The following is a 58,854-nucleotide window of genomic DNA, read 5'->3' as shown; positions in this document are numbered from 1 at the left end:
TAAACATTTTAATTGTTTATTACAATCGTTATTTTTGTGCCCATATATAACATGAATATGACAGCATAGTTTGTTTGAAATAATTTTTCAAAAGTGTGAAATACTATAAATATATTGAACAGAAAAATATTTCAAATTGTCTTTCATTATTTAACTCTTTAATTATTTGATTCTATTTTTTTTAATTAATAGATTGTTAATCATTGGATTTTTTTATGTTTATTTAACTGTTTCGGAACGAATGTAGTGTATTCCGTCAGAGCCGATTTGTTTGTGGGACCGGGATACCGGAAGTGGGTTGTCATTCTAGCCTGTGTCCTTTAGCTAACGAGATAGGCGGGTGTGTATCTTGTGGAAAGATGCATTGGGCTAATCTTAATGTGTGACTTGTAGATGCATCTGTGTCATCTTGCTGGTAACATCAGCACCATGTTGCGCGTTGGGAGTAAAGTTTCATGGTAAGTTTACACTTAATAAAGAAACGGTTAATACTTATCATAACATTAGCCAGTCGTCTACGATGAGGTAAAAGGTAAGCAGCATTAGCCTAGCTGACAGTCTGAGAAAAGCCATGTTAATCGCTTCTTATTAGATTTCTCAGTAAATATTTATGCACGTGTAGTTACTGAAATATATGCCAATTCTTTTAAAGCAATATGTAGAATACGTTATCATTTTGTAGCGTGAGCTGGCCTTATTTGGGTGTATTTTGTCATTAGCTTGGCTAGACTAACAGCTAGCTTGATAAAGATAACGAATGATTTGACTCTTCTAGGTTAAGTCAATGGATATTGTCCTTGATTAAATGACGTGTTGATACGTTACCTCCATCACAATACGTCATTGTCATCGTCGTTGTACACAGACAATTTTGTCAATGATAAGCGAATGGAGGGGTGGTGGAAATCAAGTGTAGTCTGTGGATATTTTTGCCGTGACCGGCAACTCTCTACTGGCGTTATTTCCGTAAACGGCTCTGATTGTTCAAATGCTGGACTGGGTCATGCACTGGGCATGGTTCCTACCTCCATCCACTCCTTTTCTGTCGTTTCACGAAGTTTTTGTTTTGCCACGGAAAATTGGCTATTTTCAGCATTACCAGCCTAACCCAGGTTATCAGGCAGTAGGACACACTTTGCGTCTTTACAAATGCAGCAATTGCGTCTTCTACTTCTTCTAAATGTGGAAAGTTCAATCACAGTACAATGTTCAGTGTACAATTGTTCAATAAATAGGTGAAACAAAATGAGAAAATCATGTCTAATTGTTCTTTTAGCATGGCATGCAGGAATCTGGTCCCTACCAGGACGGGAGTAAGATTTCGCATCCCACTTCAGAAGCTGCACCCTCTGTACCGTGCCATCCACCATCGTTACTACGGAAACGCAAACTCTCAGCGTCCACCTCATCGCACAGCGGCCCGGTATTTCACCTCCATGTCACGGTTACCCATGCGGCCACCGAAGCCACCTCCGGGATCGGGGGGCCGGGGCTACCAGCAGAAGCGCAACTTCTGGCTGGGCCGACTCGCTGCAAGGCTGCTGAAGCTGCGATACATTCTGCTTGGCAGCGCGGTGGGAGGAGGATACACGGCTAAAAAGGTATGCATACAAGTCTATATTTGTGGGTCTGTATTCTGTATGGTAACCATCAATTGTCTCCACTTCTCATCCATACCGAATTTGTCAGATAAAGCAAACTTATTTTCACAATTCTACATTTCAAGCCTTTATTTTTTAGTTTTTTGTCAAAATTCTTCGAAAATCCAGAATTATACCACAATTTAGGACACTCTTCTTCACTGTTTATGACCCACTCAGAATGGTTATACATCTCACATTTACGAATTAGTGCATTTGCTTCCGTAAAGAAATCTATACTGCAAAGACAAGACTCCTCAAAAGCGAAAATTTTATTGTTCTGTATTTTAATGTGAAACTTGCTCACCTGTGTCAATTCACTTATAGACTTACGAAGAGTGGAAGGATATGCTGCCTGATTTTAGTGAATACAACTGGGTCATTCCTGACTTTGTGTGGGAGCTGAGCGAACAAATAGATCTTGGTAAGTGTTTCTACGTTGTACCCTTAAGTGAAAGACAAAAACATACTCGGTGATACAGTGTGTTAATATAATATATTGATGGCAAAATTATGCGTGAATTTCATTGAATTGCTTTCTTAATCATTCCTCAGATAAATTGGCCAAAGCTCTACCAGAGATGGAGGAAATAGCCAAACTACTGCCTGACTTTGACAAGATAGGAGAGAACTTCACTTTCATCAAAAGTCTCCTGTCCTCTGGTGAGTCAACAGAGCCTCAGAAATACTGCATCCATCTTCCCGAAAAGTCAAACAAACCTTGGAGGTTGAATACAGTGAGAGTTTGCGCATCTCTGTTTTTTTCCTATGGAGAAAAGTAGTTTGAAATGAGAACAGCTTGGAAGTCGACCAGTGCCACAGAGCAGATTGTGTATGACTGGAGTTTGGGCACTGTGACTGGGCTTGCAGTCATTAAAATGAAATATGAAGTCCTATTAGCTAACACAGTGAGGTTGTAATTGTAACCTGCTTATTTGCTTTGTGTGGGCTTTATCCGTTAGGTGTGGTGGAAAACGGTGTTCAATGACCCAACACAGTCAGCAGCATAATGTAGTGACACTGCTCGGCCTCCATTTTGTTCCAATTTCAAAAATAGTTTTCCCCATTGGAAGGAATGACAATGAAATTCATCTGTTCGCAGGCTAAATTGTCACCATCATGAAATATTTTGAAGTTGAAGAGGCTATGTTTTAAGGAACATTTTAACATTTCTTTTGCACATAGATGTCTGGAATGTGGGAGCAAGCCATAGTACCAAAAATGCGCATGATGACAAAAAGTTGTCATCATTCCCAGCAATATGTAGAAATACCTAAGTGTTAGTGAATTTGCTGTGACTCGTGGAAAAGGAATGTGATTGCTTAATAAGTGTTTCATCTCATGTCTAGTGCATGTCTGTTTGCATGGCAACCTCTAATATCTTTAAAAAAAAAAAAAAAAAAAAAAAAAAAAAAGTTCACCATTCCATCTCTTAGAACCAGTACTCAAGCAGCTGGTTAGTTGCTACAATCTTGGTACTTAGGTGGGGTACACATACCGTTTTTTAACATCTTTAAAATGTGAGAGACCCCCATACATGTCAGGGGTGGAGGGCTTTGGGGATTTATATATATGTGTATGTATGTATGTATATATATATATATATATATACATACACATACACATACACATAAAATAATATGAAGTAAAGGCAAGCCAATAAAATACATTTAATCTGTCTAATCATATTTTAATTAAACGACACAATTTAACAATTAACAATTGCACAAGCATGTGTTGTTTTGCACATCATTTCAATGTGTCCCTGCATTCACCATCATCCCTCTGCTTCAGTCTTTCATGATTTTTATTTTTTTCTTGTGTTGTTCCTCCTTTCTCCTCCTCCCCTGCCCCTCTATCCTCATCCACATTATTCGCAGGTGTGAGTTTGGGTAGTGAAGTCAAAGGAGCTTCTGGTCTGCTTCTGTTGTTAGGTGTGTACATCAAAACTCATTAGTGCTGCCCACCTACCGCTTTTCTTTCTGCTGCTTTTTATTTTTTTTTATTTTTAACAAGCATCTCCATGTACTTCGGTGGCCCATTTGCCCATTTGTGGTGTCCTTGCCATGCTTAGATGTTGGCTTCTATTTTGCTGCTATCAAACAGTCAATGCAGGTTCTGAATTTAGTGTGCAGTGGTTTTTCCACTTCATGTAGTATAACTGTTGAATGTTCAAAGTCTCAAACATTCCTTTGAATTTGATTGGAAGCAGTTATTACTAGATGACAAATTCAATTTCAATTCCCACAGAACATGTATGGCTGCTTTTTATTCGGTTATAAACCTCACCAACACAATCCCATGATGTTTTCCTCATGTTTTTTTTTTCTCTTTTTTTATTTTTTTATTTTATTTTTTTTAACCTTTGCTAACTAGTGTGTTTATGCCTCCTTTGACTTCCACCCTCTCTATCCACTGCTCCGTATGTTCTGTTTTAAATGGCGCAATCTACCTCTACCTTTAGTTAATGCTCAGATGTTTGGAAAATACACACCTTTTTCTGAGGTGAATTTGTCACCGTGTTTCCAGTGACACATAGAAAAACCAAAATGTCAGTGGACAACACATTTGCTGTGAGTCATAAAAACACAAAAGGAATCTAGTATAACTGTCTCCTGGCCAGTTGCATGTAATTTCTTTTTATTCGTGGTAGTAATGACACTAAATTATCCTAAGGCATTTACCCCCAAACATACCCATTGAATGTTAAACCACTGTTGTCACCTCCATGAGTTGTTTATACATTTTGATGCCGATTTAAATTTTGTGTAAATAACTTTTGCTGAACATAATGGCAATAATCATTTGATTTCTGTTGCATTTGTAGTTTAACATCTAGATCGCATCAAAGTGAGATGTTTTTTGTTAATATTTTGCCCCTCTCAAGGTAGCAAAACAATTATTAATCGTTAATGGTACGCCACTGCGAACTACAATACAAAAATACAGTATTGTTGAATGTTGAACCTCTCACACATTGTGCAGAATAGAAAGATATTAAAATTTAAGAAAAAAAATATTGGCTATATTTTCCGCACATCTGACATTTAGCAATGAACATTGTCACCTGAGGAATGTATGCATTATGTAGAAAATAGTCAGATTTAATGCTGTTGTTTCTCCGTTAGAAACTTCAGGAGAGCCTCCATTGAAAGCTACAGATGCATCTACGGCTGCGTCACAAGATGACAAGCAGTACAAAAAGGTAAATTCACCACCCTTCAGCCTCACATCCAAAACTCCCAGATGTGTGGTGAAAAAAAAACAAATCTTTTATATTATTTTGTTTAGAGTTTAGAATTTTTAAAAACTTGAGACCTCCCACATGATGTGGACAACATCACCATATCTGTGCTTAGTGCTCTTATAGGGGCATATTCTCCTCTCCTGTGTGATTCAGTAAGAAAAGGTGCACAGCTGCACACTTTCTGACTTTAAAAGGTGGGCACACCTTGTCCGTATACACTCGCCGACAGCCCAACGGGTGTAATGTGTCCTTACTACATTGGCCGAACATTGACATAGCATATATTAAGTGGCGAAAGAAAAAAAAAAGGGTGCCAGTGAATTTTTTCACCTGTGAGTAGCGCTTCTGCATGCTAATGGCGTTTGAATGGGCTGCTCACAGACAATTTTTGTCATCTTGAGTTAGATTCTCCCCAACACCAGATATCTGTTGTGAGACATACAAAGATGAAAAAAATCGTACTACCAAAGAAATGATGGATAATGAAATTGACATGTTTAAAGGATGTCAGCGGATGGAGAAGGGAAGACCGGTGCTGAGTATGTAAAATAATGTCAGTTCTATATTATCAGATAATTGGGTCCTCGGTTTAAGACGGTCCAAAGATAAAAGATTTCAAACAGCATGCAATGAACTAATTTGGGCAGCAGTGGAAGAATACGTTGTCACGTTACGCAAAAAAAAAAAAAAAAAAAGGCATATTCAGTTACCACAAATATAATAGTTTACTTTATGATTTTATTACTGTGGTAGTTTCAGTTAGTGGTAAACTGTTTCAACTTGCGTACATATTTATGAAACATAGCTCCGTTGTAAATCGAGGACCCAAATTGTACTCACTGTGCGGCAGTATTTGTTTATGCACACTGCTGAGGTGTTCCCTCATGTGTCACGTCATCTTTGCTTCATCCCATTTATACTATTTTATCGTTCTTTGTCCTTTTCTCCCCAATGTTTATTTTATGTTTTATGTATAAAATTATTTGTAGGTGAATGCTTGTAAAATGTTGCTCTTTCCCCCTGATGTGCTCCCCCCCACGCCCCCCTTTCTGCAATCATCTCCAACATGACGCTTAAAATACACAACACAACTCAACATCAATACATGAATAAAGTTGGGGTGCTTCAAGTAAAGATGCTGAAACAGTGTCCTCTCTGTTGGGAAGACTTAAACAAGATTTTGAGGTCAATAAGAGGGCTCGATCGTTCATAACAACATACATGGTTGTGTTCTTCCATGTCAACCTCAGCCAAGCATACCTGAATAGTCTTTACTTGGTGCACTGGGGCACAGACCCATAAAGTTGGAAGAACAGAATGATGCCACTTTCTGAGAGCAAAGATGCTGATTGTGGTATTAGTCACCTCTCCTGCCGTCAGTTTTGCAAAGTTTGGTCTCAGACTTGGAGTTGCACTGACGATGGTGGCAAGACTCTCATAATTGAATCGTTGACCCAGTGGTGATTGACAGCAACAGTACCAGTGAATGGTGCAATGTGTGGGCCCTGTGTTGGGATCCAGCAATGGCCTTGTGGGCTGTTTGCTGTTTGTGTTGCTGCTCCTGCCTGTCTCTCACTATGACGTACCCCAGCAGGGTCTGCTCGGCGAGCTCATTCTTATTCAGCAGCAGATCCAACGGCATGAGGAGGAGGTCCGGCGGGCAGCTGCTGCCAATTATGCGCGTCCCCCACCGCCAGAGCCTGCTCCCACTCCGCCTCCGAACCCCAGCCCCCCTCATCACACACGCAAGGTGAAAGCCGGTCCCACTGCGCCTAGAGCCACCCTATCAAAAAAAAAAAAAAGAAAAAAAAAAAAGAAGAAGAATATTCCACTTAGAAGGTTCACAGCTTATCTAATTTTGTATGGCCGAGTGCATTGTTCGATGGAAAGCATTTTAACGTATGCCACTAACAAGGGCTAGATTTACACTGCATGGTTCAAGTGAATCTAATAGTCTAAATCGAATTTGGGCACTTGTAGCTGAACTTTAAATCCCTCCAATATGTTGAGTAAACCATTACTGTAACTACAGGCAACAGTGCATTTTACTGCCACACCCCCAAAAAACTATTACTGTACATATACCCTGTCCGACCTCAATCCTAATACTTTTTAGATCTTAACTCCCATGCTAAATGAGGTAACCAGAATTTTAGAAGCATCTCTCAGTTGATGCAGTGCCTTAATGTTTTTCTAATATTTGTTACCTAATTTTACAAGTGTAAGCTTCAGTCGATATTAAATTGGTAGAACTGTTGCCTTTTGCAGCAAATACATTGCAACAAGTCTCATTTATGGATTTTTGTTGAGCAATTGCATAAATAAAATCTACACTATTAGTTAATCGTCCTACAGTGAATGTCCGTTCTCCAATCACCTTCATCTATATATTGTCAAGCTACAATATGCTGCGTGAATCTCTTGTTGACGGGCCAAACATGGACTTTCATTGTCTGGTGACTGGTCCCAGATGTCACTCATGGTGCACTGCACAACCATACTTCTTTTTGTGAATGAGCATGTGGTAAAGAATGGAAAACCTCTGCATGTTGTGAACTGTACTTTTTGAAACGTTTCTGGTACAGTCAAGGAGTGCAGGATTGTCACTTCTAAATACAATGATTTCTTATTTATTAACATTCCAAACAATCTAACGCTGTTTGTGCAGTTAGTCAAGTTTAAACAGTCTTTTGCTCTGCAGTTGTTTGTTGGTCTTTACACCCTCCTTCCAAATGCCATTTATTCCTATGAGCTGTCCCCTGTTTTGTTGGTGATAATTTAAACAAATCTGCTGCACATGTGCAAAATATGTAAATGAATGGGATTTGAATCAACAATTACTCTTGAATTGCCTGTGAACGATTTTGTGATCTTTGAATAAGAGCTTATGTCAATTGGTGTGAAGTATGAGCTCTTGTTTTGCATCAGGTGAAAGGAACAGAAGACGAGCAGAATAAGGACTGTACGCCTGATTTTTTTATTTTTTTTCCCCCACTGTCGCTTTATTCTGTCATACACTTAAATTCTTCTTGTTACAATGTGCATGTTGTGTACTGTGAAATGGTCAGATTTCATGCTTATGCAGACTTCAAGACCCAAAGTCCTGCAAGAAGGAAGCATTAACTCATTTTATTGCCCCCCACCCTCTTCTCTGATTACTAGTCCTCAGATAAAGAAAAGATAGACCAGCTCCAAGAGGACCTGCTTCGTACCCAGGTAGACTCACACTTAAACAGAGAGTACTCTGTTTTAGGTTTTATATATAATTTGATGCTCATTATTCTGTGGTCCTGAATTAGCCGAAATATGAAAAATGTCTTAAATGTCATTCAGTCTAAAAATATTTTGACTGAATGGTGGTGATTTAGGACAAGTGATGCTGATCTTTACTGCATGAAGGTATACCTTACTTGGCTGCAATTGTATATTTAAAAAAAATCTCCCTATAGTTTTGTCCTAAAGTGAAGTGATTGTGGGGACATGGCTGACATTGGTTGTTTCTTGTCATCTTTACATAGCTTAAGTATCAGCGCATGCTGGAGAGACTGGAGAAAGAGAACAAGGAGTTGAGAAAAGTTGTCCTGCAAAAAGACGATAAAGGGATTCACCAAAGGAAAGTAAAGGTTGGTTGCTCTAGAAACACATTGTTTGAAACCCACCAATTTTAGGATGTATTTTCAATTGATTCCAAAACCTAAGAGTGTACAATTGTTATTACACCAAAGATAACAGGAATGTCAAAGTATGTCTCATTTTGTCGTTTTTGTAGAAATCCCTTATTGATCTGTATTCTGAAGTTTTGGACATCTTATCTGACTATGACGCCAACTACAACACACAGGACCATTTGCCCAGGGTAAGAATGCACTGGGTAAACTCATGACTGATCAATGAGTGAAGATTGGCTTTGATTTATCCTAACGAGGATTGCATCCTTTTTCCAACCCTTTCCTCTCCCACTGTCGCGAAAGGTGGTTGTGGTGGGCGATCAGAGTGCTGGTAAGACGAGCGTCCTGGAAATGATCGCACAGGCCAGGATTTTTCCCAGAGGATCTGGAGAGATGATGACACGTTCACCTGTTAAGGTACATGGGACCAGAGTGAATGTTGTTTGTTGCGATGTATTTTTTTTGGTAAGTACTTGGAAATACAATCTGGGAACGGGAGTATATACAAGAAGGAAGGTGTGCAAGACCATCGGGTTTTTTGTGTGTTTTTTTTCTTTTCTGCAGGTGACCCTGAGTGAAGGCCCACATCATGTAGCTTTATTCAAAGACAGTGGCCGCGAGTTTGACCTGACCAAGGAGGAAGATGTAAGACACAAACTTGTTTTTTTTTCTGGCACAAATACACAGAAAAACTAACTTTCTTTTTTGTGCTACGCAGCTGGCTGCTCTGAGGCACGAGATTGAGCTGAGGATGAGAAAGAGCGTGAAAGAAGGACAAACTGTCAGCTGTGAGGTTTGTCCTTTAGTTTTACATTTGAATTGAATACATGGAATGTTGGTTACACATCTAAATGTATTAATTAACTGTCAATTTGATTGTATATTTAATTCACAGACAATATCATTGAGTGTCAAAGGCCCAGGAATCCAGAGAATGGTTCTTGTTGATTTGCCCGGTGTCATCAGTGTGAGTAAACCTGTCTGCTGTCTTTTGTTGTCCATCCATTTTCTGTACTACTCATCTGCATTCGTGTCACGGGTGAGCCGGCGCCCATCCCAGCTGACTTTGGCCGAGAGGCAGGTTACACCCTAGACCAGTCACCAGCCAATCATAGGCCACGTAGATATCCATTGACATTCTGTCATGTTTTTAATTATTTATTTTTTTAATTTGTAACTTTTCATCCAAAAACAGAGTGTTTTAATGTGGGCTATATCTCATTTTTTAGTTTTAGTTAGTTTATTCATTTTTTCCTTTCGGACACATTACAGTTTACATCAATCACATCACATCATTTGCAACTTTGACATCCGAAAGAAGGGCTGACGGGTAGAAGCCGAAGCTTATTCGAGACCCGTCCCCATCGACCCATTACTATAACGCATCAATCATATACAATATTTAGAATAGTCATTAATTTTTATCGTTATCCATCCCATACTATCCCAGACACTGCTCGCTCAGTTCATCTTGAATGTCCGTGTGTAGATTGTGGCTAGTCCCAGTCATTTGGCACTGGTGAGTCGGTCCCCAGACGCCACCAGCAAGCCCACCCCGCCAGGCGAGCAGCCAAGGCAAGCGCAATTCTTCTCTTTCACCAGTAGGGTCTTCGCTGACCTCGGATCAGCTTTCACACATGTTGTGCTTTCCAGAAGAGTAGATCGGCTTGCATTCGGCCCATTGCTTTCAAGCAATTTCAGCACTCGATTCTGGTCAGGTAGCACCACTGGTTGCTAGCATGTTGTGGATCTGATGACTCCTGTGCGCTGCCCAGCCTAGCTCACCCAGCAGAGCGGCCCACGCCAGCTGCATTCCAGGAACCAGACCACCAACCCCCATTTTGCGTATTGACAGCAGATTCATTGGAGCCACAATACAGCCTTATCATGTAGCCTTGACTGTTAGAACAAATGTCCAAACGGAATTCGAGCCAGACAATATTTAGATTCAAACGGGAACAGCAATACATGTTATCAATGCAGGTGTATAAACAAGAGTTAGCCTTGGCAAAGTCAGCAAATAATCATATACAACTCCAGCTTTGGGTAATTAGTGATGTTGTTGTTGTTGTTGTTGTGATATTGTGAATTACTGTTGTCTCTCAAGCGCTGCCAATTCCTCAGCTCCTTTCACGATTCATGTTTTTAGTTGACCAGAGTTATCTTTAGTTTGAATAAAAATTCGGCAGTCTTTTGTCCACGTGCTTTCGATAAGTCCATTCTTTCTCATTTGTCGAGCCTTTTTGGCGATGTCAGCATTTCGTTTGGTGAGGTTTTCGTTGATGTAGACATGTTTCCCACGAAGCTTGTGACGGTCTCTCAGAAGAGCAATCTTTTTCTTTCTGTCAACAAACCTGATCAGAACTGCCGGTGGTCGTGTCCCTCCAGTTGGAAGCGAAAAGCACATCTGAATGTGCGCAGGATCAACAGTTAATCCCAAATCTCTGAGTTGAAGTGTCACTTGCTGTTCCACAGTCTCGTTCCCTGAATGTTGGTCAGAATCTTCCGTGCTCGTGCTAGTCGCAGCTCTCAAAGGGCCACGGCGCGGCTTGATCTTGATACCGGTGACTATCACATCGTTGATACGAAGATTTTGTTCCAAATCATCCACTTTTTGTTCCAAGGCAACAATGTGTCGATCTTTTTCCTGTGTCTCTTTCTTCAATTGCTGTATTTCCTGAAGAAGTGGCTCAATGCTCTTCTTCATTTCAAGTAATTCGGCAACCATTCCACTGAGTTTTTTAAGAGAAGATTTTATCTCCTCAATCTCGTCAGCTCTTTTTCCGCCAGGCATTCTGCAACAATGTAGTTAAAAATCCCAATGCAAAAATCAACAAGTAGTTAGATTCACGAGCGAGTGCAGGAGCAAGTACAGATGCGTCCTTCCTCAACAGATGCGTCCTTGAAATTTTAAATAATGTATTAAATAACTCCTGACCTTATTTAAGTGCAGTCCTTTTTAGTTTTTATTTATTTATTTTTTTTATTCGTCCTTCCCAGACGGTGACAACAGGCATGGCATTAGACACTAAGGAGACCATCTTCAGTATTAGCAAGGCCTACATGCAGAACCCCAATGCAATCATCCTTTGCATTCAGGGTGAGCTTTGATCTTGCATCTCCAGTTAAAATGACTATATTGAAGCCAGGAGATAACAGTGTGTGGCAGTGTAAACCTATTTTGTAATCTGTCCCCCTGTAGATGGCAGCGTGGATGCAGAGCGGAGCATTGTAACTGATCTGGTTAGTCAAATGGACCCCCACGGGAAAAGGACCATCTTTGTGTTGACCAAAGTGGACTTGGCCGAGAAGAACCTGGCCAGCCCGAGCCGAGTAAGACTACCTTCAAGTCTTTTGAAATATATTTACAGACAATGCGACTGAAGTACAGAACTACTTTATTTGTCCAGGAAATAGATCAATTATAGCTATAAGTTACGCCTCCACAAGAGGGCAGACATCCCTACTTGAATCTGATGCTCATCATTGCTGTAGCATGGTATTAAAAAACAGATCTATTATTTCAGATCCAACAGATAGTTGAGGGTAAGCTGTTTCCCATGAAGGCTCTGGGATACTTTGCTGTTGTGACAGGAAAAGGTATTTCTTCTGCATTGATGTGTTTTGAATAAATGTTATTTCATAATATAATTTAGTATAACTCCAGAAATGATGGAATTTCTCCTGCTGTCGATCCATATATAGGAAGCAGTGGTGAGAGCATTGACTCGATTAAGGACTATGAGGAGGACTTCTTCCAGAACTCCAGATTATTGCGGTAAGCGTAGTCAATGAAGTGATTCCTTGCATTTACATATAAATGGAATGTTTTATGGCATTCATTTGTGTTTTGCTGCCAAATAATTGTCTTATGTCACTAGGGATGGCATGTTGAAGGCCCACCAGGTGACCACAAAGAACTTGAGTCTGGCCGTCTCAGACTGCTTTTGGAAAATGGTCAGAGAGTCTGTGGAACAGCAAGCTGATGTATTTAAAGGTACTGTAACAAATGTAATCTCATTTCTGAAACTTAATTTCACAATGTCCACAATCCCATTTGAATGTGACAGTATGATCTTTGTCACTGTGGTTTTGGCATTTACGTCCCAATATACGATGCTTAACAAATGATTTTTTTTTTTTTTTTTTTTTTCTCTCTCCCCCCCCCGGGTTTAGCTCTCTAGCTCAAGACTCAGCTGTCTTACTGCACCTCATAAAGGTGCAGCACTCTTTTGAGGGAAAAAAAATGTACATATGTGGAAAAACAATCATTAAACAAGTTGTCTTACGATCTCTCATATCCCACACATACAATGCCATCCTTTCATCCATTCCATCGAGACTCAATGATTTTGCCTCTAACAAACATGTTGAACTAGCTTCATTACCTTGTTCATTAAGATATGAATCCAGTGGTTTTCACAGTGCCAGTAGGACATTGTCTCTGAACTGAACAGGTGTTCCCTCCACCCAACTTCGCTTTCCAACCCACTTGATTGGCCGTACTTTTCCGGTCTTACCTCTTTTCCTATGTTAGCGCTGCGCTCCTGCAGCAATTAGTTGAGACAATCACAGGCTAAGAGAACCCGAGATTTATGGCCATACTCGTGCAGTTCCCATAGGCTTATTGTGTGCTGTATCGATCAACAGCTCATAAAATCACACTAAACCGGTCTCCATCCCTGTTCAAAGCAACTGTGGCACCAAAACTTAGCAATTAACCTAATCTCCATTTTGAATAGGGAACAGTGGCTTGACATCGGGTTTGTGTGGAGCTGCGTAAACATGGAGAAATTATTCACATAAATGAGAAATAAACCACAGACTTCTGAGAAGAGTGTGTGATGGTCCCAATCCCTTTTGTCCTTAGGGGCTAGTTAAGTGTGTAAGTCATCACCCGATTTTAGTCTAGCTTGGCACCATTAGAAGCAGGCGTTGCTGTTACGTCATACAGGTGAAACACACAAGCTCATTCACAAGCTCATGTCATGTCTGTGCTGTTATTGTTGATTTACCAACCACTATTTCGTGGAAAAGGACATTTTAATTTCCTTGTATGTCATCCTAAATAAAAATTGTGATGAATATATGTTTATAATTTAAGTACTACACTTTTCTCTCTTTCTCTAGCATCCCGCTTCAATCTGGAAACTGAGTGGAAAAACAATTACCCTCGTTTGAGAGAACTGGACCGGGTAAGAACGAAAAAACACTTAGTGTAACCTCCCCAGAAATACCGCGTGTTGACATAGAAACAAGAAACTGTCACATGTACCTATGTTTTGAACTGTCTCATAATAGAAATAATGCTTTAATGGACAAACAGTAAAAAAATGTTATCTGACATTGGACTAATTATACAGATATATTTTTACAGAATGAACTATATGAGAAGGCCAAGAATGAAATCTTGGATGAAGTCATCAGCTTGAGTCAAGTAACCCCACAGCACTGGTAAGATAATTTAATGTATATTTTTTAATATTCATAGTACTTTTGCTATGTATAAGTTAACAGACAATGTATATGTACTTTTATGTGGTAAATTAACATTTTTACATACCTAGTAATTCCACGTGGGTGCTATTGGAAATTGGCACTGGCTTTGTTCTAAAACAAAGTTGGTCCAGGCCCCAATTTGTGCTTATGCACATTATATGAAGCAAAGAACTACAGGCAAGTAGAAGAAAGATGACGGTGGACTAAGTTTGGATGTGTGTAACCATCCATAGTTTGAGGTCAGTAGACTGATGAACTGAGAAAAGGTCTCGTCTGAATGCAAAGATGATCTGGACAACAGGAATATGTATCTTGGAATTCATAAAAATGCTGCCGTCACTAAATAAGGGGAAACTTATGTAAGTCTGTGTAAGGAGGGATTGAAGGCAATGGGGATCTTTGTAGGCTTGGTTTGTTGTGCCCAGTATGCTTGCCATCATTTCTTTGCAATCAATATTCTTGATAAATGGTCAGACATGAACATTGGTGGCCCTGTTATCCAACCTGCGCTATTGGCGATCATGCTTATTGGCAGTGTAGATGGCTATCCAGAACAAAAGGGAGCCATATTGAAATATGAGCATCCATTTGTGATAAATGAGTCATAGCTCTGGACTGTAGTTTGCTCATATGGGGACTTGGTGCACAGGCAAGGGCAGTATTGCTCCATTGTCAGCTTGCCATGAGGGGATAGTAGGGGGACTTAACTGCTAACAGGGTCATAGTGAAACTGTATAGGAATCTACAGTCCAGTGCATGCCTGCTTTCAATCAAATACCATGAGTAACAATCAAATGCTGTCACCCTTTATGTTGAGTCTTGAAGTTGGCATGTTTGATTTTATACCAAAACAGGGAAGCCATCCTGCAGAAGAAGCTGTGGGAGCGCGTTTCAACACATGTGATAGAGAACATCTATCTACCTGCTGCACAAACAATGGACTCGGGGACCTTTAACACCACTGTAGACATTAAGCTGAAGCAATGGACTGACAAACAGCTTCCACACAAAGCCCTCGAGGTAAAAAGGTTGAACAAAGATGTTGATCCATTCATTGAGCCGTTCAATCTGTGATTGAGTCCAATGTGTGGTTTGACATTTTGATTTTTAATATTGTGCAAACATGTTTTCTCATAGGTTGTCTGTTTTTTTTTACCACATGAATTGTAAACAGCGTGACAAACACCTTCCCAATTCCTGTTTTTACTGACCAATTTATCTAGAAGATTTAAAATGTGATAAGGGGCAATCTGTTGAGAAGCAAACTACCTCATCACAACTTCCTCTGTATATGTTCTTCAGCTTTAATGAAACTGATCTTGTTTTTAGGTTGCTTGGGAGACGCTGCAGGAGGAATTTGCTCGCTTCATGGCTGAGTACAAAGGCAAAGACCAGGATGACATTTTTGACAAGCTGAAGGAAGCCGTGAAGGATGAGAGCATCAAGAGGCACAAGTGGAACGAGAGGGCCATGGACAGCCTGGTAAACAGACTGTCAACATTTTTTGTGAATTCAAGGTCATATACGCCAGCTAGCATTTGTAATATTCTTGCGATGTTTTTGTGGTGTGTGTCATCAGAGGGTGATCCAGCACAATGCCCTAGAAGACAGTTCCATCACGGACAAGCCTCAGTGGGATGCAGCAATTCAATTCATGGAACAAACCTTGCAGTCACGCCTCAAAGACAGTATGTGACCACCTTTGTGGAATTTTCTAAAAAATATGTACTTAGCACTTCAAACACCGCCAAAAAAGTAGATGACTTTTTCAACTGCAATTTCCATTTGCATTATTTACGTCAAGGTTTTAGGGCAAGTGACATCATTTAAAACAATACAATAATTTTGATGCTCGACTTGGAGAACCCCTCGTACATTTCGGCTTGTACCATCTCAAGAAGATGGTTCCCTGAAAAGTAGACAGTTAATAAAAGGGTCAAGGAGATAAGTTGAGAAATAATCAAGTTATACTGTTTTACTGTAATTTGAAAGTATTTTTTGACCAGATTTTCGATGTGATGTCACACAAAAATGTTAATGTTAATGTCCATACACACACATACACACAATAATTTTCTCCAGACCTATCATCCAATTTTTGAAAATTTTGGTTCATTATGCTTAGGTTGAATTTGCATTTCCAACCAACCATTTCTGGAAAATCTTGCTACATTGCTATTTCCATTGGTACTTAAATGGAGCCACCTCCAAAAGTCCAAAAGTACTAGAAAGGTGTTTGTCTATACTGAAGACATTTGCCTTTCAGATCAAAAGATGACTATTAGAAAAAGAGTTCAGAATTCCACCTTTTTTTTCATGGTATTTACATCTAGATAACTCAGGACAGAGTACCATTTTTTGAACCCACCCACTTTTCAAGTGAGCAAAACTATTGCAAAAGACATTATTAAATCAACTGAATCTGTGGCAAAACCCTTACCTGCAGTAACTGCATCACGCTTGCAATACATTGACTTCTGGAGACTGTTGCGTACTTCATTTGAAATCCTTTTCCGGGCCTTTACGACATCTTTCAGTTCTCATTTGTTTCTGGGGGTTTCTCCCTTCAGTTTCCTCTTTAACCAACTGGTAACTGTAATTATGCAGTGTTCGGTAACTTGAGCAAGAAGATGTTTATATCTTGAATTTTGGAGATGCAAGCATTCTACCTGACAGCGACCATATGCTTGATGGTATTTGTGTAAAGTGCCATTTCACTAACACTGGACCAAATGGACTAGTTTGTGCAAAAAATGTTTGTGTTAATCTTCCCTTATTTTGCAGCCGAAGCTGTAATCAAAGATATGGTTGGTCCAGACTGGAAGGAGAGGTGGATGAACTGGAAAAACCGAACACCAGATCAGGTAACGTTTCTACACTGTTCACTGGCTTACTTTTAACTCACTTAGTTTTAAAGCTAATATAACGCATGATTTAATGCTTAACCCGGATCACTCACTTTTCAGCATATCCGAAATGAAACAAAAACAGAGCTGGAGCGCTTGCTGAAGTTGCACGATGAGCACACGGCTTACCTAGCCAATGATGAGGTCACCACTGTCAGGAAGAACCTGGAGGCTCGAGCAGTAGAAGTAGACCCAGTACTTGTGAGTCCATGATACGGACAATTTATTGGACTTGAATAATGTGTTTTACTAAGTAACGTTGTGATTTTCACTCCAGATCAAAGACACATGGCATCAGCTATATCGACGACACTTTTTGCAAAAATCCCTCTCCCACTGTAACCTCTGCAAAAGGGGCTTCTATTACTACCAGAGGCACTTTGTTGACTCAGAGGTAAAGAGAAGAGAAATAAACATTCTAAGGTTGTCATTATAATCTTCACTTTAGCTATATTCAGTGAGTGACTCTGACACATTTTCCCAGTTGGAGTGCAATGATGTTGTTCTGTTCTGGAGAATTCAGAGGATGCTGGTCATCACAGCCAACACACTTCGACAGCAGCTCACCAACACTGAAGGTAAAGATAGAAAGAAGCTTTGGATATCGGACTCCATTGTGTAATATCCGAAGCTTGTGCCTGTCAGTCTTCTTTGGCTTGAAGTGATTGTCGCAATACATAGCTATTAGAAATGAGTTGCTGAATGTATTTTAGGCTTGTTCACTCAATAATTATCCTCCTCAGTGCGCCGACTAGAGAAAAACGTTAAGGAGGTGCTAGAGGACTTTGGAGAGGATACAGAGAAGAAATCTCAACTCATCACTGGGCGCCGAGTCCAACTGGCCGAGGATCTCAGTAAGACATAATTTGCGTTTATTTGAAAGCGCTATATAAATCTGATTTATTATTATTATTATTGTTATTGTTATTGTTATTGTTATTGTTATTATTATTGTTATTATTACTACTACTACTACTATTATTAATTTTTGCAGGGTGTAATATTGCAACAATTAAAGGAGTTCTCCAAGTGGTCAGTAGGTGTCAGAAGTGTTTAATTAGCCTCATATGCCCTCTGGCCAACTGGTAATATGCAAATGTGTTGATGTCTGAGTCTGTGTCGCACATGGAACGTCGGCCACATCAGAACAAGTTGATCTTTGAAGCCCGAGTTGGGGGCTTTCCAGTGTTTTGATGATCCCAACCTACTTTCCCTACACCTCTAAAGTACTTTTTATCCATGTGGACAGATGTTGGTAATCCTCTGATTGGCCCTGTGGTCACACTCAGACTACACTCAGTTGTACTTGAGCCCGCCTGTGGAGACCCGCGTGACACTATGACGGATCTCAGGCCATGTTTCATTCTAGCCCACATCTACTCCGTTGGCTTGTTAGCATGCCCCCACACAGGCTTCCTTAATGCTTCCATTAGGTGTCGTAATATCCCACTAATGCCTCTGCCACCTTATCAAAGTGTTATGATACAAAGGTTGGAATTTTGAGGTTTTCTTCCTCCTCTACTACAGAAAGGGGTTTTTATCTTATGTTGTCCTTGTTGGTGAGAGTGTTGTTTTGGAGCTTGAAACATGTCTGAGTGGAATTTTTTTGCATATTACACCCAGTAAAATGCATTTGTCATTGCTCTCAAATGTGTGACTGTTGATTATGTGTCTAGCGAAATCTAATTTTTGTGATTCTTTGCAGAGAAAGTTCGTGAGATCCAGGAAAAGCTTGAAGCCTTCATAGAAGCTCTACACAAGGAGAAGTAAAAGACAGGTAGGTTAGTTAGGAGATATGAAAGCAAATGTTGAATTGTACATATGGAATGTCTCATGCTTGTTTATTCTGCCAATCTGCTTCACAGAACTGTTGAGAATTAAAGGTAATGTTTTGGTCAGAGAGAAAAAAAATGATGCACTGATTAAATAGAATTTGACCATCTTGGACTGCTGGATGTCACATGCGTCAACCACAGCCCACTCATCTGATTTTAATACTCACAACTTCCCTCCCTGACTTCCTCAGACATTGATGGAAAGATGGACCTTATTAATAGAAGGAAGATTTGTCAGAAGACTCTCTTGGAATATAATTTTCTTTTTCATTTTTTGGGAGAGCTGTCCCGGTCAAGAGTAGGACAGAACCTCCTGTAGTTAAATCTGGAGGAAGACGCGTTTGTGGCTTTTTGCCCCTTTTGAACATTCGCCCTGTTGGGTTGCACTCAAGATTCAACATATTTGTGCTTTCCCTTGAAGCTTTGTGTCATATTGGATCCCCATGTATCATAATGGCACCATTTGGACAGAATCCACTGTGGACCTGGACACATAAAGAATCATTTCTGCTGGACTGGAATTTCGGAAAGCACTTATTAAATTATGTCCACAAGTTCCGTACAATATACCCTCATATTCCATATTCTGTTGATCTGTATGTGCGAATGTGTGCATGTCACTGTCACGTCATGTTTTCATCATCAACCTTTCACAGCCAGATGCATATTTCAGTGTTCCAAAAGATTTTACTAAAGTAGTCAACTTTATTTAAAAGTGTAAATACAATTGTTGAAAAAAATAAATAAATAAAAGGTTAGCATGTCTGTGTAAATTTGGACAAATCGTAAACTCAGAATAATTTAATAAAACTGTAATGGATAAAGGGGAAAAGTCCTGCAATTTTTTCTGGTCTACTTGGGAACACAGCAATGGCTACACATGACTACTAAGTAACAACACAAATACTGTATTGTAACAAAAATGATGACCTTCCAAATATAATTGTTCAGTTTTGATTGGTATTAATTTACCATAATGTTTAATATATTAAAACATCTGCAGCGTTGCAGAATGTGCACTAAATTGTACCTGGAGCCGTTTCTAATATTTTGCACTCCGTCAACCACAATAGTAAACATGTTTCTTTTTCCTCTAATAGGCCAGATCAAGTTTTCTTCCTCATGTCACATTGATTTGGACCACTTTTGACTGTCACTTATGTTCATTTTTCATACTTTGAGAATTTACCTGAAAGGGTGTGCTGACAGGCTATGTGTACACCAGTATTCTTGTACTGTATGTGTAAATGGCTGAAAATACATAATAGCCTGTGCTTTTTCAAACAGGTATGGTGATGTTTAAATTAGGTGCACTTATGTTACGGCATCATACATATGAGGACAAGCACACTTGTCCAAAACAAAGTCAGTGAGATGGTTGCTAAATAATCTTTTATGTTGAAAGTCAATGTTTGCATGGTTTGACCCATCAGAAGTTCTTTATTTATTACGTTTGTGTTTAAAGGAAAGAATAAAATTGACAAATGAGAGATGTTATTTTTTCCGCGACTTCTCAATTAACAGTTCATAGACAACGTTTTTCATCAACATGATCATATTGTCTTTTTATTTTAGAATTCCAACAGTCTTAATTAAATAGTGAAAACCACACAAGATGATGGCAAAAAGGAAAAATGTGATGCCAATATTAGGAGGACCATAAATTTGCTAGGTTTACCGGCAAACGAAATCAGCACTGGATTAAAAAAAAAGAAATGAGAGAAACAATGTAGAACTCACCACCTCGGAACAAGATATAATCCATCTTTGACACAGCTTACACAGTTGAAGGTGAGTTAAGAATTTATTGTTTTAATGGTTGACAATTAAAACCAGTTTGGTTTTTTTTTGGCATGTTTGAACATTACAAAGTGATCCATGTACACCCAACCACCCCCCATCCCTGGGTAAGTTCAGATTTTCTTTTAATGAAAGAAGCAGAAATTTTTTTTTTTTTCCCATTTGAGGTCGGCTGTCATTTTGTTCCGTACTGCCACCTGCTGTCAACTTAAATTGACATCACAGTCCTTGCGGGCTAAGCTTGCAAATGTCATGGCTCATCTGTCGTCTTGGTTTGGTCACGTGACGACTCGAGTTTCAAACTGTCATAACATTTTCAAAATCATTGGAAAGTTTGCTTCGCACATGCAGAAACAGACTGCATATAATTATCAATTATAGGAAGTCAAATGGGTATATTTACGATGTTGGCCACTCAAGAATGGCACTCTTGTTTAACACTAAATTTGAAATAAAAATGAAAACAGGAAGTCGTACTGTATTTCAATCTCAGCCTAGTTTTTGCCACAAATGTTTAAAAATCTGGACTCAAGTGGCCACTTGTTGCTGAAGTCAGAGGGCAGCCATCTTGTGTTGCCACTGTTACTTCTGTTTGCTGAAAATACTGTTAATTTTTTTTGTTTTTTTTAATGCCATGATCTCTGAGAGTCTCTCGAGTATATTCTCTAACTATCGAGAATGTGACGACAACAGTCACCGACATTCTCCTATTATTGATCTGCAAATAGAATATTTGCTGTTTCTTTTCTTCTTCTTCTTCTTCTTCTTCTGATGGACTAAGCTTTCGCATCATGGTTCATGGCAAAAGCAAAATAGTGTTAATTCAATTTATCCTCATTTTAAGTAAGCTTCGTGAGCTAGTGCCAATTAACACCTTCATTAAGGTATAATCCATCAGTGGTTACAGTGCCAGTTAGGACATAGGACAACTTGAATGCACTATTCCTCCTTTCAATCCCCTTCCTTTCCCAGCCCACTTGATTGACCATACGTTTGCTATCCTGCCACTTTTCTTATGTAAGCTCTGCCCTCCTGCAGCAATTAGTTGAGACAATCACAGGATAAGAGAACCAGAGATTTATAGCCGTGCTCCTGCAGTTCCCATTGGTCCATTGTGTATTGTATCGATCCACAGCCCATCAAATCCCCCTCAGCCAGCCACCATCCTTGTTTGGCGCCACTGCAGCCCCACAACCCAGCAATTAGCCTAATCGGCACTGTGAATAGGGAGCAGTGGCTTGGCACCGGGTGCGTGTGGGGCTGTGTATATGTGTAGAAGCGGTCACATAAATGAGAAATTAACTACTGACTTTGGACAAGAGTGTCCCCATCCTCTTAGAGGTAGTTAAATGTGTTAAGTCATCACCTGATTTTAGTTAAGCTATAGCGGCGTTAACGTCACTGATGAATGGTCCATGGACATGAACAGGGCTGGTCCTGTTATCCAACCTGCACGATTGAAGATCATGCTTATTGACAGTGTAGATGTGTCACAACAGAAGGGACCCATATTGAAATATGAGCATCCGTTTGTGATAAATGGTCTCATGGGGACATGATGTGGTATAACTCCATTGTCCAAATTCCATAAGGGGAGACTTCACTGGTCATAGTGAAACTGTATTGGAATCTGCAGTCAAGTGCAACCACACTTGTGCCGATACACTTAGAGGTGAATCTTTCGAAAGCATTTCACGGTTTTCTCACTGTCACCTCATGGACTGATAACACCGCTGCTATAATGTGGTAAGGCACATGACTTACACATGTGCATGAATAGCTTAATAAAGCTATCTGCCTAATCACAAGTAACTTCCTCTGTTTACATCTGATTTGTTTGACAATGATGAGCTTGTTTTTAGGTTGCTTGGGCTGCAGGAGGAATTTGCTCACTTCATGGCTGAGTACAAAGACAAAGACCAGGATGACATTTTTGACAAGCTGAAGTTGGCCGTGAAGGACGAGAGCATCAAGAGGCACAAGTGGAATGACAGCCTGGTAAACAGTTTGCCAATGAATTCTGGACAACTGAATACAAGGTCATATATGTCAGCTGGCCTTTTGTGAATGTTCTTACAATGTTCTTGTCCATCAGAGGGTGATCCCAGACAGGATTGAGTGGAATTCAGCTCACGGAACAAACCTTGCAGTCAAGCCTCAAAGACGGTATGTTGTGCTTGGTGTTGGAAGCATCCCAGAACCAGCACTCTTAACAAGCTAACACTTTGTCACATAGACTAACTTGTACCAAAAATGTACACGATATGTATATGATGTACCATACATATGGTCCACCAAGTAAATCTTTGATTTTCTCTCCAGGTCAAAGAATATGGCATCAGATATATATAAAAAAAAAACAGTGGTTGGTGGTTCGAATCCGGTCTTCCTGTGTGGAGTTTGCATTGCATGGACTCCCCGAATCGTTTTCTCCAGGTACTCAGACTTCCGCCCACATTAGCAAAAACTGCTTTTTATTTTAAACTCGACATTGTGTGTATGTGCACCATCTCTCCTCCCAAAGTCTACATTTTTAGAAGGCTGTAAGACTGCAAAACTATGGTCACTAGGTGGCAGCAGTGGCTCAGGAAGCAACTAATGTGAAACTATTTTGAGCCAGACCAGTCGGTTAATAACTAAACTTTTATACCTTTGCCAACATGATTGTTCAGAACAAAAATCAATGTTATCTTCGTCAAGAATACATTTGTAAAATAATAATACTGATAATATTTTGTGTACCCCATATTCCTGAAAATGCAGTTTTCACACAACACCTTGACTTAAAAGTAAGTAGAATTAGTAGAATATTTTCATGGAAAACCCTAAAAGCAGAATATTTATTTAAATTTGTAAACTAAGAATACAACGCCCATTGTTTCTTCTCCTCTTAAAATGTGTATCCTGGCATCCTGATCAAGGAACATTGTAAAATGCGACAGTTGATCAAGACAAGGCCAGTGCGTCTATCTCAATGTTTGGTTTGCTTGACCAGGAGAGGCAATTGTCTTGAGAAAACATACAGAGGCCTTTATTAGTTCTTTTTGTGCTGCCAAGCACCCATACGCATATCCTTTAAGAGCAGGATCTAAAGTTTATAGTTTGTGTAAATACACATGTAATGTTTATTAACAGCTCTTACACACAGGCCAGGTTAGCAGAGTGAAGTTTGAAGGGAAAGCACACCTAAAACTGACACATATGCAGGTAGTCACTTTTTAGGTCCAAGTTGTAGACAGAATGTTCCCCCCCTTTACAAAAAACTTCATCTGGTAAAGCCCGTCAGGGTAATGGTTGAGTGGCAGTTGTGGGTCATTAGCTGTCTGACACTTGTTCGGCTGAAGACTTTGTGAACGTGTGAGTGTGCATATTTGGGCTCCATCAGTCCAGTCTCAACTGAGAATGGCGGATGGGCTGGCTCATTGACACGGCCCAAAGCACAATGGTTTCTTGGACCAACTGCAAAAGTCTGCAGAAACATTTTACTGCTATTCTTTTTAAGCACATTCGCAGGTTTGTAGTCCTGTTTATTGTTTGGCATGGTTGCCACTTAGCTCAATAATTCCATCAGCCTCAGTGAAGTGGTCAGAAAGGAGTCAAGGAGATCACCCATAACGGCAATCCTCATCTTCAAAATTAAACTTTTTTTTTTTTTTTTTTTTTTTTTTACTGCTAGTTTTGGACAGCACAGTCATTTGTATATATTTGTATTAAAAAGTGGAAAATCATGGAATCCATAAAGTCAAAAAGGTTTGGAATTTGACCCAAACTTGTTGGTAATAATTATTTATTGGTTAGTTGTCACTGTCCTCATGCACTGTCAAGGGGCGGAGTGAGCATCCATTCACATTAATTTATGAACTGAGCCTCAAATCAGCATCTCTGTATTTATTCTATGTTTTACATTTTAAAAGTTAAATTTAAATCTAACAAGTGTTTAGAAGTGTGGGAGCCATGCGGGGGTGGTTCTTAACTCATTCACTCACAGCCATTTTCACTGAAGCAACCCCCATTTCTCCTAGCTGTTTTACTGGATTTTGACTGATTTGGGAAGGCCCACAGAATATTGTGTCTATTGCTATAAAAATATGGAACCTATCAAAAGAAATATTTGAGTCTGTTATCAGGCAAAAAGTATATTTGTATCTCTTTCCGTTTTGTAGTAATTAGCATTAGAATATAGCTAAGTTTAATCATTATTCACAAACCTGTTAAAAACACTGGGGAAAAGAGCTTGTTGCAACATGGCCCTGGTTGAGCTCTTATACTCTGATGCCACCGGCTGGCTGTTTTTTGTAATAACTACCATTGCTTTAAGTGACCTCTTCAGGACAGAAGCTGCATCAAAGCCTTCTGTATGCTCTAGCATAAAAAAAGTTGTTGCCCCACTTGTTTTCCTAATGCACTGAAAGGGATAAAATTCCAAGAAGTCATTTGACCTCAGGCTTAAACTATGACCTGAAAATGGCCTCGATCAGCTTCACCTGATCACCTCTGAAATGAGCACAAGAGAAGGAATAGAAGAGGAAGAGAAAGGAGGAAGAATAAACACTTTACCAAGGCAGAAATCTGCTCCTAAGGGCAGTCTGCTGTTTAAGTTGTATTTGCCCCTACTTGCAGAAAGGCCTGCTCCATCTCAGGTTGCAAATAGGGGTGAGGTGAGTGCGAGCGTGAAAGCAGTGCTGATCAGTGGTTCAAACTACAACGCACAAGGTGTGTGTGTGTGTGTGTGTGCGTGTGTACATTCATGCATGCACGTGTGCTAAAGAGCGTGTGCCAGACCAGCTGTATGGCACCTTGCCTCTGTTGGAGCGAAGCCCAGACTCGAACGTGCGAGCACAGGCCTCTTTGAAGACCCACTGGGATGTCACTTGGCTGTTTTGGCTGCACCTCATCGGAACGATCGCTTGTGCATATTGCACTGGAAAAAGTGCAGGATGCTAGCATGTTTCTAGAATGACTACTTGCAAATGAAGTGTGAGATGTCATGTTCATCATTGCGAGCTGCTTGTGGACGTACATCAGTCTTGGAGGCAGATGACTATTTGGAGCAAATTTGGTATTCTTAACCTTTTTTCTGTTTTTGTTTTGTTTTTTAATCAGTTAAGTTTGTGAGCGTAACTACAGTATCTGTGAAATTCGTTGCCCGTGTGTGTATGTAAGGCTCAATTTAAATTGTATGTCACGCAAACGCACGCACGCAAACGCACGCACACATACACAAAAAAAAAAAAGAGCAATGATGATAAGACGTTGAATCGGTAAGACTACCGAATGAACAATTCTGAGCTCTTTTTTAAGAAAAAAAATAAAAATAAATAAAAAAATAAAAATAAATAAATTGTATGTCATGTTCAAGTGACACAAATTGGATATGTGTGATGGCAGCACAACAGATTGCAATCTGGCCAATCTTCCAAATGTGGATAAAAATTCAAGAAAAATCCAAGTATCAAAGGCCCTTTGACATCAAATAACAGCAGCGGGTGATGCAAAATAAAATATCAACACATTGATGGATGGAAACGGGTGTATTATGTGCTTAATTCTTCTTCAGTGAACACAATTGTCATGACTGGGTCATGCCAGGGTTAAGTTTGGGTCCTGCAAGGGTTATGTTTGGGTCATGACCGTGAGGTCAAGTGTCTGTTTTGAACTGATGTAACCGGCATCTAGTTTCAACTGGTCTTAAGATATGTGATGTCAGGAGCTATGTGATGTCAAGAAGCTTTAATCTCTTTATCTGGTCAACAGGCAATCAGATAATTCTATGTCAGTCCTGTTACCCACATGTCTAGCCACAGCCAATCTGATCGATTCACTGTCTATATAAGCCTAAGTGAGAAGTGTGTGTTTTGTCGGATTATTCCTCTGTCCAGCTGGCCACCTGCTCCTCTTTCCTCGATAACTTCTTGTTGTTTCTGGTCAAGTCAAGTTAGTTCCATGCCTCTTGATGTTATGCGAATAAAGTGTTGAACTCTTATTTGTGTCTGCGCTTTTGGGATCCAACCTCAGAACATAACAATCTTAAAGATTTGCATTCCCTTCATCAGATGCAGACATTTAATCTGAATTGGGCGCTTGAGACTGCTGTGTAAATCCAACCTAAGAGATTGTGATAATGGCAATGTTGACATTGTAAGCTCGTGTTCAGTAAGTCAATAGAAAATTGTTTCTGACAATAGTTTGGATCCACTAAATGTCTAGTCAGAGTTTTTCTAGAGATGTTGGGGGTACTTGTAGACACAGAACAGTGATAATGAGTCTTTGCACTTTGGTGCATGGACTCACGTTTTCTCTCTTCATATTTAATGGGGAAGAGGGGGACTCTAGTAACGTTGTGGTTGTCTGGGCTCGTACACCGGAATGCCTTCTTTGCCTTTCCTTTCATCTTGTCCTTGGAGCAGTTACGTCCAGAGAGATTAACAAAGGCTCAAAGGGAAGTGCTCATCTGTTGTCGAAAGGATGACGTATCTACTGGAGCTGTTGTGTGCACGTGCGATTTCTTTATAGGGAACAAGCAGTAGCAGTTTCTTCTCTGGCACAAAGCTGGATAGTTCATTTTTTGGTACTTCTGTCTTACTCTGACTTTATAGACTTTGACTAAGCCAGTGTGGAATTAATTCCTGCTCTGTGATTGTAAGTGTGAATGTTTGTTTTATGGGGGCATTTATTTGTGTAGGTGGAGGTTTATGACAAGATCTGCATGTAAAGCAAGCTTGTCAGCATCATGTACTCGGGCTCATGTGGTTATTCAAGACCTCACTAAAACGTCATGTAACGGTATGTTGAGTTATTGTCTGTGACTTGTTTGTTATGACACAATTTTCATGAACATTTCAGTTACCCCAGTTAAACCTTGAGTTCGATCCAAATTCCCAATATGGTTGCTGCTTCCCACTCACTTCTATATATATAAAAAATGATAATCTTCACAGCCTTTGACTTTTTTTTTCTTTCCTCAGCATGATGTAGTTTTAGCTCGATCTGCTCTGTGGCTGACCTCAAGCGTTAACCTTTTCAATCTCCGCATCTCTCCTCATCTTTGGCTGCTTTTTCCCAAGAATCTGTTTTCTAGATAAGCCCTGAAAGTAGGAGGGCTGATTCATAGCTCTGTCATTGACATGGTGTTCAGTCTATCATCACTGCTCTTTTTCTTTTGGTCCATGTCGTTCTCAACCTGCTTTTTACACTGCGACAATCCACATTTAGTAACAAATCAAGCCTCATGTGGAGGAAAAAAGGGAGCTTTCTGTTTGTTACATTAAGAGATTGTTTTACAAAAGATGGAAAGAACAGATTGTTCAACTGTTCCAGGTCCTTAGCTACACCGTGACCTTGGCACTCAGATGATGTAAAGTTGAGATGTGCTTGATGACAAGCTGGGACTTGAATTTCATACTGCGTCTCTAGTGACCATCCTGAGAGATGCTGCTGCTGTTGTCAGTATTTGGAAGGATAAAGAAGTCTCAACCTTGGCACCTGACAATTGAAATCATTCTGCTGCTTTACTATTCGCTGAATTTTACCTCCAGTCACAAAGAGTGAGCATTAATCTAGAAAGGATTGTTTTGTTTTTGCTTCTGGGTAAGCTGTGAGCTTCACTGTCCTTCATTCTGTGAAGCCTCTCTTCTGGCCACCGATTCTTCGAAGAGTCTTGCCTCGGTGTGCAATCACAAAACTTCCTTTGGAATTACAACCTCGACCCCATTTTCATGTGTCAAATTCCTGTTATAATATCATGGAAATTATATTTAAAAAGCAGGATAAACGGAAAAACCCAAAATGAAAACTCCAACTCCTTGTCTGGGGTAATTACAGGTCAATTAGCAGCTTTTCGGTGCAGGTCTCCTTCTGCTGCGCAGGCTTAGCAGACCCTACAGAGTGAACGAGATATCATTTCATGTGGAGATCAAGCGGCGAGAGGTTCTTGAAAGAAGGGATTGGGCTTCCCTCTCTTTCTGTCAATGGGCGAGAATCCCTCCACCCGCAGTAGCCCACACAACTCCCCGCATCTTAAAAGAAGGGGCCTCTGGGATACAAGCCAGAGGATTATGGGAATATTCATGACGAGATAAAGGGACGAGCGGTTGAATGACTGTGTTTTGGGGCTCATCTCTTAAGTAAACAGGAATCTAAATGGAGTTTTAGATCTCGACTGCTTCTGCTATGGAGGCACAGCAATGGTGACTCTGTCCACTGTGTTTTGTTACCTTTCCACTATGGTGGGAAGAAGAGTCCTTGGTTGGAGGAATAAATATCTGTTTCTTAAAGTTAGCGTTTCCTGAAAGACACCATTCAGTCATACCCTTGGACTTAAATTGGTTTTATAGTCATGTAGCATCCCAATGAAGGGGAATGATTACTAGATTTCTGTCATCAAGTTTTGTCATCCACATATTTAAGCACAGTACAACTTTGTCTGGATAATTAATTAAGAGGTCCTCTACCGAGCCTTTCTCTTAAAAGATCCAGGTTAAATAATGCTATTGCCTGGAAGTTAAAGTGACAGTGAGTAATAAGGGACCACTAGATGTCGCTATCATAGAATGCAGCCCAAGCGCACGCATTTCGAAGCACACACTACAGTGTTCGCAAGCCTACCACCAATTATTTTGTGTGAGCGAACGAGCGTCTTTAGCAACAAGCTAACAAGAGCGGCTAACAGGTTAGTAGGATCCATAGGCTGCAGTGACCAACCAGAGCGGCTAGCGGGAGAAGCTAGTAAGAAATGAAAGCTAGTAAAAGCTTGCGATAGCAAAGTAGAAGATGACAAATGGTGGAAGCCCGAATCCTGGGACTTGACACGACCACCTGCAGACCCCAACTGTGGAAGGTATATAAAAAAAAAAAAAAAAAAAAAAGTATGTTGATGTGATACAATATATTTTCTTTGCATATTATTGAAATCAATAGTCGTTTAAAAAAAAACAAAAAAAAACGACTGAATTAGTCCACCACTCGATGGCGCTAAAGCTTACACACTGTGACTTTAATACTGATGGCTTATTTTCACACTGTCTTTTCCCATCCCTTTGTCCATCTACTTATTTTCTGAAAATCCTCCGAACAGTTTCAGTATTGGGTTTTAGAATACACCGGGATCGGGCTCGAGAGGATATCTGGTTAAGCTGTCATCCTGTAAACTACCGAGGAAATGTCCAACATCAGTAGTGGATCAGTGTCTGGTTTCAGGTACCGTGATCTCCCGTAAACCCTTTAATCAAACTTCTTAGTCCCCCGAGTGATTACCTTCTCTGGCCAACTGTAAGCAAAAAATGTATTCATTTTACCTGCACTGAGCAGCCCACTGAATCTATGTAGTGCTTTTATCATCAGCCACATAAGAACAATTCAAGCTTTGAAGCCCAAGCTGGGGGCTTTCCCGTGTTTTGATGATCCCACAGTCGGCAGCCTACTTTCCTTACACCTCCAAAGTCCTTTTCATCCATGTGGACAGATGTTGGTAATCCTGCTCTGATTGGCCCGGATTGAGTTATGTCGTCCTGCGGTTCACTCGGCTCACTCTCAAGTCGCGCTTGAGCCGAGCCTGTGGAGACCCGCGTGGCGCTGTGGCGGAGCTCTCAGGTCATGTTTCATTCGAGCCCACACCTGCTCCTTTGGCTTATCAGCGTGCCCCCACACGGGCTCCCTTAATGCCTCCATTAGGTGTCGTAATCTCCCACTAATGCCTCTGCCACCTTGTCTGAGTGTGTTAACAAAGAATTAAGGTTGGGATTTTGAAGTTTCTGCTTCCAGTTGTGGGGTAACTGTACAAAAACATATTTGTATGCGAATCAATTTTCAGGTCTGGTTATTTAGCCCTCCACATCTGTGCTACTGTTTCATGAGAGGGGCGGGGTGCTCACATCTCTCCTAACAAGCGTGTGCTTTTCATCTGTTAGGAAAGAGATACTTTAGCAGCCGCGCTCCATCAAAGTTACTGCACAAAAACCGTGGTGAGATTTGGTTTCACTGCAAAGCACGTGCATACTTGTCACCTTTGTCCTGACCTGAAATGGACACTTAGGACAGTGTCGCCTTGAGCGCCAAACCACAATGCTTAATCTTCTCGCAAGGGCTAGCTTGAGCTTTTTTTGTCATCAGGCTTCCTCGTAGGAAAACAATCCATCGAAGGTGGTCGTAGCCTAATGACCGGGATCGAGCAGCCAGCGCCAGTTTGCTCATCAGAGCTGCTTGTTTGAGTTTGTGCTCGAGGCAGATCAAGGCAGATTAGCCAAGGGTGACATGGAAGTAAGAGAGGCAGCCAGGCCCAAGACTGCGGGCTGTGTTGAGTCCGAATTTCTTCAGCCACTGTTTAATCAGCGATTAAGAGCGCTTTACACCGCTCGCTCATCTCGTGTGACAGTACATGAGAGTGAAGGGCTCGCTCGTCCTATGTAATGTCTGGACAATAGGAGTGTGATCATGTGGGGAAGTGACTTTTTCCAGTAATCTCCCCCTTCTCTCTTTCATGTGACATGTTGTTGTTATGCTATCTCCTTCTGACCATTAGCCATGTGCCCGCCGGTTACGTATCACCACATGCTTTGATGTGGCCTTCCTCTATGGGAAAGACTGCACGTGCAAGTCTTCATCATCATATGATGTGAATGGAGAGCTGCCTTAAGGTTTGACTGTCTCTGTCAGCATGGACCATCTGCTGTTTTGGTGAGAATGCGATGGAATCTCTACCTGGAAGGTGGGGGGGGGGGGGGGGGGGGGGGCACTGATGTACTTGAAAGGCCTCCATTCAAAAACATGCAGGTTATGATTTATCGGTAGTCTTCATTGAGCATGTTTGTTATATACGCAAAGCTTAAAATATTTATTTACCGTATTTATTTATTTTAATTTTTTCAGTTTTGACTTCATTTGAGGAGAAACTTTTTAACTTGGTGGAGTTAAACAAATAACATTACTGATATTATAAATATTTGATAGTATATTAACATACTTTAACCTTATAGGCCACTTCTCCTGGCACCGTAACGGAAATTCATTCATTTCTGGTTCCCTTTAGCGAGTATGATTTTGTCAGACACATATTAATTTGCTTGCTATTTTGCTATTCAAAGCTGGATGTCCTCCATTGTAACACGGTTCCAGCCAGACGTCTGGGGAAAAATGGACTCAATCAAACAAACATTTCATTCTGGTGTTCGCCGCGCCAGCCATGTCAATCTAAGGTTAGCTTAGCAATAAGCATGGCTTCCCTCGTCTTTTCTCGTCATCCCTTCATGGGATTTATACTTATCCGAAATGTAACTTATTCACCTCACGTCAATGTGTTTTGACGTATTAGAAGTCAGCCGAAGCTCTTTGCTAGCTAGCTTATGCGGTGTAACTAACTTCCCTGACTAGCTGCGGTAAATGACGTGAGCTCAGCAAAGTTTTTTGGGTCAATCCCGGCAATTCTTCTTCTTTCTTTCTTTTAGCGGTTGTCTTGGTGGTTAATTCTCAGTTTAGCTCTTCAGTGTGTCGAGATGAGGCACAAAATGCAAATTCTGCCTTGTCAACTGCGATGCGAAACCGCTAGGCCTTGATGTCTATTCAAATTTCCTGAATTGATTCAATTTCGATTCACAAGGGTGCAGTTAAATTTTTTTTTTTTTTTTTTTTCCCAATTCGATTCACTTCGATATTGATTAATTATGGAACATCATTTCTTCTTAAATATCAAGGGCATGATAAAAACTCCACAAACATTAAATTCCAAATTAAATTTTGTGGAGGCAGTAACTGGTTAAATTATTTAGTTTATTAATGAAAGTCACACATGTTGTAATCACTTGCATTACACAAACATTGACATCACCAAGGATGAGATGAAAATATTTTAATAATATAAATATAAATTTAAAAGATTCAGAATTGCCTTAAAGTGTCATTTATTTCTTTCATAAATGTAAGAAAATACTTTTGAATTCATGTGAACAGTAAATGTCAAGAAAACAGTAAGATACAAAAAAAGGCCTTTAAAATTCAATTTTCTCATGAATATATGCAAAAATTATTGATAAAAGGCTCGAAAAGGAAAATTGATTAATTTTTTTTTTTTTTTTTTAATCCCAGCTCTAAAAAATCACTTATTTGGAGCCTCGCATACACGATATATTGTACACAATTCTAATTCTGAAACATGGCAAAACCAATAGCCAGTGGTCGGCCCCTCAGTAAAACTAGTTGCTAAACCTCACACTCGCGTAACTGTTAATTTGGTTTCAGTCGTGTGGATGTGTGGTGGGCCCAAATAAACTCTCAGGTGCCTCATGAATGGCCCACCAGCTTACTTGTGGACCTGAATGAGATCTTGAATAATGATCCAGTCAGGCACCAGAGTTCTTTCACCGAAGGGGCCGGGCAACACCATCACCTGAGGCTTTAGACAGCTCTCGTCAACATGCTTCTTCAGTGCTGCAATTTGGAAGGAAAAGTGTCTAATGACTATGTAGCAGCTGTGAAAAGAAAAGGGAGGAGGTGGGGTTGAAAGTCAACCTCCGTCAGGATGCCTTTGTGCTATCACATGGCCACGTTCTGGAGGCATACCGGGACACACTAGACGCCATTAGCATCTGCAAAGGCCGTCACGTTGACTAATAGCCAGCGCCACAACGGCATGCTAGTTGAGTTTGTGTTTCTCCCTCAATCCCCTTTATGCTGGACACACAAAAGCAGCCGGGCCAGACCTGTCAAATGTGCCACAGCGGCGGATGCGCACAAAGCGTCATTTCTAGTCTTTCTTCCCAATAAAAGAGCCGGTCTTGTTCATTTTTTTCCAAATCCCCCACATTACCACACAGATGCATTTTGTCTTGTGGCAGAAGGCGTGGCAGTGGTCAGTATATGATGGAAAGTGTGAATACGACTTGGGAACGGAGGCGATAAATAGTGAGGATGGCTGATTTTGGACATTAGCAACCATGTGTGCATTTGTTTGTCTTCTTGTTGGCAACAATGGGTTTGTTCTCTTCCTCTTTTATGGAGATCTTAATTGAGCTTGTGGATCAGATTAGGTCCACCCATTTTTATTTATTTTTTCAACTTCTGCCAAGGCAAAAATATACTATTAAGATCACAAACGCTTGTTGGTTGACTGGTGTACACACATCGATAATCAGGCCAAATTTAAGCATTTCACCTGATGTCTGTGAATGATTATCGAGAGCGATTAGCATGTGGTGTGGGGTGTTAATGGGAATTCTTACATCTCAATCTGCTGGGAAAGATTGGAGCCGATAATTGTAATTAACCTGTTCAATATTTACAATGAGAACTTTGTGTTCACAAGCACAGATTCCGTGATTCGGGTCGATAGCCAAATAAAGGCCAATTCACACTGACTGCGGAAAGGACGCGGTGCGTTTTCGGTACGGCTACCGCAAGGACCGCAATTCACACCGCATGTGTGTTGCGTGTCCGGAAATCTGCACCCGCCAGACCTCGGGGGTTCGCGCTGGGGAGTTCAGTTCACGCGATAACAACCGTATTTTTAGAGTCCTATTTGTAAACAATAGCCACGCTTGCCTGTTGTCACATCGATATGCTTCTTGGACATTATTGGGACTTCTACCATGGCTGTTCTTATGGATAAGTATATTTAGTTTTTAAATAATGTTATTTTGTCATGTTTCATTTATTCTGAGCTCACTTTTTTGTCTTAAATGTCCAATTCATGTCATGCTATGTAGCTAGTTAGCTTCCCTCCCACAAAAACGAGTTTGCAAACGGTTTTATTTTGAAATATAGCGGATTTACCATGATGCGAGACACATCGTGTAATTTCTTCAAGCTCGTGAAATTCTGCATGCGGTGTCCGGAAAAAAATAGAACGCTTGCGGAAACCTTCCGCATCGCACCGCAGCTGGTGTGAATTGGCACGTAGGCTTGAATTCGTTCTATCCTTGCGGCTTCCGTACAGACGCCGTACGGAAAACGCACTGCGTCCGTTCAGCTGCAGTGTGAATTGGGCTTAAGAAGCAACATGAAGCATAGTTAAGACTACTATTAGTAGCAAGATTAAAACAACTCACCAATTGTGAATGGTGGTCATATTTTAGCCTCGATGGAACCATTCCAAATGCCACATAATATAAAATTGGTATCTCCCGGTCATCTTAAATTAACCCGGAAGCGCCCCAAGAGCATACAGATGGATAAACACAAATATGGCACCCTGTCTTTTTTTTTTTTTTTTTTTTTTTTTTTTTTTTAAAGCTTGTAATAGAGCATACAGGATTGTCTCAGAAAATTAGAATATTGTGATAAAGTCCATTATTTTCTGTAATGCAATTAAATAAGCAAAAATGCCATACATTCTGGATTCATTACAAATCAACTGAAATATTGCAAGCCTTTTATTATTTTTTATATTGCTGATTATGGCTTTTATTTTTTATTTTTATTTTTTACTTGGTCTGAGGAAATATTCAAATATTTTGAGGTAGGATACTTGAGTTTTCTTAAGCTGTAAGCCATAATCAGCAATATTAAAACAATAAAAGGCTTGCAATATTTCAGTTGATTTGTAATGAATCCAGAATGTATGGAATTTTGCTTATTTAATTGCATTACAGAAAATAATGGACTTTGCCACAATATTCTAATTTTCTGAGACAGTCCTATATGTGTAGTTCAAGGAGATTGTAAATTTGTCTCTCAAAGAAATTTTGTCTTCAGTCACAACCTGTCCAAAATAAACGAAAAATAATGACCAACAGAGGGATGAAGCATGGGAAGCCTGGCAGTTTGCTAGTTAGTGCCCTGAGTTTCCTAAATAAAAAAAAAAAAAAAAGGAGACATAAGGAAGGAAGGTGAAGGAAAAACCTTTAAATAGGAGCACAGTATGAACCTGGGGGAAAAAAACTTGCACAAAGCAACAAAATAATGACTGTGTGGGTGAAATGGAATCAGTCTTATTTTTTAATGAACATACCTGTTTTTTCAATACTTTGTTGCTTAAAAAAATAAACTTATTATATTCAAATGTAACACAAAATTTCTTATTCAATTATTCAGAAGTGATTAGTTGTGCTTTGTGATTATGTTCCCTTCAGTCCCATACAAATTCTGAATCTTTTAGGATTTTAGATCTTCACTCATTCTTCCTGTTGTCATTTTTGTGTACGCTTTCTAATTGTGATATTAGATTAGAGAAGTGTTTCCCTTTCAAGTAGCATTGTTGTATTGAGCTTTCACCACCAAGCACGTATTGTCCACACTGTACAGGAAGTCAAGTGACCCTTTGCCATGTCGGGGCCACTACATTTGGCCGATGCTAGTCACTTGTCAGCACTTGAGTCAGCGCCGTCCCATCCACACAAAGGATGTAAATGTAAACAGTCACCTCCCGCATGAATCTTATCTGAGACCGGAGTCCAAATCTTGCTTCTCGCCTTCAGCCGACAAAACGTCTACTGTCCCCGGGGCCCTCATTCTTTTGCAGCGCGCCGCCACAATTGCCCTTTGTGCTCATTATGTCCGTGCCTTCTTCCCATTACGTTGTGGGGTCCATTCCGTTGAATTGGGCCCGTGGGGATTTTAGCCAAGTCATGGAGGTTGCTGACCTTTGTTTGTCACACCCCCAACACACACACATATAGAGAAGGCTGTTTTTGTGTGTGTGAGAGCTATAAATTATGAGCAGATTTAAAGCTTCAAGTTGATGGAGGTGTGAATTCTTAGGTGGTCCAGTATGCGTGTGCGTGTATGCGTGTGCAGTGAGACGACGACCGCGTGAGCTCATCCATTCAAGAATTTGCAAGATGACCTCAGCGTCTCCCCGCACGAGACGTCACAAATGAATCAGTCCTTTGTCACATGGTGATGCGCTGTCTGCGTTTTCCGACTCATCTCAGCTCGTGGTAATCGCCTAACGTGCGCACCCATGGGAAACCCCCCAACACATAAGGAAAGCATGATACTGTTTTTTTTTTTGTTTTGTTTTGTTTTTGTTTTGTTTTTTCCACACATACCTAGCATACCAATAAGCTAATATTTAATTATAGTCCCTAAAAAAAAAGTCATTTAAAAAAAGGGAGGACAGCATAATAAAAAAAAGTAATTAAAAAAATGAAATGATGAAATTGTTACAAACTTGTAAAGATACATAATTCAAATAAAAAAAAAAAGAAAAGAAAAGAAAAAGTATTTTTCACAAATTTAATGACAAATCGAAAATATTCCATCATGTAGAAGATAATAATAAAATGATACAAATACTTCTTACAAAATGTAAAATTAATAAAGCTTCATATTAGTAATGTATTTTAGTAAAAATTTGTGAATTGACTTTGAGTGTACCTCATGAATTGGAGAGTTTACCCCTCAAAAATGAAAACATTGACTTTTCCTCTCATACTTAATTTTGCTTTGCTTCCACAGTTTTGTATTGATTATTTTTTCCAACAAAAAAATGTAAATGTAAAAATTTATTTTGTGAACAAACAAACATTGCTTGGTTGGCATAAAAGCACTATATTTGGTAAATTCATTTTTATTGAATTGTACAGTTATTAATTTTTAACGATTCTCCATTTAGATTATTTAAAATGTTACATGACAACTGATGACTCAATTAAATGTAGAATGTAAATTATGTAACAAAGAATTTTAAGTTATTGTTCATATTTCTCTTTGAATTAAGTTAGCATTGTTGTGACCTAATATTTTCATTAAGTTTATGCTTGATCAATTTAATTTGTTAATATTTTTTACATCAAATTGATATTTGTGTTTGAGTAGCTATTTGAAATTAATTAAAATAATTAATATAGATGTTTGATACCACTTTTTTCTCATACCGATGCCAGTATGAGTTCTCAGCTGTTGAGGTGTTACCAATAACCTTACCAATAATACATTTGATATAGAAAATTACCCCTTCAAAAAAAACAATGACTTAGTTTTAAAGAAATCTCTATATGTCCTAATATGGCATTTTTCTTAAAATTGCATGAAAGTAAAGGCAGTTTTCTTTTCTTCTAAATTCCAATTACTAAATTTATTTAAAAAACAAAAACGCAGTTAATAATGAGTAAAGATATGTTCAATCGAGCCTGTGTGGTCAAGCAGTCAGTTAAAGAGTGATTGAGTGATGTAATGCAGGAAAAGAGGCGCAAGCATTGAAAAGGGACTTGTTTGCAAAAATGGGGTGGGTGGGAACTCTGTCTGCAAAGTTGCCATGGAAAAAGTGATGGCGGCACAAAGTGTTTCTTAATCGAGTGTAAGGGGGGTGCGCTTTAGGCCCGAGAAGCTTGTGTGGGTTTGCATGGATTATTAAGGAGGATTATGTGGCCATTCATGAGGGCGGCAGGTGAGCTATGGCCTGAGCTGCCTGAGCCTTTAGGTAAACACTGATCCCGGTTGCCAGATCCAGGCCGCGTTGCCAGGTTGACATTGTATCCGTCCACAGTCACTTGTTGGGGGGGGGGGGATGCCGAGGACCACCTTTTATCGCCTAAGTGTCCGACTAAAAACGGTCTGGTGAGGTTACTTGACTGGCCGTCAATAGTGACTTAGCGGGCGTTAAAACGAAATGTAAACACGCGCCGCCATGATGGCGGCATCACACGACAAACATGCCTGACCAAGTCAGCGCCAACTTTTTTTTTTTTTGGTCTCTTTTCAGGGATTCTCATTTCAAGTCTTTTAATTTGATTTACATTCCCAAACAGGCCTGTTTTACATGACGTCTGCCAGCTAAATGGACAAACAGGCTTATGTGTGATGTTTCCCACCATTGTTCAATTTTAACATGCCCAGCGTCGCTCTACATTAAGACAAGAGAATTGCCATGCTACATGCACAGTGGCGTCAGGAATTCTGGCACGCACACACAATTAGTTTTTCACATGACCTTGACACAAAGTGACACTTCCAAATTGGATTATGAAGACGATTTATAAGCAAATGAGCTCATTTAACATGTTAACAAAAATTGTGTATGCATCATTTTAGTTCCACTTCATTCCATATTCTTCAGCTGTTGTAATAGCTCTCAACAATTTGTTTATCTTCATACAAAAACATCTCTGGGACATGTGCCATTGTATTTATCAGTAGCATTGACCTCGTTAGGGTCTCAGGTGAGCAGGAGCCTATCCCAGCTGAGTTTGGGAGAGATTCGGGGTACACACTGGACTCAGCGCCTGCCATATGTACAACTATTTGTATTCTCATTCACACCTGTGGGCAATTTAGAGTCTCTAATAAAGATAACCACTTGGACATATTTCACAAACATTAATTGGATGTTGTTGAAGCAGGTGTTAATCTCGGTCTAATTCATCCCACATCCTAATGAATGTGATATTTACCTGTCACGGGTGGACTAATCAAAACATTTTAACAGGACCACTAAAGCAGAAGCGGGAAATTTGCTAACCACACAGTGCCATGCAATTAATAGGGAATCTCTCTCTCGCTCTCACGCTCCCTCCCATTCTCTCCCACTCGCTCTCTCACTATCTCTCTCGGTTTCACACCCCCCCCCCCCCACTCTCTCTCCTTATTTCTCACACCTCTTTTTAGCTCTGACTCTCTCAATCTCTCTCTATCTTTCCCTGCCTCTCTCACACTTTCACTCTCCCCTCTCTCTTTTTCCAAATGAACACTCTCCCTCCTTCTTGCTCTGTACCTCTCTCAATCTCTTCCTCTCTCTCTCTCTCTCTCTCTCTCTCTCTCTCTCTCTCTCTCTCTCTCTCTCTCTCTCATTCTCTTAACACTCTCTCTGTCTGTCTCTCTCTCTCTCTCACACACACAAACACACATCCTCTCTCCATCTGTCCCTCTCTCTCTCTCTCTCTCTCTCTCTCTCTCTCTCTCTCTCTCTCTCTCTCTCTCTCTCTCTCTCTCATCCATTTTCTCATCCCTTTTCTCATCTCTCCCAGTCCTCTCCCTCTCTCGCTTTCTTTCTCTCTCTTGTTCTCTCTCGCTCTCTTTTTCTCCCTTTTATCTCTCACAATCCCTCTCCCGCTCTTTCTCTCTCTCTCTCCTCTCTCTCTCTCTCTCTCTCTCTCTCTCTCTCTCTCTCTCTCCATCTCTCCACCTTTATCTCTATCTCTCTCCATCTCTATCTCTTAACTCACTTGCTTGCTCTCACTCCCTCCCTCCTTCCCTCTGTTTGTTCACCTGCAGGTCACTGGTGGCCAAGATGAAAGGTCACCGCTTTTTCCCCACTGACCTCCTTTGACCTCCACACGTTTCCTCTCCGCACAGGCAAACATGAGAGCAGCCAGTCACGCAGAACTGTTTACTGGGCACCTTAGAGCAGCTTGACAGCCAACCGGACCACAATAGATCCAGACACATTACCTCGGAATGTTTGCGTTCATGTGTGTTGTGGGCTCTTCTTCAGCAGAGTTCCAGTTAGAAGCGTTGTTAATTCAAAACTGTGTTCAGACACTGGCTGTATGATTTATTGTTTGGCCATTTTTAAGCAGAAATCTGTTAACAAAATAACAGAAAATTATTTGGATGACGCATAGGTGTAGCGTAGCAAATGTAGCAAAACATTTACAACTTAACAGTTGCTTTCAGCTAACTGTTTAGCAACGATGTTTCTTCATTTGTGCGCGTGCGCGTGTGTTGTTGGATGCTCAGCAGTGTTTGCTCTGCCAACACCCAGCGACTGTAGTTATCGTCTCTCCAGACTGGAGTGAAACACGCACACAAGCACTTGACGGCCTTTCATCAGGCGATCCCTTGGAGAGCAGCGAGGTAAATAATGTCAGGACTTTAATAGGTGGATAATGTGCTCAGCCTGCTGACTGTCCCTCAGCAAACAGTGCCACACACACACACACACACACACACACACACACACACACACACACACACACACACACACTGGTCAACAGGAGGAGGATGATTCTTTTTCATGGGGACATCCCGGTGAATCCTTGGCTTTTAGTTCAGCGTGAATTGTGTGGTCCTCGTTTTTTTTTTTTTATTATTCTTTTTTTTATTATTTTTTTTATTTTGATTTTATTGTATTTTATAATTTTTTTTATTTTTACATTATTTTTTAATGTATTTCTGTAATTATTTTATTTATTGAATTTTAGTATTTTATTGACTTATTTTTTATAGTTTTTACAAGATTTTTATATGTTACGATGGCGTGCGGATCTCAATGTGCAGCACTTTGGAAATATTTGTTTATAAACTGCTATAGAAATAAAGTGGATTGAATTGGTGATCGCAGCAAATTAAGAATATTGTGGAGAGCAAAATTGAAGTAATTCAATTATTTTGTCTTATGACAATGTCTTATAAATGATGTAAAATCCACATTCACCGTTCACTGAGAGAATTTCAATCAACCTAAAAATAATTGATTAAAAAGTAATCAAATACAAACAACTAAACAACTGTATATTAAGACCCCTTGGAACTCTTTAATTATGGGAGGGGGAAAATAAATCCATAAATTGTAATCCTCACCTTGCAATTGGCTGGCAACCAGTTTAGGGTGTACCCTGCCCACTGCCAGCTGGGATAGGCTCCAGCACCCCCGCAGCCATTGTGAGGAGCAAGCGGTTACGAAAATGGATGGATGGATGGATGGATGAATGAATGTAATCCTCACTTCCGTTCACGCTAAGGAGACCAAAGTGGTGTCAAGGAAACGTGTCGTCGAGGATCAACGTAAACTTTCAGCCGTTTTATCATCATTGAATTGCATTGCAGGTGTACGTAATAATATGTTCGGAGATTAAAATAGTATGTATCAGAATCATACTACAGTATATACATCTCCAATAAGTACCAGCAGGTTGCCCTCAAACACTTTCAAACATGCACACACACAAAGTCTCCAGAGGCCAATTAAGATCTGCCTCAGGGCATGTGCGCTCATAACACGCTCACGCACTCTCATCACGCCCCTCCCCCACCTAAGGTCACCAGCACCTCATGCTCTCCGCATAGCCCCTTTGACCCCTGACACACGACCTCTGTGCTGAATGAGTACACGCAGAGCAGGACCCCCGGCGGCCATTCCTGACACACATGAACACATTCACGCACACCCTCTGGCTGTGTGTGACGTGAGCGATAAAAACAGTATGGACCACTGACGCGTGCACGCGCGCGCGTTCGCTGTTTTGGAGGTTAGTTGCAGGTCGCGGTTTAAAGTTGTAACAGCTGGATGACGTAGGGGGCGCTATAGAGATGAGGAGATGCATTTAAATGGTTGACAACGTAACATTTTGAATAGGATCAATACATCTATTATACCTTGAAGTACACAATGGATATAAAAAGTCTGCACACCCCTGTTTAAATGCCAGTTGAAATTACCTGGTTAACCATTAATGTGACCTTTTAAGATTTACAACTCAATTTGAAGGGGAAAAAACTACTCTAAGGCCACAGTTCTGCAGTTTTGATAAATCCATATTATTTGAATAAACCTCATTTTTTAAATAAATCTGTATTCATCTATTTGCCAAGAAATCTATTGCCCTTGAATTCACAGATACATTTCGGGCTGTTGTTTTTTTCCTTTTTTTCCCCCAAAATTCCAATTTGTCTTTGTACTGCAACAGTAGCCTTTGGTCATTATGGGAAAAAAAAAGTAAATGTAAATTGAACACAAATTTTCTTGGTTTTATTTTACCTGATCCCTCACGCAATTTTTATTTTATTTTTTTTTAATAGTCAAGAGTTTATAAGTATCAAAGTTGAGGGCCAGATCTGGTCCCTGACATCATTTTTTGTGGCCCACGAAGGCATTTCATGTTTGTCGAGTTCTTGTTTCTTGCATATTCACTTCACTTTTATCAACACTGTGATGTGAGATATTGTGAGCATTTTGTTATCAATCCCTCCTTTATAACGAATTATTGCTGTCAAACGATTCAAATTAATTAATCATACAATTTTCTGTAATTAATCTCATTTCATCAGTTTTCTACTTCTGTGTTTCTACTTGTTTCTTCAAAGCTTGTAACCGATATTTACTTGAATCAATTCTTGAAATTAATGTTAAACTATCAAATAGAAAGTTTATTTAGAATCAAAGACTGTTGTAATAGCTTTCTTTGATCCATGAATAGAGTACTTTTGTAAAATCCAATTGTTAAAACGATCAAAATGGACTCCGCTTTTTCCCCCCTCATAGAAACAATTCTCCGAACTTCTCGCTTCCAGGTTCCGTTCTGCCCACAAGCACCACACTCCAGCAGCATCGATTTGCGAGGCCCCATAGAGGTAACTCGAGCAGGGTATTTTTCCCCTCAGATGATACGCCAAAGGCGTATTTGGCTCTGCAAAATGTGCAAATTACTTTAGAGTTCTCCAGCAAGTAAATCAGAAAGTAAAACTACCTCTAGTCTATGTTTATTCATCTTTATCTTATCTTTGCTCTGTATTATATATAATGTAACTACCTCAAAGTGGCTACATTTAAATGTTTGAAAATGAAAATTCACACAATGACAGCTTGTCATTTCAGCTTTCCAAAGGCAACAAAGTGTTAGTGTTGCATTTGAGGTGTGCAGCAGGAGTCGTCGAATTGCGAGTGGGTTGCGTGGTGGTCACTCTATGAGGACATCAAAGAGTAAGGCTCAGTGGTGCGACTCAGGGAGGAGGATAAAACCAGAGCAGGCCAACAAAACTAAGAGCAACCTGAATGGCGGTGCGGCCCAGTAATACGGGATCATCCCTGGTGTAATTCCTCCCCCTAGCCTCACAACAATAACACCTCGGACAAGAGGGGACACATGCGGGGGAGACGGTCCGGCGGTCACTGACCAGGTCGCCATGCCAACATCATACGTAGGAAACGCTTGCAACAGTCCGGAGCCCTCTTGCCCTCCTTCCTCTCCATGCATATTCTAATAAGATGCTTTTGTGTGCGGACGTGTCCAAACATGGCGGGAGATCACAGGTCATCCCGGCCGCTGACCTTGGCCCCTCGCAGGCCCTGTAAGATGGCCGTTTGTTAGTGCTTCATAATCGGCTCAGGGGCCGGTCCGAGTCCAGTCGCGTATTGTCCGGCCAGCCGCTGCTTGAAAAGCTTTGGGGCTGAAAGGCCCGGGTCACGATGGAAGCTTTTCACTTGCCAACGATACCCAAACTCACGCTGCTTCCACCAAGAATGGAAAATGGTTAGATGTGCAATCACACTGATGGAATATTTCATCTGTTCTTCCTCTCAAAATGAGAGAGATGTATTTTTTGGGAAAAAAAATGCACATAAAAACTGGACTAACATGGATAAAAATTCACTATAATTTTCTCTTAACAATAATATAAAGTCTTATGGTTAATTAAGTGGAGATTGAAGAGTTGAAAGGAATGCATAAAGAAGTATGTATGTGTATGTATTTATGTTGTTGACTCAGTAGTCAATTAGCAGCTGATAGTACAACTCTTGACATGCTCCTGTGAGTGTCTGACCCCCCCTACACTCGCGCACACGTTAATTCTATTACATGCCCATGCTAAGCTAATTTCATCAATCGTCTCTCGCTGCCTTGCACTCACTAATCACATTTCAAGAAGAGCGCCTGCTGATCAATGAGTTAAGAGACGTGAAGTGTTTGTGTGCATGAGCTCCTTGCTATGGTATGTTTTGTTGTTTTTAATGACTTGGTATAAACCATTTAAGTTAGCTTGCATACAGGCTCCAAATACCTGCGACACTGAACAGGATAAGTGGTGTTAAAAAAAACAAAAAAAAACAAAACGTTTTTAATCAATTTTCTATACCACTTAGCAGTAGTTAAGTAAACCTTTTGCTAAACTTGTATTGTCTGTATGGTTATTTACATATTTTTAATGGGACAAGTTTATCTTAGGAACAGTGTCTAGTTATCTGATAGTTCATCTCGTTTTTTTTTTTTATTAATTCGAAGCGATGAAAACCATGAAAAGAAAGAACATCAAACAAACTTAGATTGCCAATACAATTACTTCAAATAACTAGTAACTAATTAGTACAGGTATTCATCCTACCAAACAAAATGAACACATGGCGGAAGCTAAGCTAAGATAGGCTAGCATGGCTCCAGTTCATCACATTAGCTGGCCATATGATAGCTTGCATTGACAATTAGAATTTAATGCTAGTATTAGCACAACAAACTAATTGCTAAGCTAATAGAGTTGCATTCAAGTAGCATTTGAACATTTGAAAATTGTATGAGTTTAGCATGTTAGCATTAGCATAACGACTATCAGGCTAATAGGGGAAGGTGGAAAGTCAAACTTTTCCGAGGTCCAAGCAGCAAAAGACAGAATGGCAAACCACGATTTACATGATTATAACCATATGTATCTCTTTATTTATTCCAATAATTTAGTTATTCAAAATAAGTAAATATATGTAACATAACGTGATTTGTACTGACTGTGTGAACCACAACAAGCAATTTTTAGGAATCAGCGACCTTTGTTGTTTACAGCTGTTTTGTTTTACTTACAGGTTTTTGTTTTTTTTTTTTTTTTTTGTCAACTTCCTGTCATTTCAAAATAAGATCAGGCCCACAGCAAGCTGGAACTTGCCAGCACATACAGACCAATCTTATTTTCCTTTCCCTCACCTTTCTAATTGGACCCAAATCACCAATTTCTTAACTTCTGCAGTGGTACTTGCACTATCTCACAGCAGGGTGTCAAAGTATGCTGGGTGGTTGACAGTGAGTGTGAGAAAGGTCCAATTGTGCCTAAGTGGGAATCTTTTAATGAAGTGGGGCCCTTCAAGATGGGAGACATCGCAGCACTCCCGGGCTAATAGGAGCTGCCAATGCAGTGGCCTCCTTTTCCTTTCGGCGTCAGGAGAAAGGCCAGCAATTAAATCTAGCCAGGAGCCAACGGCAATGCCCCAAGAGGACCCGGTGGTCCGGACGTTTAATCATCATCTGACCTAGTTGCCGCTTCTGATAAATGGGCGTGGGGAGGGAAAGCGCTGGCCGGCCATTAATCTGCAGTCAGATAGGGACAAGCGCACACGGTTGCCGCCAACTTAATTGGCCACTTATTTTTGCACGAGCGGGAGGCTGAACCCAGACGGAGATGGATGCTCCTCTCTTCATCCCTAATTCACTCCTGCGGGCTGCTAATACAAACAAAGCAAACAAAAGAGGAGGAGGTGATCTCGGAGGATGGCTCAGGACTTTCCATAAGTCAAATACAAATTGAAAGTGGAGCGCAGACTTTCTGCCAATGCTAAACAGGACCCAGACATGTCTGTCTGACGTGTTTGATGTGAAAATCAGGACGTGCAAAGTTGTACTATTCCGATCCAGCCTTGTAGGTGCCACTTGGCCAACACCACTTGACAGAAATTTTAAAGGGATACTTTACTTATTTAGCCATTTTTGGCAGTCAAACATTAATATTTTGCCTATAATAAATTAGATATTTTCATTAGTTCAGCTTGTGAATGTCACATGACCAAACCTATAAAACAGGTGAGCTGTGATTGGTTACCTGAGCCCTTGTGATGTCATTTTCAGTCGACAGCAAGTTGCAAAATGTGTTTTTAAAGGTACTGATTATACCAGGAAAAATAATGAAAGTATCAAATTAATTATAGACAAAATATAAACTTTTTATTGAGATAATGGGCTAAATAAGTGTCCCTTTAAGTGTTGGGTGCGGCATCCAAAAGTTATCTCAGTCTTTCTCTATCACGTCGATTTTTTTTTTTTAGCGATAGGATCCACGTTTTCTTTAATAATAATAATAATAATAAATAAATAAAAAGTAATAATAATAATAATAAATAAAAAGTAATAAGTGGGTATGTATATACAGTATATACAAGTATATAAGATGGCATACTTTTACTAAAATGTAAAAAAATAAATAAAAACAACTTAGAAATGGAAAAAATATCACTAATACTATGCTAGCGTTCTATTTTAGATATTGATAGTACTGACCTACTGGGATCTGCACCTCTCTTACCAAACTATCTCAATTGTGACTGCACAACCGTTTGCCAAGAAGCTGCAGATGAGGCCAGTCATTGAATCAGCTCTTTTGACTATAGTCTTTCTACAGCTAGTCAGTGGAATGTTGCTAAAGTGTAGCAGAAAAAAATTGACGTGCCAACTGGCTGTAATTTTGGAATCTGCATATTAATTTTTGTTTGACTCAGCATAAAAATTGAACTCAATATTTTATTTTATTTAAAATTTTTCCCCTCTGCTGCCCATTTCCTCTTCCCACTGTCCTCTGGCTCATTACAAGGTCTCAGGGGTGAATGGGGAGCAGGTGTGTTACATCATTCTGACACTCATACTGGTCACTCAAAGTTCAATATGGCACCTCGTGCCAAAGAACTCACAATATCCAATTTTTAAGGGCTGTATGTTATGAAAAACTGCAAATTTGAACTGTTATACAAGATGTTGCTCATTGTAGCAAATTCTTTAATCCCATGAACTAATTTGGGCAATCATAAATGAAGTTAAAAATAGCTTCCATGTTTCTAGTTGAGAAAAGGCCAGAAGCTCCTTCATTGTTAAAAAGTTGACCTCTGGTTTACGGTATCGCTAGAAAATTGTGTGATGGACATCCTAACTTGGTGACTCTCAAGAATGTAAGCAAGCCCCTTATCTGTCTTATCTCCTCCACTCCTGTGTGTCCTCTCCGCTTTACTGTCCAATCGGCTCGTAGCGAGGGTCAGCAGTCGTCCAGGTGGCCGTCCGCCTGATGGATGATGGGAACAGGCGGGGCTGAGCGGTCCGTGATAAGGGGGCTATCTTGACAGGGGCTTCCTCTGCGGCCCTGAGCCTGGTCATCGCTTGTTGACAGAGAGAGATGGATGTGCCGCTTGGTTGAAGGATGGATGAGGGGGAGATGGACGTGCGGAACAAGACACAGCCTGTCTTGACGTCTTATCAAGTCACCTCTTCACCTCTGCACCTTTTGTCACCATTTGGGGATATCTGTTGTGATTTCAACCAATTGGAAATGACAACAATGATAGATCAGATTTTTTCCTTCAGTATTGACTTAAAAAATTATCAAATACATTTATCTAGAGTGAAGTAATTCAATGTGCTAAATTTAGTTTTTAGGCAGCCAAATATGGCCGACCTTCTGCGCATGCCCACCCAGATTGCGTAAAAGCATTTTTACTGGTGAAATGTGCATGTGGTGCTTCTCCCAATTTTATTAGTACAACCATATGCTATACACGGTTGCATTTTCACCATAGAAACAAAAAAGTAACGTGAAAACGCCATAGAAAAATGTTTGTTTTCAAGTTAGGCGGCCTAATCAAGTGGCAGCATAAAATGGCCGCCAATGGTAAGCGGCATTGTTAGTAAGGCCGTGTTTGATACTTTTTATTTTGAAGTGCCGTCAGCTGATGGAGTTTTAATGACGATGTGTTTCTGCTCATGTAAAACTGAGTTTAATGCTGGAAGAAACCAACTATTGTTAATGATATAACATTGGACTATTAAGAAAATGCAAATATTAATTATTTAATTAATAGGGCTAGGTTTTAAAAAATTGAATAATCAATTGATTCTCCTTTTCAAGCCCAATATCGATTTATAAAACCATGAATTGATTATTTAAATCTAATTTTCCCCATAAATTCTTAAGAAAATAACATTTTTAAAGCCCAATTTTTTGGACAATTCAGAATATTTAAAATTTAGAGTTACAAGTATTAAATAAGAATTTTGAAAATATTTTTATGTCATCCTTGTGGATGTCAATATTTGTGTAACGTGTCACTTTCATTTATAAACTAAATCATTTGACCAGTTACTGCCTCCGCAAAATGTACTTTGGAACTTAATATTTATTGACTTTTTATCATGGCCTTGCCATTTCAGCAGAATTGATGTGCCACAATTCATCGATATTGGATTGAACTGGCGTGAATCAATTCAGGAAAAATCGAATTGAACTGAACACTTGTCAATCCAAATGGAATCAATTGAGGACATTAGAATTGATACCCAGCCATGTTGTTTAATAAATCATCTATAAAAACTGTAAATTCTTTTGCTGGATCTGGAGATGCTCCAAGAGGCCTCGTGACATTCAGCTGCTTGATGACCAAAGGCGGGCTGACCATCTGTTCGTTCTTCTGGTGTTAGTGCTGCATGGCTGATGCTGTGAGCTGCCATCATGCCTTGGTGAATACGAGGAATTGCACTGAACACCAGGAGTGTGATCAATATGATCAATTGGGGCATCCCTACCACTAATTCCAGCTAATTGGCACTTTTCACACATTTCTCCCCAGTAGAATGGCTTCCCTAATGACAGCGTCTGATTTCACTCTCTGCGGCCAGCAGCGGGATCCCGGCCCGCTTGACCCGATAGGTCCCCGCTGGTCAGCGCTGATCCGGACAAAAGCTCCACTGAATCGCTGCTCATCCCCTGGTCTCAGCGGGAGACCGAGGTCTTCTGAGTTCCAGACCTGACCCCGCGGGAGGCAAGCGGGCCGGGGTCAGGTCCCCGAGTCAACAACCCCGGACAACGGCCTTTACTCGTCTGACCTCGTTCGGACCTAGGCCGGGCCTCCAGCGGTGAGTCAGGCGGGTCAGTCATTGTAACGACCGCTGACCAATCACAAAAGAGCCTGTGCGGAGCCCTGCGGCGACCATGAAAGGAAAGGCAGAGCAGCACCCCTGCCGCTGCGCTCTAATTTGGCAGGATGCTGCTACGTCAGCGACGGACGCCGCGCGCCGGTAAACAATAATGTTTGTGCAAGCGCTCTTTCTTGAGGCCAATCCAGCACTCACAAAGCCCATCTGGCATCAATAAGACGTCCTCGGATTCCATTCAGGACATCACTCTTCATTTTGGCTGCCTCTTTAGCCTAGCGCCTCACTGGGTGCTGGCTAGCACTTCCAAAAAGACACATGCTATCCATCGGAAGAATTGTGTCAATCCGGTGGGGTTTGTGTACTGTGCAATTTCAAGATGACGACACACTTCAAAGTGTCGATGATTGTTGACATTGGACGGATGGGATTTTGAGGAGGGTGTTGTGAAAGATATTGACTACAAAATCGGTGGCATGGTTACAAGCACTTTACAGTTATTGCTAGGAACTAATACAGTAGTTGGTTAAGGGGCTTTTGCCTGTCATGTTTACGGTGCAGTGCAACTTTTATATCTGAATCAGAATCAGATTTATTGTCCCTGTAAAAACACAAAAGGAATTTGTCCATGAAACACAGAAATAACACAATAACAAATAACAACAGTGGGAGACAGACCAGGAAGCCTGTCAGTTCACTAATTAGCGCCCCAAGTTTCTTCGATGAATAACAAGAAAACATAATGAAGGAGGGAGGGGAAAAAAACAAGGCCTGTGCTTCTTTAAAAGGGACATGGGAGGAAATAAAAAACCTCCATATTTGAACACACTAAAAGTCATGCATGTTCAATCAATTAGAAGCTGTCCAACTTGGTGAAAAATATGCCCCTCAAAAGATGCAAAGAAATTTTAAATAAGTTAAACCACTTGAAACATGTAACTGTTCCATTGTTTTCTACGTGGAATTTTGTTTTCACTGTAACACATTTATATAAAAATATACAGTTAAAAAAAAAAACTAAAAAAAAAACCAGATAATTCTAGATAAAACAAAATGCATAATGGGTAAAACAAAGTACCGTAATTTGAATTATAATTAGCATCAAAATACTGTACATTTTACAATATTTATTCTACCATATATGTGGATTACATAAAAATACTTGACTGTACTTTTTACGGTGTAACCCTGCCTACTGCCAGAAGCTGGCTGGGATAGGTTCCAGTACCCCAGTGACTCTTTTGAAGAATAAGTAGTTAAGAAAATAGAATACTGTTAATTAGAATCAGTTGTAAACTATATTACTGAATTGCTGTTTTCTTTAAAAAACAAACAAACAAAAAAACAGTAATATACTATAATAGATTTTTATACTAACTAAATGAGATTTTATAAGAATTAACTGGCAGATTTTTGCTAGTTACTTCTTGTAAATTCTACAGTCAATTTGTTACAGTGTTGTTGCAAATTAAAGAGCTGTAGCTAGTTGCTAGCATGCCTTGTTCACAGTTAAGAGGTTCTGGGTTCAATTCTTACCTTGGCTGTGTGGGTTCCGTGTTCCCTTTGTGCTTGGATGGGTTTTCTTTGGGGACACTAGTTTCTTCACACATTCCAAAAACAAGTAATAGATGTGAATGCGAGTGGGAATGGCTGTGTTCAGAATTAACCAATCACATTCAAAGTTGTGCTAAATGTCATTCACCTCACAACCGCCGCTGTTTATGCCTCTGATAAACCGCACATAAAGTTTGGATGTTCGAGTAGGCTTTTTTTGTTCTTTTTTTTCTTGTTTACACTTTGTTTTATTGTGACAAAGACTGCGTAAATCAAACACATCATAAGGTCAAGCCATTTCTAGCACAATTTGCTCACTTCCTCCAGTTAGCTTTCCAAGGCCCACTTGTGGAAAGTTCCTCATTCAAGCCTGATTGAGGCTCATATGAGTCATGCTTTATATGAAGGAGAGCAGGGAGGAAGTTTGGAACAAGATGTCCCTGTGAGTATTTTGTCGTGAGTAGTCAGGAGGCTCATGAATGAGAGTGAGAGCGTGAGAGAGCAGGAAGTGAGCACAGCAAGGAGCAGATAGAAGCCAGCGCTCTCTGGCGCGACGCGTCTTCCCTCCATCTGGGCCAGGAAGTCGGATTGTTGGTGAGCAGCACGTGTGATCCGCAGCCCAGCGTGCTGGAGCAGGAAGTGGTCAGGCGGGGGCTGTGACCTCTGGGCTAATGAGAAGGAACCCTCCAGTGGATTGGGGTTACCCGCCAGCATGTTGTCTTAACGAGTACACACGTGTATGTGTAGACGATCAAAGATGAGGGAGGGCTCATTGCAGTGATGCTGCGTGATGGACATGGTGCCTCTATAGCTGCACTTGTAACTTGAACAGGCCCATGTCGGTCATGTAAGCTGGTTCATCATCAAATCCGCTTTTACGTGATGTGCCAAAGTTATTGGCAGCCATTTTGACATGTACCGTTTATATCAAATTACAGAACCATTATACTTAACAAAATAACTACAACTAAAATTGGTCAAACATTTTTGTAAACAAAATAAAATAAAAAAGAAAATTATTTAAAAAAAAAAATGAAAATGAAACAGCTATGATTATATCGAAAATGTCCTTTGTTTTCATCTTTATCAATTATTATTAGGGACATTTTTTCAGACCGATGCCAGTAAGAGTAGTCAAAGTTTGACTCGTCACCAAGTACTGATACCACCAGTACTTTCGATACATAAAATTTCCCCACAAAGTAAACAACAAAAATTTTTAAAGAAAGATCTATATATCCCAATGCAGCTTTTTCCTTAATGGCAATTTTCTACTCTTCTCATTTCTAGTCCTTGATCGTAAAATAGCCACAAGAGGGCTGCTGATTCGCTTATCTATTGCCATTGCGTGTATCTGTACCTTGAAATAAGTTCTGGTATCAGTCGAATGCCGATACTTTGGTATCGGTACTCTCCCACCCCGAATTTATATCATACATGAGCTTTTAGGGTTCATTTTAAATGTATGTATTTCAGTATTGCTGTACATCCATAGAGAATGTTTACTTTATTACACAAGACTTATTTTTAAATCTTGTACTCAACAAACACTCCATAGTTTAGAACTAATATAAACTAAAATCAAATGAAGCATAAAAAAAATAACAAAAACCATCAAACCTCTTCTAAAATCTAATTTAAACAAACTAAATTTAAAAACAAAAACTGACGACAAATCCACATCAAACTTGGTCTTCAAAGTGTCCATCTACGCACCTCTCTGCGCTGAATTTAAAGGAAATGAGCTGGGAGCCGCTTCAATTGGTGCGGAGGTGACTGAATTCCCTCCGAGATTGGTGCACCATGACACTAGTCTAGCAAAATACCAAAAGACAGCTCTGGGCACGAGAATAGAGCCCTTATAGTCTTCAGTTAACCTAACATGCGCACATGCACATACACACTGTGCTGTCAATGGCAGATCTTAATAAGCAGTGTGCCAATGAGAGGGCAAGAAGCATGGGAAGAAAGGATTTTTGCCAAAGTCAGATTTGGCTACATAAACAGGCATACACAGGCAGAGACACATTTCAGCTTGGGGACACACTCGAACATTCCCCCACTCTTGTATATGCTCCCCATGCTCGTTTTGTGAGAGAGAGAGAGAGAGGATTGACGAGTCACCATTTTATATGTTACTCTGTTTGTGTCAAATGAGAGAGTGACCATGAGCAACCAGTCACTGTGTCAAACAGTCTGCTAATAAGCGCTAATTCAGGAGGCCTGTCCTGGAGGGATGAGCTGTGTGGAGGGGTGGGAGATTCTCAGCTGGGGCAGCCAGCCAGGTTCCCATGCAGGACACTCTCTGCAAACTACTTGAGAGCGAGCGACAGAGTGAAAGAGGAGGAGGGAGGAAGCGACTTCTGGGCCCAACAAAACAAAAAGGCGAGCCGGCAAGTCTTCCTGGGAGGCGTTCAGGTCCCACGCAGGTAGCCAGGCAAGCGTCGCCAAATTGTCCTTTGTGACACAAGGGCCATTCAACAGGAACAGGATGCAGACTGCGGGATGTCCCAGACCCCTCGGCGCTGCCATTCTAGCGCGTGCGTGCGTGCACGTCTGGCCCACTGTTGACTTTTCGGGAAAAAGATTGACGAGGGGAGAACTTGGCTCGTCTTGAACGCGGTCCTCGTCTCTTGTCAAAGGTCTGACGGTGAATGAAGGCCTCGCGGACAAACTCAATTAGTCAGCAAGCACGTTTAAAAGACGTGTCTGTCTTCCGTCAAAAAGAATTCCCCCACTTTATTGGACTTACGGCCCTGGTGAATGTATGGCAAACATATCTCTTTGTTAGTGGTGAGACGGCGGCAGACAGTTAAGAGGACGTCTGAAGCGGTCGCACACAGACGTCGGGCGACTTGTGAGAAAGGACAAGATAATGTGACACACAACCAAACCGATGAATAATGCATAGAACACTTGCGAGTTTCAGTGTCGTGAAGAGGGATGAGGTTCTCTGTGGATGATGTCAAATTCGCACCCATCTCAGCATCATCAATATCCATGTTGTTTAAAGCTTGAACTCCAGATAAGCTTTCAAGCAAAGAACGGTCTCCAGTTTTACTCTTGAAAATATCTGAAGTGTCTGAAATTTATCAATTTTTAAGATACCGAATTTATGACTCTTCCGAGCATGGAAGACTAATTGAAACATCTTCAAAAGTCATTTAAATAACGACACAATGTACAATGCTCGAGTCATAACAGGACTTCTTTACGTATTGCTAAATGTGTGGTACATCTGATTACAAGTTACTTTTATGGTAACAAAAGTGACGTATCCAAAAACAAAGTTTGTACGTTCTGTTGAAAGCTGCTATTCTCTCACTAGCTATTCTGACACGTTTCCTTGAGTAATATGTGATCAAGGTTATTTTAATTAACTAAAACTAATTAATAAAATAACTAAAACTAAAATTCAAAAAACAATTCCATTAACGAAATAAAATAAAAACAAAAATGCTTTTTAAAAAATGAAAACTAACTGAAACTACGTTTTGTTTACAAAACTAACTAAAACTATTATTATAGCAAAAATGTCCATTTTAGTCTTTGGTAATTAATTTAATGCATGAGCCTTTGGGGATGGTTTTAAATGTGATTTTAAGAAGATTTATTTTGACATTAACCGGAATAATGACGTTTGAAAGTCACAGAAGTGACGTCATCTAGTAGCAGCCAGTAGAAACGCACCTTTAGATGACATCGCCGCCATGGTGTTTTTAAAAATATTGGACACAAGTAATACACATTTTTTTTTTAAATTAAAACTAATACTGAAAATAACTAAAACTAAACTAAAACTAAGCATTTATTAAATAACTAAAACTAATAAAACTAACAGAACCACCCTGAAAATGAATTAAATCTAACTAAATTTAAAAAACAAAACTTAAAACGAAATCAAAACTAACTAAAATGAAAAATTCCAAAACTATAATAACCCTATATATGATACTTATTATTGCCTGGACTCGAAAAAGGACCATTAGCATAATTGTTACCATTTAACCACCAAATCCAAGTCAATTTAAGTGGGCTAATAATTGTACGTTTGCTGAAAAAGTCCAAAAAAATGAAAAATCTAATTAGATCATAATGGTAAATGGAGTGCACTTGTATAGTGCCACATGTTGACCAAAGCGCTTTACCAAGCCTCAAATTCACTTTTTTTTTTTTTTTTTTTTTTTTTTTTTTTTTTTTTTTTTTTTGATAAGATAATGTAGTGTAGATATGCGGCTCAGGTGCTAACACAGCCGTGACAACCTCCAGAAAGGTTGTCATATTTATTTTAAAATAACTTATTTTAACCTCAGTGATCCCTCACCATACACTGGCCAATGGCAGAACCAAGGATGTTTTTTTTCTTTTCTTTTTCTTTTAGTAACGTTTTAAATCCATCAATGTCATATCTGTCGTAGCAGTTAGCAAGCGCTAAGCTAACCTCGGAGCTGCTAAGTGCGCAAATTACTTCAGATTTCTCCAACAAGCATCAAGCAAGTAAAACCAATATTAAAACTACATATACCGTAGTCTGTTTTTGTCCATATTCAGGCCAGTGACTCTCTCTGTTTGGCTCCACATGTGAGCAGATGTTATAGGTGAAAAATGCTGTGTTAACTGGCATTGGATTTAACCGGTGGTACTTGGAGAGTGACGTCACATACATTTTTTGAAGTGGCACTTGGTGTGAAAGGTTTTAGGACCATGGACATGAAATTTAACCAGTATGCTGTGCCGTAAACTACACCATAGTTGAACTTTATAGTTTTTGTGTTAATGAAGCTGGGATTCTCATCAGTGATTCCTGCCAGTTTGTTAGTTGTACAAGATATTTGTCTGAGCCCTACACTCCAAGTTTCAAGATCAGGTCAGTTATGAGCGCTGCTATGAATTGAAAGATGATCCACAATGTCATTCCGTGTTGAAAGAATTGATTTGCTTTATAATCCATATGTCATTGTCATGACAACAGGGATGAAAACAAGCACTTCCTCTGCAAATGCGGACCCATATATGTGGTCGGCGGCCGAAGCCCACTCAACAATAGCTTTTAATGTCATAGCTCAGTGACTGCTCTTTGTGTAGAGGCGGGCACGCCGCGAGCCACACAAAAAGTCCAAAGCAAAATGGATTAGAATCTGAGTGAAAAGATGACTGAATCAAAGGCAGTGGATTGGAGGAGATTAGCTCAAAGGATTATGGGAGAAAATGACTCACTAATTACTTTTTGTTGGGCCACGAGATGAGATTTTACTTATTAGAGGTGAAACCGTACATAGGATAAACTTTTATTGGCGTAATTGTACATCTGTAATAGGGAGTCGTGATGTCTTAATATTGTAATGACATTCAGAATTGTTTAGAAGAAAATGTTTGCACGCATTTTTCACGTTTTAAATGAACAATGTGGGACCCCAAAATGACCAAGCTTTCAATGTGTTTGTGTATGTACATGATACGAATTCCTCAACTCTCTCTTCTCAAGTCCTTCCTGTTGTCTGCGCAGAGAAGGCAAACTTCTAAAGTATTTTAGGAAAAACAGTGAGCCACTCCAACTTCCGATTTGACTTTGTGATGTGTGCTCTTTCAGAGATTTGGCCAAAAAGTGGAGTGGGGAAGCTTTGAGGAGCTTGTGTGGCGTTTGCTCTCCTGTCCAGCTCTCCAATTAGCCTCCAAAAGTGACTGGCCAGGAGAAGAGGAGACAAAGGAGTAGAAAGAGGAGCGGGGAAACCCAGAAAGTAAAACAAAAACACAACAATCAACAAGACCTCCCGTCACCCTTGTGGGGGAGGACTCACACACACACAAGCAAACTCTGTGGTGTTTTCGGAGCTGAGGCCGTTACTGTGGAAACCAGGAGCTTGTTTGGTTCTCCTCCCTCCTTCTCCTTGTGTTATTTCTCATTGCCCGCTGGCCTCCCCATTCCCGACCCCCTCCATTCACGCCCTCCCTTCTTCCTGGGCTAAAACAAAGCAGCAGTCTGAAAGGACTCTGAGGTAGGTAAATGTATTCAGTGACACCGGCAGGATGATTCCATTCTGCGCTGGCTCTGTAACATTTGTTTCAGGCCTTGTCTGAGGGCAGGGACAGCGTGTTGGGTCTTTTGTCCCCCGCGGCCTCCGCACAGCCCTCCAGTTAATGGCCGCCTTGTCCCGGGCCGCTGGACCAGAAACCTGCAGCCTTGTGGGACCAGACGACACGGTGACACGGGAAGTCGGTGAAAGAGGCGGAGATGAGGAGGAAGAGGGGGGCGCACAGAAGATTTTCCACGTGTTTCGTACTTTATCTTCTTCAGTTTCGTTCAGTTAAAGATGGTTGGTCTGTCAAGTAAAAGCAAATCCATAGATCAAGTGGTACATGCAACTGGTAAATGCAGTTCAATTCAATCTGTGGTACCCTTCTATATTAACTGAAGGGTATGTAAGTACAAAGCCGAAACTTATAAATTGTTTAGTATTTCAGGTTGCTTTAGTGGTGTGATGAATGTTAATGTAAATGGTTTTCTGTCTCTACGTACTTCACGGTGTACCCTACGTTTTGCCTCACGTCTTCTGGAATGATAGTAGCCTATAGAAAATGGATGGATGCAGAAACAGCTTTTGTGTGCGTCCTCATTTCATGCAGCTACTGTTGTGATTACTATTTTCCATTTAATTGTTTTATATTTTTAGGATATAAATGTTTTTCAAAGAAACATGTAGCCTACTGTAATTAGGACTTTCCTACTGCATTAAAATTAGAAGCTAGTACCAGTAGCCAATGATTGTACTTAAGTAAGCTTGCTGTTATTTTAGAATATGACCCAAGTAAAATCAAATGGTGGCCTTCCAAATAATTACGACAAGTACTGAGTCAAGTATTCAAAGTAAAGTATTAGTCTTAATTAGAGCATGAATTGACTGGGTAATGGGTAACTCGCTAGCTAGCTAGCTAGCTAGCTAGCTAGCTATGTGATTGATAGATAGATAGATAGATAGATAGATAGACAGGCAATTGATACAGAACAGTACAACAAAACAGAACAAACTGATGCCACCACAAAATGTAAAAATGTGTGACTGATGCTGAAGAAGAAAAGTGTTAAAATCAACTAAAAAAAACAAAACAAAAAAACTTTAGTACTGTACTATTTCAATACATTATGGGGAAAAAATCCATTGTAAATCTGTCCGCATCACAGTGAGTGTATACGTCCCACTCTCATGCACAAATAGACATTCTTTGTTCTCCTATGTCACCCCTCTCTTCTATAAGCGTCAAGTCGCCTGAGTGGCCAGGTGCCGGTGGAGAGGTTGAACTCGATGTCTGGTGGAGGGCGGGGGGCAATCGGAAGGCAGGCGCCCTGCTGCTATCTGTCAGGAGAGGCCCCCACCGACGTTTAGAAACGAGGCCCCCCCCTCCCCACTCTTTCACTACTGGCTGCTCAAGAGAAAAAGCATCTTCTTCACGTGTTACTTGTGAGCACCTCTCTCTCTGCGAGAGGAGTGGCTATTGGCACTGAGAAGCGCACCGCACTTGACTCTGTTAATCTCCAAAGCTCGCTTTGATCTACCACCTCTGCGGAGTCGTTGCGACCGGCCACCAAAACAAGACATTTAAACAGATCGCATCAGTGTTGTTTTCATGAACACATTGTAAAATTTTGCATTTTTTTATATTGCTTATTTATTTTGAGTTACAGATTTGACTCCATGTTGCCATACTGCCTGACTTTTTGGCGATATGTGCCAGGCATATATGCAATTTGTGAAAACATGATCTGGAGAGCGGTTCGAGTCCAGGCTCCGGCCTTCCTGGCTGGAGTTTGCATGTTCTCCCCGTGCCCGCGTGGGTCTTCTCCGGGTACTCCGGTCTCCTCCCACATTCCAAAGACATGCATGGCAGGTTAATTGGGCGCTCCGAATTGTCCCTAGGTGTGCGTGTGCGTGTGTGTGTGGATAGTTGTTAGTCTCTGTGTGCCCTGCGATTGGTTGGCAACCAGTCCAGGGTGTCCCCCGCCTACTGCCCAGAGCCAGCTGAGATAGGCGCCAGCACCCCCCGCGACCCTTGTGAGGAATAAGCGGTCAAGAAAATGGATGGATGGATGGATGATCTGGAGAGGTCATGATTTAAAAAAACAAACAAGAAAAGTTTTACCTACCCTCTCATGCTTTAAACTAATTTAAAATTATTAAAA

General features: G+C 40.3%; 1 protein-coding gene and 1 long non-coding RNA gene across 7 annotated transcripts; both read left to right on the top strand.

The window, feature by feature from the left end:
* Positions 1-283: 283 nt before the first annotated feature.
* Positions 284-20,283, top strand: opa1 (OPA1 mitochondrial dynamin like GTPase). Of its 6 annotated transcripts, none has more exons than XM_077534202.1 (31): positions 284-458; positions 1,277-1,601; positions 1,968-2,064; positions 2,196-2,303; positions 3,521-3,574; positions 4,769-4,845; positions 6,482-6,637; positions 8,050-8,103; positions 8,406-8,510; positions 8,657-8,743; positions 8,859-8,972; positions 9,120-9,200; positions 9,274-9,348; positions 9,451-9,522; positions 11,556-11,655; positions 11,758-11,888; positions 12,083-12,155; positions 12,261-12,333; positions 12,437-12,552; positions 13,686-13,750; positions 13,933-14,009; positions 14,909-15,074; positions 15,384-15,536; positions 15,634-15,742; positions 16,839-16,918; positions 17,021-17,161; positions 17,238-17,354; positions 17,445-17,538; positions 17,704-17,814; positions 18,666-18,737; positions 18,826-20,283. In XM_077534202.1, exons 1-30 carry the CDS (start codon positions 394-396, stop codon positions 18,728-18,730), a joined length of 3,141 nt encoding a protein of 1,046 aa, XP_077390328.1. In that variant the 5' UTR covers positions 284-393; the 3' UTR covers positions 18,731-18,737; positions 18,826-20,283. The 6 variants fall into 6 exon arrangements, with proteins under 6 accessions (XP_077390328.1, XP_077390327.1, XP_077390329.1 ...); XM_077534201.1 differs by having other exon boundaries at positions 6,479-6,637; XM_077534203.1 differs by lacking the exon at positions 3,521-3,574 and having other exon boundaries at positions 6,479-6,637.
* Positions 20,284-22,968: 2,685 nt separating this feature from the next.
* Positions 22,969-57,425, top strand: LOC144027773 (uncharacterized). The gene is made up of 3 exons (XR_013285536.1): positions 22,969-23,031; positions 56,269-56,674; positions 56,746-57,425. It is a non-coding gene; the product is annotated as an uncharacterized LOC144027773 (long non-coding RNA).
* The last annotated feature ends 1,429 nt before the right edge of the window (positions 57,426-58,854 follow it).

This window comes from Festucalex cinctus, chromosome 10 (genome assembly GCF_051991245.1).
Source record: "Festucalex cinctus isolate MCC-2025b chromosome 10, RoL_Fcin_1.0, whole genome shotgun sequence".
Taxonomy (NCBI): domain Eukaryota; kingdom Metazoa; phylum Chordata; class Actinopteri; order Syngnathiformes; family Syngnathidae; genus Festucalex; species Festucalex cinctus.
This window is presented reverse-complemented; position numbering and strand designations above follow the sequence as displayed.

Coding starts and splice junctions, on each gene's coding strand:
- opa1 (XM_077534201.1), top strand. CDS start 394: ATGCATCTGTGTCATCTTGCTGGTAACATCAGCACCATGTTGCGCGTT. Junction 12,334..12,436: donor CAGAACTCCAGATTATTGCG/GTAAGCGTAGTC, acceptor TTATGTCACTAG/GGATGGCATGTTGAAGGCCC. Junction 15,743..16,838: donor GCAGTCACGCCTCAAAGACA/GTATGTGACCAC, acceptor CTTATTTTGCAG/CCGAAGCTGTAATCAAAGAT.